The sequence below is a fragment of the Ornithorhynchus anatinus genome, chromosome 9, assembly GCF_004115215.2.
Source record: "Ornithorhynchus anatinus isolate Pmale09 chromosome 9, mOrnAna1.pri.v4, whole genome shotgun sequence".
Lineage (NCBI taxonomy): Eukaryota > Metazoa > Chordata > Mammalia > Monotremata > Ornithorhynchidae > Ornithorhynchus > Ornithorhynchus anatinus.
In genome coordinates, this window is record NC_041736.1 from 25,839,169 (window position 1) to 25,911,257 (window position 72,089).

At 43.4% G+C, this 72,089-nt stretch overlaps 2 non-coding genes across 2 annotated transcripts; both read left to right on the forward strand.

The window, feature by feature from the left end:
* Window positions 1-24,197: 24,197 nt before the first annotated feature.
* On the forward strand, window positions 24,198-24,335 carry LOC114814459. Its single transcript, XR_003762252.1, has one exon. It is a non-coding gene; the product is annotated as a small nucleolar RNA SNORA7 (small nucleolar RNA).
* A 37,088-nt stretch (window positions 24,336-61,423) lies between these two features.
* Window positions 61,424-61,561, forward strand: LOC114814407. Its single transcript, XR_003762205.1, has one exon. It is a non-coding gene; the product is annotated as a small nucleolar RNA SNORA7 (small nucleolar RNA).
* Window positions 61,562-72,089: the final 10,528 nt, after the last annotated feature.

The window sequence follows — 72,089 nt, forward strand, 5'->3', positions numbered from 1 at the left end:
GTGCTTAGAACAGGGCTTGGCACATAGTAAGCACTTAACAAATACCATAATAACAATAATAATTAATAATATATTTGATAAAGGGAATAGTCACTTTGATTAGTGTTAGACTGTAAGCTCGTTATGGGCAGGGAACGTATCTGCTAATCCTGTCGTACTGTACTCACCCAAGTGCTTAATTCAGTGCATATAGTAAGCATTCAATAGATGCCCCTGATTGATAAGTATCTCAAAAATGGTCAGACTTTGAGGAATTTGCCCAACAGGGTGGATCTCTGTCCATAATGTCAGACTGACTTCATGGTACCCTCCTGTCTTCATACTGTACTACATTCTGCTTACATCGTTCCTCTCCTCAAGAACCTCCACTGGTTCATTTCCTTCTATAGAAACTTCCTATCAATCAATCGATTAATCAATCAATAATATTTTTGAGCACTTACCGTAGGCTGGGCACCATACTAAGAGCTTGGGAGAGTACAATATAAAAGAGTTGGTGGAAATGTTAACTGCCCACAATGGGCTTACTTACAGACTATGTGGAGAGAAAGATGTTCAAGTAAATTATGAATATGTACATAAATAACGTAAAGCTGAATATAGGGTGAATACCAAATGCTTAAAAATACAAATCCAATTGAAAGGCCAATGCACAAGGGAGAGAAAGACAAAGAGAAAGATAGAAAGGGAGAGGAAATGAGAGCATAATAGGGGAAGGTGTCTTGGAGGAGATGTGATTTTAATAAGACTTTAAAGGTGGGGAGAGTAATGGTTTGTCGAATATGAAGTGGGAGGGAGTTCCAGGACAGAGGCAAGATGCGGGCAAGGGTTCAGCAGTGAGATAGATGAGATCGAGGTACAGTGAATAGGTTGGTTTTATAGGATCAAAGTGAGCAAGCTGGGTTGTAGTAGGAAATCAGTGAGGTAAGATAGGCACAGGAAATGTGATTGAATGCTTTCAAGCCGACGGCTGAATGGGCAACCACTAGATGCTCTTGAAGAGTGGGGAAACATGGATTCAGTGGTTTTGTAGAAAAATGATCTGGGTAGCAGACTGAAGGATGGACTGGAGTCGGGAGAGGGGAGGCTGATGCAGTAATCAAAGTGGGATAGGTTAAATGTTTGAACTAACATGGTAGCAATCAGAATGGAGAGGAGAGGGAAGATTTTAGCTATGTTGTAAAGGTTGAACCGACAGGTTTGGGGATAGGTTGAATATGTGTGTTGAATGAGAGAGAAGAGTCAAAGAGAGTGCCAAGGTTACAGACTTGTGAGATGGAGGGATGGTGGAAAAGTCAGGGGGAGGACAGAGAACAGATGGGAAGATGAGGAGTTCTGTTTTAGACATTTTAAATTGGAGGTGGCGGCAGGATATTCAAACAGAGAAGGGCGGAAGGCAGAAGGAAATTCAAGACTGCAGAGAATGATTTGCAGCAGCTTCCACCTTAGATTTTGGTTCTTTTCATTCACTCTTCCCCAACTTGCACTCCTCACTCTTCCTAAGATGTCTTGTTTTGCTCTGCTTCACTCTCACCTCTTCCATTTCCGGTTGTCAAGTCGCGGGGATTTTTCCTAGCCAGCCAGTGTCCCCAAGTGAAAAGTAAGCCACCACTTCCCAGGAGATGTGTGTCAGAGATCCATCCAGAGTTCTGTTATGAAAGCACTGAATATGGTAAAATTCTGCATGCCAAAATCCTGGGGATTGTCCATGCTCAGTACTCCACCCCTTTGGGGACTGGAAGACCCTAAAGCGGGATACAGCAGGGATATTTAATTTAGCATTCCTGCTGTACCAATAATAATAATAATAACACTTGTATTTGTTAAGCACTTACTATGTGTCAAGCACTGTTCTAAGCGCTGGGGTAGATACAGGGTAATCAGGTTGCGCCACATGAGGCTCAGAGTCTTAATCCCCATTTTACAGATGAGGTAACTGAGACATAGAGAAGTGAAGTGACTTGCCCAAAGTCACACAGCTGACAAGTGGAGGAGTTGGGATTAGAACTCACAACCTCTGTCTCCCAAACCCGTGCTCTTTCCACTAAACCACCCTGCTTTAGAATATCTTGGATACCTGCAGGTAGTACTGGGTCAGCTAGTGAGAAGCAGCAAGACTTAGTGGATAGAGCATGGGCCTGGGAGGGCCTGCATTCTAACCTCAGCTCCGCCTCGTATCTGCTGTGTGACCTTGGGCAAAACACCTAACTTCTCTGGGCCTCAGTTACCTCATCTTAGGGAAGAAGTATGGCCTAGTGGCAAGAGCCCAGGCTTGGGAGTCAGAGGACGGGGCTTCTAATCCCAGATCCTCCACTTGTCTGCGGTGTGACCTTGGCAAGTCACTTCACATCTCTGTGCCTCATTTACCTCATCTGGAAAATGGGGATTAAGACTGTGAGCTCCACATCGGACAACCCAATTATCTTGTATCGACCCTAGCACTTAGAAGAGTGCTTGGCACAGAGTAAGCGCTTAACCTACACCATCATTATTATTATCATCTATAAAAGGGGGATTTAGAGTTGAGCCCCAAGTGGAACAGGGTCTGTGTCCAACCTGATTAACTTGTATCTATCCCAGTGGTTAGAACAGTGCTTGGAACATAGTAAGCACTTAACAAGTACTATTATTATCATCATTATCATTATTATTATTATTAGCTAATTGAATTTAGGGATCAGCCTGTTTAGTTGAAGATTATGGAGAAGATCAAGATCAATACCAAGAGTCTCATGGAACCTCAAATCTTATTGTCAGCTAGCTGCCAGTGTCTAGTCCAGAAGAAATAAGTAGAATGTGAAAATAAAAGTAGAGTAAACACAACTCCCCAAAATATTAGCATGTCAGAATAGCATGGCTGGCGGACCGCCTCACTCTCGTGTATCTTGAATAATTTAATTTCCCTGCACCTAGAACAGTTTTCTGTTTACGTATTGTAGGCAGAAAAGCACATTCGTTACTCACTAGTATTGGAGACAATGGGGAAGCTTCAGGGGACTTTAATTGTGCGATGAAAGATGAATTTCTGAAGCCGAATACAGCAGCCCTGTAGCTGTGATATAAAAAACATAGGACGATGGTTCAGACGTGGGTGTCTCCATTGGAAAATCATACTGGCAAACAATTTAAGTTTATCTTTCTTTGACAAGGTTTGACTATAGACTTACCCATTTTTCCACTGTTGTAAATATTAAACTATGTCCTCAGCTTGGCTCTGACTGGTTCTGCTGCATTGCAGTAGCTAATTCCGAAAGCCAGAATTAGTTACCTGGAGAGACAAGAGAGCCTGACTGAAGATGAAACAGTGAAAAGAAAAGTGGAGAAAGCACACATCTAGGTGTGAAAAAGAAAGCAAGAATGGTTGGAGAGAAACATCTGCCTATGCTATTCCAGAATTCTCTGTCTTCATGGCAGTCATCAGGGATGAAGACAGTTGTTCTGTTTATTGGTTCTGATACTCCCTGAAAATCGGGCACTGACAACTACATAAATCCACAGATTGGAAGGTGAATTTGACAGTTGAGTTTACTCTTGAATAACCGTGGCACTTAGCCAGAAGATGAGCTTTTAGAAAACTACAGCCTAGGAACTGGTGTTCACTGGAAAAGGTTGATTCGGCTAGTCGGTTCAAACCCTGAACTCACAGTAGGATTTTACACGTTAATAGAAAGGGCATTTATTGAGCACTAAATACAACACATTGGGTTAAGCCCTTGTGAAAGTACAACAAGAAAGATGTAGTCCTTGCCTACAAGAAGCTGACAATCTAATAGGGGAGATGGACACACAAAGTATTTGCAAACTGATAGAGAAAGTAGGAAGAATAAGGATTTGGTAGGAAACAGAAGAAAGATGCCAGGTTGAAACATTGAACAAATCTAAATAAATAGCTGGTTAGGCATATGTCTCCTCCAGGAAGTCTTCCCCAACTAATCTCTCATCTTCCCACACTTCTCCCCTTCCCTATGCGTCACAATCCTTATCCGAATCCTTATCCCCTAAGAACTTTAATGCTCGCCCCTCTCCCTTACTCTGTTGTTTTACCTTCTTATAAATTATTTCATTGGCCATCACCCCCACTAGGTTTTAAACTCCTAGTGGGTAAGGATTGTACCTACTCTATATACTCTCTCAAACATTCAGTAAGGGTCCTTTACACAGGAACCAGTCGGTAAATACCATTGATTGAGGCAGAGTACATGTGCACATGTGCACACCCACACACACTAACACACATGTGATGTGTAGAAGATGGGCATAACTGCATGAAGGTAAGATACTGAACCTTTGAAAAGTCTTTGGGAGATTACCATTTGGCTAACCTAGCTGAGAATCTGCTTATTTGAATAAAAGCCATTGAAACTCTTGATGATACGTCTGAACAGAAGAACCAAGTCTGAATTGCCAACCTTACGGCTGCTAGAGAAGGTTTGCAGAAACAACATGCCACTTTAGGAACAATCAAAACCTGCCTCATTAGACAGATTAAACGAGAAGGAGTTTGATGGACTAGTATTTGTTAACAATTCAGCAGTGAAGGGCTGGAGAGCGTGGGGGTCAAAGACTTTCACAAAGTGTATTTCTGTAAAATGAGGGTCTCAAGTCGCCTGAAACTTCCCCATTGTCTCCAAATCAGTTAGTAGTGAATGTGCTTTTCTGCTTACAATACTGAAGAGTTTGACTCAGTGAGAGGAGGCGTCCAGGGTCCAGATAGCTCTGAATTGGTCCCCTGAACCCTTCACCGAGGGTTCCTTCAGCCTTGAGGAAAGGGCTGCAGGTGGGAAACGTCACCACTATTTCAGTGGCCTCAGAATTCCTGAAGCAGGTATTGAGGCCCTAAGCCACGAGGAATAGCCTGCATGACCCATGTTACCCTGGAGCTGAGATCCCCTGAGAGATTTGGGACAGAGAAGAATTTGTCCTACAGAAGAAGTCACCAATACTCACTGAGAACAGTTGGCATTTACTGTAAATATAAAGATGGAAAGAGTTTACTGTAAAATGTAGCTTCATGGTCTATAATCAAGGAATTTCATTTCAGCTCTCAGACTAGAAAAATAAAGTCTGGGCCTTAGGGAACAATTTCATAGAATCTAGTATAAATCCATTTTTATGTCGTTTTTTTTTCCTAAACTCGCTTTTTTACATAATCTCATGCATCACAGCATAATTGTAAAACAAATAACATATGATGTCTTACAGACGCTATAGTGGAAAGGGAAGTAGACAATTCATACTGATCATTTTTAATAAGTAGCGTTATTGCCCCTTAAAGGAAATTATTCTTCCATCTCTCTTGAAAATGTTTCAAGTTATTTAATACCCCTGTCACTCCTCATTCAGTCACTTCCATCTTTGTTTTCAAGATCTGTCAAAAATCTGGCTGGGCCTTAATGGGATTCAGAGGTTGAATATAAAGCAGTAAAAAGAAAGAATTTGCCCTCCCCCTTCCCCATCCCTGCCCCCACCCTCTCCCATCCCCAGGCCCAGAAACATGGCTGCTGTTGGCTGACCCATGTCCTGACTAAGATGCTGCAGCACATTGGAGTGGTTAGGGGAGAAGAGGTGCACTGGATCAACACCAGGACCTTGGCTCCCGAATCCCCAATCATCTTGCAAAGAAGAGATCAAAGCTCAGGATCTGGCCCAGAGCTGGAATCAAACCAGAATGGACTAGGACTCAGTTATGATGCAAGAAAAGGTCCCAGAATGGACCCTGAGGTGTAAACATCATTTGACCATAATGATAATTCTTGCATTTATTAAGCACTTACTCTGTGCCAGGCACTGTAGCTAAGCACTGGGGTGGATACAAGCAAAACGGGTTGGATACAGCCTCCGTCCCACGTGGGGCTCATGGTCTCAATCTCCATTTTACAGACTAGGGAACTGAGTGAGGTCCAGAGAGGTGAAGTGACTTGTCCAAGGTCACACAGCAGACAAGTGGCGGAGCTGGGATTAGAATCCATAACCTTCTGACTCCCAGGCCCGTGTCTAATCAGTACACCATGCTGCTTCCCATGAGTCCCGGGGAGCATTTTAGATGGCAGGGGCCATGTGGCCAATCTAGGCCTTTCTGCTGGAGGTGGGTTGACTGCTCCCACCTCCTCCCTCCTCCTTAGTTCTATGCCATGTATTTGGAGATATCTGTCATCATCTCATCATCATCAATGATATTTATTGAGCATTTACTCTGTGCAGAACACTATACTAACCATTTAGAGATCAAACATTACCCAATCCCCCTCTTATTCTCCCTATTGGTCAACTCCTTCAGTCCAACTGCCAAGAGGGCAGAAGCAGAATCAGTAGTTAGAGAAGCTGCATAGCCAGAGAAGCAGTATGGTCTAATGGATAAGCAGTGTGACTCAGTGGAAAGAGTCCTGGCTGGGAGGTCAGAGGTCATGGGTTCAAATCCTGGCTCCACCACTTGTCAGCTGTGTGATTTTGGTCAAGTCACTTAACTTCTCTGGGCCTCAGTTCCCTCACCTGTAAAATGGGGATTAAGACTGTGAACCCCACGTGGGACAATCTGATGACCCTATATCCTCCCCAGAGCTTAGAACAGTGCTTTGCACATAGTAAGCGCTTAACAAATGCCATCATTATTATTATTAATGGATAGAGCATGGACCTGAGATCTAATCCCGGCTCTGCCACTTGTTTGCCCTGGGACCTCGGACATGTCACTTCACTTCTCCGTGCCTCAATTATCTCACCTGTAAAATGGGGATTAAGACTGTGACCCCTGGATGGAATATGGACTATGGTCTGACCTGATTAGCTTATATCTACCCTGGCGCTTAGAAGAGTGCCCAGCCAAAGAGCTTAACAAACACCATAAAAAAAAAGGATAAAGCACTTAATCACTCATACTGAACTAAGTAAGTGCATCCGATTTTGAGTTATTTGGCTTTGTTCTAAAAGGCTGTCTCCAGAAGCTTTGTTATTTATTGTTTTGAAATGGCACTTTTATCTCATATTCATGGAAATGCATAAATGTTTGCTTCTTTGACTTTACGGGGCTCTTCTCGATATAGTTATCAAGGTTACGGCAACCATTACACTGGGAACGAAGCATCTTCTTGAATCTATGCTTTCTGATGCAATCCTGTGAGGGGATGGGTTCTTCTTTAAGCTTTCATTTAAGGTTTCAGTCTTCATTTAGATTATGTGGCCATGTGGCAGGGTTAGGTCCAGGGCAAGTGTTCCTTGCAAACAGGAGGAATCAAATCAAATAGCTTTTTTATAGCAGGGTCTCTGCTGCTTAGAATTCTAATCTAATATACTTTTTGCAATAGTAAATTGTGGACATACAAAGTAGGCATTTTCACTTTAAGGGAAAGAAAATATCATTTTATCCCAACGTAACAATTTCTCAGGCCCCAGGTCGAGATAACTACAACATCTGGTACTCTACTCCACAAAAAGAGCAAGAAATACTTTGGCCTGGTTTTGACATAATTATCCATCCATTAGATGCCTTCAACAACTAGGGGTTATTCTTCTCACTGTTTGTCATTTAACAGTGATGCTTTAAGTATCTGGGAAAACATCAGAGAATATCCTATCAGTAAACAAGCACTAGGAATTTTCCAGTCATATAAGGCATCTTGCAGAATACTTGAATGAGTAAATACATTTCATTTTTATATAATGAAATGCCAGGAAATCAAATGCCTAATTTTAGAAGACAAATGAGGAAGGTGGATGCACAGCACGGTAGAGAGTGATTTGAAAAATAATGAACTTCCCTTAATTCCAAGTTCCTTAATTTTCCACCCCCTCTTTCCCGTGTTCTCTTGCCTCATGACTATGGATTACACTAACTGCAAAGAGTGGGATAATGTGGGATTAAGGTCCTTTCAGACACCGTCTTCATATAGTGGTCTTTTGTATGTTTTGTCTTTCCTTTCCGGGGTTGGGGGGAAAGAAGAGAGAAGAGAAGCAGATGGAGGGAGGAAGGAGAACATTTCTAGCCACATAAATCAATCTTTTTTTTTTTAATGGCATCTGTTAAGCGTATACTAGATGCCAGACACTCTATCAAGTGCTGAGATAAATAGAAGCTAATCAGGTTGGACACAGTCTGTATCCTCCATGGGACTGGACACAGCCCATATCCCACATGGGGCTCACAGTCTTGATCCCCATTTTACAGATGAGGTGACTGAGGCACAGAGAAGTCAAGTGACTTGCCCAAAGTCACACAGCAGACAAGTGGCGGAGTCGGGATTAGAACCCAGGTCAGCCAGTCATTCAGTCAAATTTATTAAAGTCTTACTTTGTTCAGGGCACTGTTTTAAGCTCTGGGGAGAGTACAATACAACAATAAATAGATGCATTCCCTGCCCACAATGAGCTTACTCATTCAATCATCTTTATAGGAATCCCAATAATAATGATAGCAATGAAAACGATTGCCGCCAGCCCCCGGTTCGTACCAACCAGGAGCTTCCTGGACCCAGGGAGCTGTGGTGTCGCGTAGTAGAGGTCAAACACTGAAACACTGCCGACACTGAAAACCAGTTAAAATTCAATAACCAAATGTAGGCTAGTAAAAATGTTGAAGCTACACCGTAATTGTGGGGTTGGGAGTGGGCAGTCATTAAGTCTTTCATCACTCCTGGCCAAGAGTCATGGATCACAGACTGCCGTAGCTGGCATGGATTCTTCTCTTCCACTGTGTTGTGGCAGGAATAGAGTTTTCCCAAAGCATCAGGAACCCCTCTCTCACCCCTGTATCCCTAGTGGCATGAATGTGCTGGACTTCTTTGTTTCAACTTCATGAAAGGTTAAAGAACCGGGGTCAACATTTTGACATCTCCAATGTATTCAAATCAACCAGTCAATCTATAAGTGGTATTTTCTGAGTCCTTACTGTCCAGAGCACAGTACTAATTTAAAGGACTGAGGCCAACATTTTGACATCTCCAGTTTGATCAGATCAACCAATCAATCAATCAGTGTTATTTTCTGAGTCCTTACTGTCTAGAACACAATACTCAGAGCTTGGGAAATACAATAGAACAAGGTTGGTAAAAGCAATTATCTCCCATAAGAGAGCCTACAGTCTACAAATCAAAGGAAGCATTTGAGCTCATCACCTGTGTATGTGTTACTCTTTGGGATGACGGACATTTCCATCTGTTTCTTTCTGTATCCTTCGGGCAGTGCCATGTTGGGCCCGTGGAACTTCTTCTGTGATGGGTAAAAGTCCTGAGTTTGGCAGCGATCCACTTACTTCTTCCTTGATTTTATCCACTTAGGCGTTTCACCATGAGTGGTGTAGATTTTTAAGCTTGACCTGCACACAATCTTTTGCAGTTGCATAGGTATCCATTTTGATAGAATCATGAGGAATTTTGAATATATTTCCCTGTCACATGGGGGATTGGAAAATACGAGTTTCAGAAGGTAAAGGGAATAATTTTCTGACCAGGAGGTTTGGTAAATACTGGAATGAGTTCCCAGTGGAGTTTTTAATGTGAAATCTCCTTTCTAAGGTCCTTTAAAATAGGGCAGATTATTTTTGTCTGATCTTCCCTGAAGGCAGAATAGAATTTGATGACTTCTCTAGATTGTCACCAGCCCCAGGATTCTCTGCTTCCAAAGGTAGAAATGTTATTAGATTTTGCAAAAGTACAAACACATGACAGGTAAATTCTGGGAGGATTCAGGACGCTATAAATATTTTTAAGGAAGGACTGCAAAATCTTGAAGAATTGCCTGAAGTGTAGACTTACATACCAGGCAATTTCACCTCTCCTATCTCACCGTGAAAGAGGTTTGCAAAATATAAAAATGTCTCACTTAAGATGTATTTTGAGGATGATGCCACATAGTTTTGTTTCAGGAGTATTCCACTAAAAGAGTATTTTAACAGGTGGCTCAGAGATGTCTGGGTACTTTTTTTGGAATTAGAAATTATTAATGAAATGGAAAATGCCCAGTTTGAAAGATTCCTAAATGAAAATTTGGAAGCAGGGTGGCTTAGTGGAAAGTGAAGGGGCTTGGGAGTTGGAGGTCATGGGTTCTAATCCCGGTCTGCCACTTGTCAGCTGTGTGACTTTAGGCAAATCACTTAACTTCTCTGTGCCTCAGTGAACTCATCTGTAGGGTTAGTTTTTCTTAAATTTAATGCTGAATTCTAAAAAACAGAAATAAATGCTTATTTCTTTGTAAGGTGTCTGTGAACTCACTGGGGTCAGGGAATAGTTTACTAACTCTGTTGTAATGTACTCTCCCAAGCCCCTAGTAGAGTGCTCTGCACAAGGTAAGCACTCAATAAATATGATTGATTGATTGAACAACATTGGACGAACACAGTCTTGGGAGTCAGGAGCTCTGGGTTCTAATCTCAGCTCTGCCATTTGCCTGCTGTGTGACTTCGGGCAAGTGACTCAACTTGTCTAGACCTCAGTTTTCTCATCTTGTAAAATGGTGATCCATTCCCCGTTCTCTCTATTTTCTGTGAACCTGATATGGGACAGGGATTATCCCTAACCTGGTGATCTTGAGAGAAGTATTATAGAGCCTGGGAGGAACAGGAACTTTGGATTGCTTCTTACTGTATCTACCCCAGCGCTTAGCATAGGGTTCGTTCCATAGTATGTGTTTAGAAAATACGGTTATTATTATTAATATTATTAAGTCTGCCAAATAAGGTGTTTGGTGGTTAGAACAAAACACCAGTTACAAAGCATCAGTGTGAAAGGGATTGGACATTTCTGCGAGATATAATTGCTAAGACATCATCAAGACAAGTACACTCTCTTACACTGTATGCTTAATACGATGCTCTACCCACAAAAAGTACTCAATATATACCACTGAATTAATGGCGTGTTGTAATGTAACATGCCACCAAGACTGGTTTCTTGACAGTATGTTCCAAAGTGAACCGGGACACCCATCATCTTAAGGTCAAAACGCTATCTTTTCCTATTCTTCAACTCCCTTCAGCATCACCCTGACTTGCTCTCTCTATTCATCGCCCCTCCCAACCCCACAGCACTTATGTACAAATCTGTAATCTCTTCATTTATACTAATGTCTGTCTTCCCTTCTAGACTGTAAGCTCGTTGTGGGCAGGGAATGTGTCTATTTATTGTTGTATCGTACTCTCCCAGGTGCTCTGTACAGTGCTCTGCATGCAGTAAGCTCTCAATCACAACAGAAGCCATCCTGCACCCTAGGCCAGGAATGTGTAAGAGGGTGTCTCTCACCTTCACACCAACCAAATAAGTCATGGAGGAGCTGGGGAGGGGACAGTTTGGATAAATAGAATCCTGAATCCAGAATGGCCGAGAAGGATAGGTAATAAATAACGGGCACCGCCGACATTCTGGGCAGCAGAACAAGACTTGCAGTAGCCAGCTGCAGGTCTACTCTGCTCAGAGCATGGGCCACCCATTCTGTATGCAATCAGTGAGGAGCCATGGTACAGATGAGTGTCCCGCTGAACGCTCTTGGGGCTGGAAGCGAGGTGGCTTCGCCACAGATGTGTAATGCTTAAATGGATTCCTCCCAAGTGGTAAGTGTTCTTGGGTGGAAGTGATGCATAAGTGAATCCTTCAAGGGAAGTGAATTTCTCATGGGTGGGACGTAGGTGTTTGCCATGTGAGAGTAACACATGAGTATATTCTTCCCGATAGGGAAGACCTAATATCATCAAATAATCATATTCTTCCCAAAAGGGGACTCCCGAAAGGGAGGCTCAATTCGGCACGTCCAAAATAATCAAATAATTCAATTTGCCTCATAAAACAGCCTTTCTGTCCCCGGTCCCCCGCCACCCCCTTCTCTCTCACCACACTGATTCCAGAATGGTCTGCATAGAGGTGATAATCGAAGCCATGACAACCATCGCGCAGAGACGGGTTCGTGGATCAGCATGGTGACAGTGAGAGACAGGAGTCAGAAAAGACTGAGCCACACAAAATTTATTCCACATGGCGAACTGAACCTCCCTTTCAGGAGGAATATACTTAGGCAATACTCGCAGGTGGCAAATCACCTACCTCCTGCCCACGAACACTTCCTATTTGGGAGGAATTCATTTATGAATGTGGCAAAGCCATCTCGCTTCCAGTCCCACGAACGTTCAGTGGGACACTCATTTGGTGGAAGCAGAGTGGGCAGCCCATAGTCTGGGCAGAGTTGACCTGCAGCCGGCTACTGCAAGTGTCAAGCTGCTGCCTAGAAAGTTGGAGGTGCCAGGCATTTATTACTTAGCCTTCTTGGCCATTCTGGATTCAGGATTCTATTTATGTAAACTGCCCTCTGTTAACGGCGGCCCCACATTTGGTGCAGACAGAGCGGGCATCCCACAGTCTGGGCAGAGGTGACCCGCAGGCGGCTGCCACAAGTCTCAATCCGCTGCACAGAAGGCCAGAGGCTTCAGGTATTCATTCCCTGTGCTCCTAGGCCATTCCTGTTTCCAGCCTCAGTTTTTCCAATCTCCACACTCCCCCCTCTTCCATACTTAATTTGAGTGGCACGGGGCCAAGGACACCTTCTGTATGCCCAGCTTGAGCTGACGATTTAGCAGTTTTGGTTGTAGGGGTGCACTTCCGAATTCCACCTTGCTGGGTCAGGCGAGATAGCATTTAAGCATTTGACCTGGAGATGGTGGGTACCCTGGGGTCACTTTGGCACATACCCAGATCTACATCGCCAGCCCTAATCTTGCTCCCTCCCTCCAAGGCTCACATCTCCTTCTGTCTTCAAGACAATTCTACTTGGATGTCCTTCTGTCACCTCAAACTTAACATGTCCAAAACAGAGCTCTTTATCTTCCCACCCAAACCCTGTCCTCCCACTGACTTTCCCATCACTGAAGACATCTCCACAATCCTTCCTGTCTCACAAGCCTATAACCTTGACACTATCCTTGATTCCTCTTTGTCATTCAACCCACACACACAATCCATCACCAAATCTTGTCAGTCCCACATGACATCGCTAAAATCTGCCCTTTCCCCTCTATCCAGATGGCTACAACGATCGTACAATTACTCATCCTATCCTCCTTGCTGGCCTCCCAGCCTCCTGTCTCTCCCCTCTCCAGTCTATCCTTCACTCTGCTGCTCGGATCATTTTTCTACAGAAACATTCAGGACATGTCACCCTCCTCCTCAAAAAACTCAAGTGGCTGCCCATCCACCTCCATATCAAACAAAAACTCCTCTCCATTGGCCTTAAAGCAGTCCATCACCCTGCCCTACCTCACCTCACTTCTTTCCTTCTACAACTCAGCCTGCACACTTCTCTCCTCTAGGGCTAACCTTCCCTCTATGCCTCGTTCTCGCCTGTCTCGCCACCGACCCCTGGCCCATGTCCTGCCTCTGGCCTGGAACTCCCTCCCTCCTCAAATCCACCAGACAATTACTCTCCCCCTCTTCAAAGCCTTATCCAAGGTACAACTCCCAGACTGAGCCCCACTTTTCCTCATCTCCCACACCCTTCTGTGTTGCCCTGATTTTCTCCCTTTGCTCTTCTACACTCCCAGCTCCACAACACTTATGTATATATCTGTAACTTTATTTATTTGTTTTGATGTCTATCTCCCCTGCTCTAGACTGAAAGCTCACTGTGGGCAGGGAATGTCACTGCTTATAGTGTATTATACTTTCCCAACCACTTAGTACAGTGCTCTACACACATTCAGCACTCAATAAATATGATTGAATAATTTGCCCCTCGTTACATTGATTATTCCAGTTCCAACCAGCCACAGCCACAGCCTTCCCAGCATTCCCAAAGTTAAGAAGGCCTCTCACTTCTCCTGTTTTCTTACCTTTGCCAGTCTGAAGTGGAGGCTGATGGGAAGTCTTGATGGCGTGAGCGATGGACAGCTCCTCTCCTGACTGCAGGCCCTGAACAGTCCAGTGATTATGAGGACCAGACAGAGGCTCAGGCTACGGCTTGTTTCTCATCCTTCCCGTGCCAGAGTGACTTGGCCTAGTGGAAAGAGCAGCGGTCAGGGAGTGACAGGACCTGGGTTCCAATTCTGCCAATTGTCTTCTGGGTGATCTTGGCCAAGTCACTTAGATTCTCTGGGCTTCAGTTTCCGCCTCTCTACAATGGGGATTCAATATCTGCTTGATCCCCATGTGGGACCTGGACTGTGTCCATTGTGATTCACTTGCATTTACCCTAGTCCTTCACACACTGTATGTGCTTAACAAATACAATCACAAAGCCTAAAAACTTCACCAGCACTATCTACAGATGTACCCAACATCAAATGGTAGGATAAGACAGTCACAGGAGTCCTGGAAGGATGTCAGCTCATGATATCAAAGTAACACTCACATAAAAATAATTCTGCAGGGTGGGGCATATGACAAGAAGAGAGAAGAGCAGGACACCTAAGCATCTGATACATGGGGGACTAACTGAAAGTGGGGATGCCCAAGCCATGAGCAGCATGTTGGAGTGGCTAAAGCACAGGCCTGGGACTCAGAAGGTCATGGGTTCTAATCCCACCTTTGCCACTTGCCTGCTGGGTGACCTTGGACAAGTCACTTAACTTCTCTGAAACTCAGTTACCTCATCTGTAAAATGAAGATTGAGAGTGTGAGCTCCACCTGGGACAGGGACTACATCCAACCAGTTTTGCTTGTATCCACCCCCTCGCTTAGCAAAGTCTGTGCCCACAGTAAGTGCTTAATAAATACCATAATTATTATTATTACTGTTATTATTGTTAGGAGAGCAGAGTCGGTGATATAGAGAAGCCTAGTCTGAAACAATGTGCACCAAAGTGAAGGGTTGGTAAACCAGTCCTTAGACTGTGAGTTCCGTGTGGGACGGGGCCCGGGTCAAACTCGATGAATTTGTATCTACAACAGTGATTAGACCAGTGCTTGACACATAGTAAGAACTTAACGAATATTATTGTTAATAATGTTGGTATTTGTTAAGCGCATACTATGTGCCGAGCACTGTTCTAAGCGCTGGGGTAGACATAGGGGAATCAGGTTGTCCCACGTGGGGCTCCCAGTCTTCATCCCCATTTTACAGATGAGGGAACTGAGGCACAGAGAAGTTAAGTGACTTGCCCTCAGTCACACAGCCGACAAGTGGCAGAGCTGGGATTCGAACTCATGAGCCCTGACTTTGTTACTGGCAAGCAACATGGCTTAGTGGAAAGAGCACGGGCTTGGGAGTCAGAGGTCATGCTTTCTAATCCTGCCTCTGCCGCTTGTCAGCTGTGTGACTTTGGGCAAGTCACTTAACTTCTCTGTGCTTCAGTTCCCTCATCTGTAAAATGGGGATGAAGACTGGGAGCCCCACGTGGGACAACCTGATTACCTTGTATCTACCCCAGAGCTTAGAACAGTGCTTGGCACATAGTAATCGCTTAAATACCATCATTATCATCATTATTCTTATTAGGAGGATTGTTTTCTTGGAGCAAATGGCTCACAAAAAAGGGGAAGGCCCAGATGAAGCCTGGAAGCTAATATAGGCTCGTCACGAACTCATTAATGCAACAAGACTCTAGATGGAACTGCAGACCATATTGCAGAGTGTGTCAGTTATGATTTGTGAGTGGAAAAATTGGTCTTTATAAGCAGAGTCACAGTCACACATTGATAGATATTACAGCAGCAGCAGCATCGAAAATGAATGACGTACTTATATCGATATATTCAATATCTAATACATTATATAAATATATTGCATATAAACTAAATCCATTGGCCAATTGTCCTTATAGTGGGGAGATGAGAAATTTGCTGATGAAAACCAAGAGAAGGGAGATAATATGAGGAAAGTTTGTGTTAGAAATGATTCCACTTCAAAATCAAATTCCTGGAAGATTCCTCTACAACCTTCATGCCAGTCTTCAGCTATATCTACTTAGAGCAAAATACTGAGAAAGAAAGGAGAGTAATTGATTCAATGAAAAAGACAGGAAGCCTGAATTTGGTAATCTAGGGCCATATGAGAAAATGATTTGATAAGGAAATAGAAACTCACCTATTCCATCTATCCCTAACGACACACACCTAAGAGGATAAATGCTGATTTTTCTGAACTGAGGGATTAATCACTAATCCAAGAGTGGAAGCTAAATGGATTTAAGACCCATCAGGAAAGGTCAAATTGTGTAATGCAGCACGCAGGGGTAACCAGGCGTAATACACCGTCCAACGATCCATAAAATTCAGGAAAATCCAATGGGGGCGGTGTAGTCGAAAATGACAGCTAAATTAGACCATATTTCTGATTTAGTGGAACAGCTGTATAAATATGTCCATCAAAATACAAGTCGGTTTGGCATTAGCAAGGGAAACCACCTGGGCTAGTGTCGGGAAATCTGGATGAGATCTCAAAAGATCAAATTTATTGATTCTTGGACCAGCATTAATTGATCAACTCTGGCCAGCAGAGCTCTGTATTGGACATTTCCTTTGCGCAGCCCTCTGTACTGAGCACCTAATGTATGTGGAACATTTTACTGGGGCCTAATGTGTGCAGAATATCTTTCAAGGTCCTTTGGAAACTAAATAAATGGAAAACAGTTTATCAATTAATGGAATTTGTTGAGTGCTTGCTGTTTCCCCTTCTAGACTGTAAACTACTAGCGGGCAGAGAATGCATCTGCCATCTCTGCCATATTGTAATCTCCTGAGCATTTAATAGAGGGTTCTTCACACAGTAAACACTCAGTAAATACCGTTGATTGATCGTGTGCAGGGTACTGTCCTAAGCACTTGGGAGACCACTGCAAAATAGAGTAGGAAGGCACGATCCCTGCCCTTGGGAAGCTCACTGTCTAATAGGAGCTTACAATTTGTTGGAAGGCACAATTTTTCGTCGAGAAGATCGCAAGCTAATGGGGAAGGCAGGGACACAGACATTTGTACCTGTACACTGGAAACAGGCAGAAAAATATAGTTGCAATCGTTAATAATAATAATTATGGTATTTGTTAAGCGCTTACTATGTGCCAGGCATTGTTCTAAGTGCTGGGGTAGATACAATATCATCAGGTTGGACATAGTCCCTGTCCCTCAGAGGGCTCACACTCTTAATCCCCACTTTATAGATGAGGGAACTGGTGCTCAGGGAAGTGAAGTGACTTGTCCGAGGTCACACAGCAGACAAGTGGCGGAGTCAAGAGTAGAACCTATGACCTAACTCCCAGGTCCATGTTCTGTCCACTGCTTCCATAAGAGCAATACAGTCACTGATAACAGTAAAAGTATGGGAATAATCACAGATGAAAAATTTCAAGAAGTGCTGAGGCCGGACATAAGTTAGGACTGTTAGGATGGCAAACCTTGGATGGTGGACATTAACAAGGGAACGTCCCCTGGAGGAGGTGGGCTTTCAGAAGGCTTTGAAAATGGGGAGAACAGTGAGCTAATGGGTTTGAAGATGGAATTTGCCCAGAGAGACTTATCTTACTCTTCCTCCAACTGCTCTTCGTAGAAGTAACCCTTTCTCACCTAACCAGGAGCTAGCAAACATTGGGAATGTCGGTAAAGAGCAATGAGATTCTTCAATAAATGCATCTAGGCATACAAAATCCTAGGACTGAAACTAGGTAGCAGCTGTTAGGAGCTCCTGTATGATGAGCAAAGAAAGAATGGGTTGGGAAGTTTATTTTACCTAGGAAGTGGGGGAAGGCTTAAATTCCATTTTCATCTTTTGAAGTTTGCGATGATTATATATGTGCTCCATTCGGTTGACCTGTGATATGTTGCAGTCCTTCAGATTCCCATTAAATCTTGAAGATCAACCATATTGTTCCCGTGCTTCCCTTTTTTGAACATGCTTTCAAATCCAGAGAGTGAGAGAGGCATAGGAGAAAATCTAGTGTGTCATTATTATTGTTATTATTATTCTATTTAATAATGATGGTGTTTATTAAGCACTTACTATGTGCCGAACACTGTTCTAAACACTGGGATAGGTACAAGCTTATTATTAGGTTGTCCCTCGAGGGGCACACAGTCTTATTTCCCATTTTACAGATGAGGTAACTGAGGCACAGAGAAGTTAAGTCACACAGTTGACGTGTCGGTGCTGCATTTGAATCCATGACCTCTGACTCCCGAGCTCTTTCCACTAAACTGAGCTGCTTTGTCTTTGTTAAGGGCTTACTACGGGTTCCAATCTCTGAGGTATAGCCAAGTTAATCAGGCAGGTCATATTTGATGTCACACACGGGGCCCAAAGTCTAATTTCCATTTTAGTTAAAGAAATTGAGGCACACAGAAATTAAGTGACTTAAGAAGTTAAGGGTCACACAACAGGCAAGTGCCAGAGCGAGGATTAGAAACTAGGTCCTCTGACTCCCAAGTCTGTGCTCTTTCCACCAGGCCACACTTCTCATTACTATTATTATTATGGACATAAGGCATTGGGATGATGCTTTTACGATCCCTGCATTCTTTGGGAAATGCAGGAAGGAGAATCAACCCAAATCATCCATTTTCTCCCATTCATAGTCATGGATGGTTTTATGTTTGGCACATCTGTGGAATAAAACTATTAAACTGCTCTAAGCAAATGTAATATTCTGCATTAATTTTGATTCGAGGAACACCCAGTTAATTTTTTTTTTTTACGAGCTAGAATAAATTAGGAAGCAGATCAAGAACTCCTTTGTTCTGCCCTGGCCAGAATCATATTTTAATCACCATCTGAATGAAATGGCACCCAGAGGATTCTAGTGTACCAGGAACCCTAAAGAAATTTCTGATTGGCAGATGATATTGACTTTTAACAATATTTTAAGAGCGGAATAAACACAAATAGGATTTATGAGACAATTAACTACTCCCAGCTGGTACTTACAATTTTTTACCTTCATACATTATTTGCGCTATTGAGACTGGAATGTGTTACCAACTTTCTGCATTCCCTTCCACTGGCAACTCTTCCAGGCATTCTTGGTGAGTCACACCTGGCTAATTATTGCAATCATCCACAATCCTAGCACATCCTATCCCACATCTGCAGGATTTTTACAAACGAGGGCTATGCTAGCCTTAGAGCCCGGAAAACCTATCGCCCTCTTCTTCTTCTCCCATCCTTCCGGTTATTTATTAAACTACAACAGTCCTTGTAACAGCAATACGATCTCTTTGTGCATGTCACTACCTTGAGGCTGAGTGCAACTGGAGAAACGTCCAAGAGGGTGGAATGTTTGGTTTGCCTCTTGAGAGTAGTTCTGATCAGGGCAGGATTGAATAGTGGTGACCTGGGGTAGCAGTGAGGGGATTGAAGAGTGAGGAGTGAGGCGGGGAATGTGTCTGTTTATTGTTGAGCTCTCCCAAGTGCTTAGGACAGTGCTCTGCACACAGTAGGTGCTCAATAAGTACAACTGAATGATTGAACGAAGTAGAAGGCTATTCACTTTAGTGAAGCCACCTCCAAAATCCGTGACGTCCGTCAATCGGTCAGCGGTATTTACTGAGCACTGTTCTACATGCTCAGGAGAGTAAAAAGCATCAGAGCTGGTAGACTCAATCCTTGCCTGCAGAAAGCTTGCAGTCTACAGGGGAGAGACATTAAGATGCGGATGGGGAAATAAGTAGAGTAGAATAGTAGAATATCCTGTCCTCTGGGAACCCTAACAGATTCTGCAGTGACTCCATTGCCCCAGGGCTAATCAGAAGATAATTCTGCTCCTATCAACTGTAGCGCAGGAAATTTTTTATGGTATTTATCAAGTACTTACTATGTACAGACACTGTTCTACACACTGGAGTAGATACAAGCTATTCAGGTTCGATACAATGTCCTCCATGGGGCTCACAGTCTTGATCCCAATTTTACAGATGAGGTAACTGAGACAGTGAATTTAAGTGACATGTCCAAGGTCACACAGAGGACAAGTGACGGAGCAGGGATTTCAACCCAGGTCCTTCTGAATCCCAGACCCGAGCTCTGACCACCAGGCCCTGCTGCTTCTTATGGAATTTTCCATCAGATAGGAAAGGTTTGGGGTTATCAAACCTGCCTTATTCCTGTACATGGACAGTGGTTTGGGAAAAACTTGCAGCTGCTTATTCCTCAGCTTGGCTCCGTGCCGTTGCCACCTGCAACCAAGGGTAGCTGGGCGTCCTGACATTCAGACAAGTTATGATTTCTGGGGAGCCGGTAGGAATGAAGAAAGATGACTTATGCCATGAGGGAGAAAAGAGAGGCGTCTAAGAGAGAGAGAGAGAGAATTGTCAGAGACAATTTCATAAATTACTTCGCAGTCGATCAATCGACAGTATTTACCGTGCACCTTTTGGGTGCAGAGCATTGCATTAAATGCTTGGGAGAGCACAATACAGCAGAGTTGGTAAATACATTCCCTATCCACAAGAAGCGAACAGTCTGGCCTCGAGGAAAAAGGAGAGGAGCTGGAAAGCAGAGATCCAGGTTCTGCCTACACTAATTTCCCTCGCTTCGTCATCTTCTGAATACTTAAGTGTGCATCCAAACCACTATCTTTATCCAAAGCACTACCTTGTTAGTGCAATCACTCATTATATCTTGACTGGATTACTGCATCGGCATCCTTTTTGATCTTCCAACTTCCTGTCTCTCCACACTTTGGTCTACACTTCACTCTTCTGCCCAGATTATCTTTCTACAGAAACGCTCTGGGCATGTCACCCCCTTCCTCAAAAATCTCCAGTGGTTGTCCATCAACCTTTGTATCTAGCAAAAAGTCCTCAGTATTGGCTTTAAAGCTCTCCATCCCCCTGTCCCTCCTACCTCACCTCCCTTCTCTCCTTCTATAGCCCAGCCTGCACACACTGCTCCTCTGCCGCTAACCTCCTCACTGGGCCTCGATCTCACCCATCTCACCGTCGACCTCTGGTCCACATCCTACCTCTGGCCTGGAATGCACTCCCTTCTCAAATCCTCCAAAGCAGTCACTTCCCCCCTGCAAAGCCCTACTGAAAGCTCACCTCCTCCAGGAACCCTCCCAGACTGTTGCCCCTTTTCCTCTGCTCCTCCTCCCCTCCCCATCACCCCGACTCCCTCCATCTGCTCTACTCCCCTCCCCATCCCAAAGCACTTGTGTATATATGTACCTATTTATTATTCTATTTATTTAATTAATGATGTGCATGTCTATAATTCTACTTATTAATACTAATGCTATTGATGCCAGTTTACTTGTTTTGATGTGTCTCCCCCCTTCTAGACTGTGAGCCCACTGCTGGGTAGGGATTGTCTCTGTTGCTGAATTGTACTTCCCAAACGCTTAGTAGAGTGCTCTGTGCACAGAAAGCGCTCAATAAAAGGATTGAATGAATAAATATCTCCATAAGTACTTTGGTGGACACCTCACTCCTAGCCCACAACACTTATTTACTTGTTTATATACTCTGCTGCTTCTCCTATCTGTAATTTGTTTTAATATCTGTCGCCCCCACTAGATTGCAATCTCCTCAGGACAGTGGTCACTGAAAACCTATTCTATTGTACTGTACTTCCCCAAGGGCCTAGAACAGCTCTCTGCACACAGTAAGTACTCGATAAATTCTACCGATCGACTGCTTCTGGCTGAACTTGGGCAAGTCACTTAACTTCTCTGGGCCTCAGTTTCTTCAGTAGAGGAGAAGTGTGTCTAGGGGAAAGAGCATGGAAGTCAGAACACCTGGGATCTAATCCTGGCTCTGCCACGTCCTATGTGACCTTGAGCGTGCCACTTAGCTTCTCTGTCTCTCAGTTGCCTCATCTACAAAATAGAGATTCAATACCTGTCTTCCCTCCTACTTAGACCATGAACCCCATGTGCGATCTGATGATCTTGTATCTACCCCAGCATTTAGAACACTGTTTGGCACATAGTAAGTCCTTAAAAAAACCACAGTTATCACTCCTCGTTGTTTGTAAAATGGGGATTAAATCATTGTTCCCTCTCCCCTTTGACTGTGACTCCCATGTAGGAAAGGGACTGTGTCTGATGCGACTGTATCAGATTTACCCCAGAACACAGCCCAGTGCTTGGCACACAGTAAGTACATAACAAAACTCACAATTATTTTCATTAATTCTTGACAGCTCCATTTATGTCACTCTGATAGGAGAGCTAAGGGAGAAGGATAATTCAGTAATCTGATTCCCACAGTCAAGCAAGTGGTTGCTTGAAATCTCCCTCTCTGCAATCTAATTGCATTGATAGCATAATGTCTCTAACGTCTCTAGCTTTTCCCTCTAATTGCCTCCTCTGAGATGTTTATCCATGAATTTACCCAAACCCTTTTTGAACCCACCCCTCCCCATATTCAAACCCCTCCCAAAATCCCATCTTCTCCAATCACTCTTCCATGATTAATTCGCAGCACCCCAAGTCATATAAACCCATCATTCATCACTAGAACTGCTACTTACCTATATTTACTCAGGAGTTGTGCTTATCAATCAATCTTTTGTAGTTATTGAGCACTTACTATAGGCAGAACACTGTACTTAGTACTTGGGAGAGTCGGGTACAACAGAATGAGCAGATACATTCCCTGCCTAGAATGAGCTCACAGTCTAGAGGGAGCTTGACATAGCTATTATCATCATCATTATCCAACTACTGTATTTGAAACTCTATTTACTCCTGTCTCCCCCTTTAGAATGTTAGCCCCTTATTGGGAGGATATGTGTCAGACATGTGTTTGGAGCACAAAGCACTACACCCAGTACGAACTCAATAAATGTTATTATTACAGTAAGCACTCAATAAATATGATTATTGCTATGAAACTCTAGTTTAATAGAGTTTAGTTTAATAGTTAATATTCAATAGTAGATATATTTAATATTATTTAACTATCATTTATTTTCATTATTATGTTATTTAAATATATAACATAGAGTTTAATAGAGTTTAGTTTAGTAGTTAATATTCAATAGTAGATATATTTAATATTAACTATTATTTATTTTTACTATTATGTTATTTAAATTTATGACATATATAGAATTATATATTATATTGTATACATTATCAAATAATATATGATACCACATATATATTTGTATTTATTATTTAACTATTTAATAAATAGTTAATGTGTTCAATAGTTGATATCTATTAAATATAATAATGTTTATTTAATAGTTAATCATTTAATGGAGATCTGAGTACAGTCCTAACAATTTCTGCCTTAGGGTCTTGTCCTTTATGAATTACGATGTTTAGTAAGTGCTTACTATGTGTCAAGCCCTGTTCAAGGTGGTGGGGTAGATGTATGATAATTGGGTCGGCAAAGTCCCTGTCCCCCATGAGGCTCACAGTCTAAGTAGAGATCTCAGTCTATGTAGGACGGTGATGAATCGTGGACACCTCCTTGAAATCCTCTAGGATTTCTTTTTTTTTTTCCTACCTTCACTAAAGCAATTAGCCAACCATCCCATCCTTGCTTGACGATCTCAGCAGGATAACATCAGATCTGGGAGCTTAGCCATTCTTCCTGGCTCTAACTGGAAAAGTGCTTTCATTAAAAGCTGATGTGAAAGTCACATCTTCACATGTAGGCAGGTTCGATCAATATAAAGCATTATCCTTGGGGGTAGAAAGGGTGTTGTCACCACATTTTGAAGACGAAGGCATGAATGTGATCATGAAGTATATCATCATCATCATCTTCGTCATCATCATCACCAAGAGTTTGCCTGAGTGTTCATCCTAGGTGCTTTAAGAACACACAAAAGAAATTTAAGAAGCCATCTCTTCCCTCCAAGGATTTGCAGAATTGTAGGAAGCCAAGGAAATGCAAATTGATGAATGAACAATAGGTGAAAGAGTAATAATATTGATAAAATAATTGGAAAAAAGAGAAAAATTATATTTATATGTAATATTATTTATAAATAAAAAATAAATAAATATTTAAAACAAAGATAAAGAAGCACACATAAGGGGGTATGACAATGGGGTGATATGACTGGGGTGGTCAGGAAGAAGCCAGAGAACGCTCTCTAGATTGTAAGCTCGCAGTGGGCAAGGAATGTGTCTACCAGTTCTATTTTAGTGAACTCCCCGAAGAGTTCAGTACAGTGCTCTGCATATAGTAGGTCCTTAATACATACCACAGATTGATTGATTTAATGAGCTGGTGAGCAGAAATGGAGTAGCCATATACAAACCAGCCCACACTTTGGCAAATTGGATTAGGGAATTTTTTTAATACACTGCAGCTGAATAAACACAGTGTCTACTGCAATGACCCCTCTCAGGGTCACACCTGGAGAGTTTCCAGTCCTCTACCAGTCTCGACTACGGGAGGGAGAGTCAAGCAGAGGCCTACCCATTCCATTCCTAGCTTGGCCCGTGGCTAGCGAATGGAAGGCCATCTGCTACAAGTCAAAACTCACCCAGGCTGGGCAGCAGTCAAAGGTGGAGGCTCAAGTTTACTGCTTGAAAGGAGCCAGTGGACAAGACAAAACTGCAATGAGCTAACCAGTCTCCCCACCCCAACCTTATGCTTTAAAATGGTTTGGGCTTTTCCCAGGGAGATAATTGATACTTGATGACCCTTAGATTAGAAGGAAACCTTCGGAGCACTATACATTTTCTAATTTTTCCATCATCGATAATTATTTCTCTTTAAGTGTTCACTTTCCACTTTGCATGAATAGAGGGAAAGACACCTTGTCTTAGAGCTGAAAGAGATTATTGATAGGCAGTTCTTTGGTGGTACAGTCATTTAGAAGAGGAAAATAATTCTTCATTCATGGACATTTTTACATATTTACTCCTGGAGAATCTATAATGGTCTTGATTTAAAGGACTTGAAGAATATCTCAAAGGCCCAGCCAGCATTATCTTGATTCCTGGATCAAATCTATGTTTCTGGCTTCCTCCCCAGAATCAGACACCAGGAAAATCTCCAAATAAAGTATTGAAATAGCTAAGTATTCTAAACTGTTGCCTAACTTTTACTGAAATCCTTTATCAATGAAGGACAAGAAAAGGTGTTACTGAATTACCCTGTAGGCTACTGAGACAACCAAAAGAGCTGTTCCCTTCTACTTTTCCATGTTAGGGATATTCATTCTTGGGATTGCCTTAGTTGTGACAGTGTTTTTGCAAATTACTGAATGCAATCGCCAAATCAATGCAAGATGTCAGAAAGTACAATGGAGTTAAAAGGGAATTAGGTGAACTGGATCCTGATTTGGGGCAGAAAGTGTTTTTGTTGAAATGCTATTCCACAGATCAAACTTTAACTACTTGCTTTTCCAATGTAATAAGATTAGAACATCAAACTGCAGGTAACCTGACAGAATAAATCCACATCTCCACAGATAAAAGCCCACTGCTGGGCCCTGAATTAAAGGATGGCATTCCATAGGTAGCTTAGCTAAACCAGCTGTAAAGCTATATAAGATACTATTTAAAATGAAACCAGATAAGCCAACAGAAATACTCAGAGCATAGGCTCTGGCAAGAACTATCTGATTTCCAGGTAATGAATCATCTGTTGAGGCTGTGACTTCTTTTGCCCAGGTGATTATCATCTCCAGGAAGAGGCTTCGGGACCCAGAGCTTTTGAGGAACCTCAAACTTTCCTAATTTAGCTTCCTTTAGATGGCTTAATTGACTTCTATCCCTTGCAAATGTGACTTTGTCCAGAAACTCAGAATAGACACTTTTATCTTCATCTTGCCATTACCTCAAAATAAAATACAGATAATCCACACCTACCTAATTAAATAAACCACACATCTCTCTTTTTCTGAGTTACCACTGTTTGGGCCTTGACTCCTCTGCCTCTAGGATGATCACCTGGAGAACTAGATAACACTGACTAGGAACCCCAAACTAGGAATACATTTGGGGGGGTTTATTTTTATTTTTAATGGTGTTTGTTAAATGCTTACTCTTATGCAGGCCCCATAGTAAGGGCTGGGATAGATACAGACTGATTATTTTGGACATTGCCCATATCTCATGAGGCTCACAGTCTTAATCTCTGTTTTACAGATGAGGTCACTGTGGCACAAAGATGTTCAGTGATTTGCCCAAGGTCACACAGCAGACAAGGGACCCACCTTTGACTCCATTGTTACTTCCAGGTATCGCCCCATCTCCCTCCTCCCATTCTTCCTCAAACTCCTTGAGAGAGTTGTTTACCTGTGCTGTTTCTCCACTTCCTCTCTTCCAATTCTCCCCTTGACCCCCTCCAATCTGGCTTCTGTCCTCTTCACTCTAAAGAAACTCACCTCTCAAAGGTCACCAATGAGCCTCTTGCCAAATCCAACACCCTCTAGTACATCATGACCCTCCTTGACTTCTCAGTTGCCTTCAGTGCTGTCAACGACCTCCTTCTCGGGGAAACAAAATCCAGCCTTGGCTTCACTGACACTGTCCTCTCTACTTGGATGTCCCACTGATAACTCAAACTCAACATGTCCAAAACAGAACTATTTATCTTCCTCGGGGCAAAACCTATTCTCCTTCTGACTTTCCCATCAGTGTAGACAGCTCCGCCATCTTTCCTGTCTCAGAAGCCCATAACCTTGGCTTTATCCTCTACTCATGTCTCTCATTCAACCGACATAATCAACCTGTCACCAGATCCTGTCGGTGGAACCTTCACAACATCATTAAAATCCACCCTTTTCACTCCATCCCTGTTAATTCAAGCATTTGAACTATCTCGCCTTGTTTGCGCATCAGCTTCCATGCTGATCTCCCTGCTTCCTGCTTCTCCCCATTCCAGGCAATATTTCACTCTGCTACCCAGATCTTTTTTCTACAAAACAGTTCAGTCCATGTTTCTCCTCCAGAGCCCCCAGAAGTGGCCCATCCACTTCTGCATCAAACAGAAACGCCTTATCATCAGCTATAAAGCACTCAATCACCTTTCCCCTCCTCACCCTACCTCATTACTTTCTTACTATTCATTCATTCAATAGTATTTATTGAGAACTTACTATGTGCAGAGCACTGTACTAAGTGCTTGGAATGAACAAGTTGGCAACAGATAGAGACAGTCCCTGCCATTATAACCCAGCCCTCAAACTCTGTTCCTCTAGAGTCAGCCTATTCACTGTACCTCAATTGCATTTATCTCGATGTTCACCTCACACACCTGTTGTCCTCTGGTTTCGCTCTTTATATATGTCCGACGATCATGGTCACCACTTTCAAAACCGTATTAAAAGCATATCTCCTCCAAGAAGCCTTCCCTTAGTCTTCCTTTGCCCTTCTCCCGTTCCCCTCTGCATCACCCTTGATTTTCACTCTTTACTCTCCTCTATATTAGTCCCACAGCACTAAGTACACACGTGTAATTAATTTATTTATATTAATGTCTGTCTCCCCCTCTAGAATGTAAGCTTGTTGTGGGAAGGGAACGTGTCTACCAACCCCGTTGGATTGAAGAGGCAGAGCTGGGATCAGAACCTAGGTCATCTAACTCCCAGGCCTGTGCTTTGTCCACTAGGTCACACTCTTCTGCTGATCCCCTGCAAAAGACTCCCCTATACCTTGCCTTAGTTGGGTCAGTGAGATCAAGGTCCCATCCACTCAAGAGGCCAGAGACTACGGGAACCCAGAATTCATTGTTTTCTGTGAAGGAAGTAATCATCCAGTTGCTTTATGATGGCATTTGTATGCCCAGGGCAGAGGAAGCTTCCCCTCAGTGGCAGCTGGGACCACCTAGGTCTCAGCTCAAGAATCCCCTGGGTAATGGAGCTCTTTGGCATTTCCCCTCTCCCAGGGAAAAAGTTCAGCCTTTCGGGAGCTCTGAGTATCCAGGTCTTTTTTTTTTTCAATCAATCATTCAGTGATATTTATTGAGCAACTACTATGGGCAAAGGACTGCACTAAATGCTTGGGAGCCTAAAATAGAATTAGGCCACGCTATCCCTGCCTTCAAAGACCTTTCAGTCTAGGAGGGGAAGCAGGCCCCATATAAATTTATATATATAAGAAAAAGGAGAATGAATATGTGGATCCACAATTGCTTAAATAATAGAGCATATATCCATAATATAGAAAATATACTCTTTTCACTATTTTCTCTGCCCACTTCACTCAAATACCAGCATCCTCAGTCTGGGCCTCTGATTATCCAGATTTTTCCAGGCCTAACTCCTCAGTCTTTGGGCTGGAACTCCTTTTTTTAATCCTGCATAGAGCTGGCCCAGGGCTGAGCTGGGTCTGAGTAAACTTTGTCTCCACCATCCCCACAGCCAGCACTAGATAGAAATCCCACTGTTCCATCTCCAGGCTGCTGCTCCGTGTGGGCAGGGGATGTGTCTACCAAGTCTGTCATATTGCACTCTCCCACGCTTTTAGTACTCTGCACACAGTAAGCACTCAATAAGTATGATTGACTGATTTATTCCCTGCAGCCATGCTGGGACTCTTCACATCAGTTAAGAACTGCCAGAGAAGGTCTTTTCCTACCCACACAGGCCCAGCTGCATCCTTATCCTATTTCTTTCCATCACAAATAAGTGCAAATTCTGAGTTTGCCTTTTCCACCAGACTCCCCTATTGCCTGAGTCACTGTGATTATCAATCGTTCCCTCTCCTTCTGCAGCTGGGGGGAGATCATGGGGTAGCTCCTGGGCCCAGCTTCAGGTGATATGGCACACCTCTAGTCTATCCTGATGGCAATTCTGATTCCCCTTGTCCTTCTTATAGTCAGTCAATTGTATTTACTGAGCACTTACTCTGTGCAGAACACTGTACTAAGCACTTGAGAGAGTGCAATATAACAGTACACAGACACATTTCCTGTTCACAATGAGCTTACAGTCTAGAAGGATTTTGATTCGATTGTCCAAATCTTGAGGGGTGCTTGGAATAAGCATGGCCAAGTGGCAAGAGCACGGGCTTGGGAGTCAGATGTCGTGGGTTATAATCCCGGCTCCGCCACTTTTCTGCTATGTAATCTTGGGCAAGTCATCTAACTTCTCTGTGCCTCAATTACCTCATCTGTAAAATGGGATTGAGACTGTGAGTCCCATGTGGGATATGGACTGTATCCAACCTGATTATCTTATATCTACCCCAGTGCTTAGATCAGTGCTACCCCGATTAGACTGTAAGCCCGTCAAACAGCAGGGACTGTCTCTATCTGTTGCCGACTTGTTCATCCCAAGCGCTTAGTACAGTGCTCTGCACATAGTAAGCGCTCAATAAATACTATTGAATGAATGACTGAATGAATGAATGAACATAGTAAGTGCTTAACAAATATGATAATTATTGTTATTATTATTCAGAATTCAGCATCCAGGATTCAGTACAAAGAATAGCCAACTTGGGTTCTTTATTTGATTTAAAATTTCAAGAAAAAGATGCCCAAACTAATCAGTGTTGGAGAGTACACATCACCTTATGTCACTCTCTGCATAGGAAAAGACCACCATCCCCCATCCCCCAAAATGGGTCTGTCTGTGTTCACAAAATCTTTCACTGCAAGGTCTATTTTTTTTCCAATCAATCATTCAGTGATATTTATTGAGCAACTACTATGGGCAAAGCACTGCACTAAATGCTTGGGAGCATAAAATAGAATTAGGCCATGCTATCCCTGTCTTCAAAGATCTTTCAGTCTAGGAGGGAAAACAGGCCCCATATAAATTCATATATACATATATACATATATGAGAAAAAGGAGAATGAATATGTGGATCCACAATTGCTTAAATAATAGAGCATATATCCAACCAATCAATCAAATAATAGGATTTATTGAATGCCTAAAAGGTATACAGAGCACTGTGACTAGGAAAGTACAGTGGAATTTGTATGCACTATCCTTGCCTTTAAGAAGATTATAACCTAGTGGCGAAGACAGGCACGAAAATAAATTACAGGTTGGAGGAAGGAATAGAGTATAAAGATATGTACACAAGTGCTAGGGCCAGGTGGATGAGATGGGGTTGGAGGTGAGTGGCCAAATGGTTCGGCGATGTGGAAATGTTAAAACAAAAGTTGGGAGGGCATAAAGTGGGGCAGGTAAGTGATTTTTCAGAGAAATCTTTCTGGAGGAGTTATGGTTTCAGAAGGGTTGTTAGGGAGAATGATAGTCTGTCAAATGGGAAGCCAGCAAGAGTTCCGGGTAGGAGGGAGGATTTAAACAAGACGTCAGTGGTGAGACAACAAGGCAGTGTGAGTGAACTATTTTGAGAGGAACGGAGTGTGTGAGCTGGGGTGTAGTCGGAGAAGGAAGAGGATAAGTTAGTGGGAAGAGAGCTGATTAGAGTAGTGTGACAGGTGGTTGTGAGTGCCAAAGTGGCACAAAAGCATTGAGATTGAATTTGGAAGAATTTGACCCTAGGGGAGGAGGGTACCAGCTTGGGAAGAAGTATGGCCTAAAGGATAAAGTACAAGCATGGGAATCAGAGGATCTGGGTTCTAATCCCAGCTCCACCATAGTCTGCTGTATAACCCTGGGCAAGTCACTTAACCTCACTCTGCTTCAGTTAGCTCATCTGTAGAAAGGGGTTTAAGGTTGTCAGCCCCAAGTGGGATGTGAACTGTGTCCATTCCCATTTGCTCGTGTCTATTCTAATGCCGAGTACAGAGCCTGGTACATAGTCAGCAATCAACACATACCAAAAAATGATCTGGAGAGTAGCAGCAGAGGATAGAGGATAGACAGAGGGGAGATACTTGATTGAGTGATTTAAAACTGATTTTCAGGACAATATGAAGAGAGAAATGGGCAACCCATTGAAGATTTGGGCTAATGGGAAGATGTGCGCAGAACAGTGTTCTCAAAAAATGATCCAGGCAGCAGAAAGTAGAGACTGAATTGGAGAGAGACAGGAGGCAGGGAGGTCAGCAAGGAGGCTGATGCAGTGGTCAGGTTGGGATTTGACAAGTGACTGGATCAGACTGGTCACTGGATGGAGAGGAACGATCCAAGTAACATTGCGGAAGAAAATGTGACTCTATAATAAACATGGATAAACTGGTCCATTACATTTTGCTAAATGGGCACTTGTGAAATAGCTTAGACTTCAGAATATGATCTGGTGAAAAATGTACCCCCTTTGGCATCAATATATTTGTGGTTTTTGAAGAAATTGCACTTTCTACCCATATTTCAAGAAACACCACCTCCAATTATGTATCCCATGTTCTCTGACAGTTCAGCCCAGAGACAGAATTAGCAATTCTTTCAAACTCTTTTTTCACTGAGGATGATTCATCATAACAAGCATGTTAAAAAAGGAAATAGACATGAGAGGTAACAGTTCATGTTCGAGCATCAGGAACAAAACAGAAGGTGATGCTATACAAATCCCAAAAGGCAATACCATCTGAGAAACTAAATATTGTATCCAAGGCAGAAATATTTACAAATGGGGTCTAAAAGCAGTAGCATATAAATACTTGGCAGCCAAGGGATGAGAAACAAATAGAGTTTTAATTGCCCTTTACATCTGTACAGCAAATTGTATTTAATTGCCCCTTGAATTTGTTTAGCAGTTTTATTTTTCAAAGCACTCATAAAACAAGTGTCATTTTTGTCCTTACAACATCCTTGCAGTTAGGAAAAGGTAAGTATGATTATGCCCAAATTACAGATGAGGAAGGCGAGGCCCACAAAAGTTAAGTGGCTTCCCTGAAGTAACAAAATGGCTCTTGAGGCAGAGCTGGGACTAGAAGCAAACTCTTTTGACTCCCAGACTTAGGCTCTTTCCACTGAATCACATAAAGTTCATTTGTTCCTGCTTAGTATAATGCAAGTTGTTTTACACTGTGTCTGACATTGCCATTCTGAGTTGTACGCTACAAAAGCGTGGCCATTTGGTCAGTGTTCTGACCACATTTAGGTGAGCTGCACTCTACCAAACCTGTTTCCTTTTCCTTATCCATAAAATAGCTTGGTCTCTCAAAGTAATTCACCTCAAATTAAATCCAAACCCTTAAAATAAACAGGGAGCAGTTTTAAATATCAATCATTACCCCAGTTTCTCATTATCTTCACTACAATTCATTTTTTCTAGATAATCGATCAATTATCAGTCGATGCTAGAGGGTGAGGCTATTATTTTAAAGTGCTTGAAGGTATAAAGTTTTGAGAGGTTGTTATTTAAAAGCTGCTTGTGGAAGTCACGCCAACTAGCCCCCACAAGCGAGGGGGAAGAGGCACTCAGAAGATTCACTCAAGTGCCACTTCCTGAGGGAAATTTAAATAATGGTTCATATGGAAGGAGCGTATAACCGGAGACAATCAGAGGAAAGGACAGGAAAGGATGTAAGGGAGCCAGGGAGCTGGGGAAGAGGAAGATCTACATATGGCAAAGTGGGTTGAGCCCGGGCCTGAGGGTCAGAAAGTTGCAAGTTCTAATTCTGGTTCTTCCACTTGTCTGCTGTGTGACTTTGGGAAAGTCACTTCACTTCTTCGTGCCTCAGTTATCTCATCTGTAAAATACAGGTTGAGACTGTGAGGGACAGGGATTGTGTCCACTCTGCTTTGCTTTTATCCACCCCATTGCTTACTACAGTGTCTAGTACACTCAGTAATGCTTAATAACTACACTTCCCTTCTCTGTGCCTCAGTTACCTCATCTGTAAAATGCTGGTTGAAACTGTGAGTGACAGGGACTGTGTCCACCCTGCTTTGTTTTTATCCACCCCAGTGCTTACTACAGTGTCTGGTACACTCAGTAATGCTTGATAACTACACTTCCTTCTCTGTGCCTCACTTACCTCATCTGTAAAATGCGGGTTGAGACTGTGAGGGACAGGGACTGTGTCCACTCTGCTTTGCTTTTATCCACCCCAGTGCTTACTACAGTGTCTGGTGCACTCAGTAAGCACTTAATAACTACACTTCCCTTCTCTGTGCCTCAGTTACTTCACCTGTAAAATGCGGGTTGAGTCTGTGAGGGACAGGAACTGTATCCACCCTACTTTGCTTTTATCAACCCCAGTGCTCAGTACTGTGTCTGGAGCTAGGTAGGGATCATCTCTGCTTGAAAAGTACAGTTTGGCAACAAATAGTACATATCTCGGCATATGGTAATCACTCAATAAATACGATGGAATGAATGAATGAATGGTGCACTCAGTAATTGCTTAATAAATACACAATTATTATTGTTTTAAAGGTGAGAGGCTATGAGCCTTTTCTCCTTGAGTTTCTCACTCGATAAGCGCTTAATAAATACACAATTATCATTGTTTTAGAGGTGAGAGGCTAGGAGCCCTTTCTCCTTGAGTTTCTCACTCAATAAGTGCTTAATAAATACACAATTATTATTGTTTTAGAGGTGAGAGGCTAGGAGCCCTTTCTCCTAGAGTTTCGTAGCCTGTCCTAGGAGGGAGATGGTAGACTAGTCTCCAGTCAATCTGTCTCACCTCTGGGGAGATGTTTGGTCTTGAGATGAGGGGTGATGGAAGCTTTAGGGCTACAGAGATTTGATCTTCACCAAGAAATACCTCCCAACTACCTAAGGAAAAGGGAAGTTACTCGATTTCTGCAGAGGGTACACCACCCCCTGGGAATCTTAAATTAGTCCTTAACGGATCCTAAACAAAATGACTAAGTACTTCATTATTCTGCGAGATTATTTTAGGCAAAACAGTAGCGGGTGCCAGGCTACTATGGCGAGATCCTGAAAGAGATGTTCTGACCTTCACCTGAAGCGAAAGAAGGAGTGGTGTCTGCCGCAGTCCTTTCGATCAATGGTTTCTAAATACGAACCTCGGCTTTTCTTGAACTTGTCACTTTCAAGCTTCAGTAGGTGCCCCCTACTGCTGGCCTTCAGAAACTAACTGAACAGAAATTCCAGCCTATGCACTCCATTTCACTTCTGATGTGAACTGCTTATGAGAAAATATTCATCACTTTGGAGGAATTTTACCTTCCCCCATGACAGTTTTAATAGTGTCATCGATGTTGCTAATAAAATATCATATTTGGTGACCCTAATAATGAACGTGTCTAAATGCTCTTGATCACAACTCACTGACTTGTTTCTGAGGCAATTTTAGGGTGGAAAAATGTTCTCCCTTGCAGGCTGAGTACCCTTAAGAAAATGTCAAAATTAGTTTATAAGTCTGCTACGTATAATGATCAGCGGTCATTACCCACAAGAATGTTTTGTGAGACAAGGAGGTAAGACTGACATGTAGACAGCAGCAGATACATGGACAGTCTCTGTAGGCACCTAGATATATACAGAGGAGTGAAATAAAGTTATAAATTTCTAATCATTTCTTCCTCTGTCCTAGCCACAACCCTAGCAAGTACTAACCATATTAAGTCCAATAAGGAGTCGGCTTGTATCATGACTTTTGGGCATTCAGTTCAAACGGGCATAGTGCCCAATTTCAAATGCCTGGATTTATAACATCCTATAGAAAAATAACTTTAAGGCGCCTTCGGTATCTTAAGAGTGATCCTGTCCATCACTCTCCCTTTGCATAATAAAATGACTGAAAAAGTTCTGTGTGCAAAATCCCGTTTTGCAGCAACGAATAGTAGAAAGCATATATTCATTTCTCATCTAAAGTGATGCTGGAATGATTATGAGTTCTTTGACGCCATACCTTGCTTTATAACCAAAACGCAAGCACTTTAAGAAACAACTTTTTGTATCTTTATAAATTTCATGAACCTCTAAGGACACCTAAAAGTCAGTAAGAAATAGAAAGATAGAACTCCTTGTTCCTACAGATTCACTCCAAAGACTTTTCCCAAAGTGGACTACATTTTACTTACATGGTAAATAAGTTGAAGGCCTAAAAACATAAATCAATATTTTCTTTCATCCGGGACTTAAATGAACATTCAATCAATACTAAATAGTACAAGCATGTCACATCAGGGAGTAAAGGACAGTGTAGGGATCCTTATTTTCAAATTCTTAATATAATCTGGGGCAATGGAATTAAGATTTTTTAACCCACAATCAAAATTATGCATAGACTGATGGGAAGAAAGCAAGCTAACAACGAGAAAGATTACAAAACATGTAGGTGTGTACGGATCTAAATCCAAATTTTCAATCTTCCTATTGCTTTCATGACTCCTTTGACTTTTATGACTTAAATCAGGCTGCATTTTCTCCTATCCAGGCCTAGAATCATCACTAAATTCTTCCATTACTTCTGCTCAACCACACTCAACTTTTACCCAGTTGAAAACAAGCATGTTAAAAAACCCCACTAGCAATTGTTCACTGCTTGGGAAAGTGGTTCAGCTCCTTTCATGAAACCCAAAGTAGTAGGATTCCATCCATTTGCACAGAAAGACCCTAGGAGCAGAAGAGAAAAGATTCAGAACAGAAAGCGTGAAAGACTTTACCACCACTGACATTGCTTGATAAACATTTTTGGATTGAATATTTACTTTTAAGGAATTGACCTGAACAAGAAAACGGCAGAGAACAGACATCATAAAAGGCACAGCAAAATTGGTTCCAGAAACTGTCAAAAGTGGCATCTCCATTTAGAGAGAGTCAGTAATGGGTAGAAGTTCAGAGTAAATGATTATTAGTCAATTGATGATATTTTCTGAGCACTTATTATGTGCAGAGCACTGTACTAACTCCTTGGGAGAGCACAACACAGATAAGTTCCCAGTCCACAACTAACTTACAGTCTAGACACTGATATAAATGATTTATAATATTTAATTCGTAGATATGTGCCTAAGTATCGTGGGGCTGAGGGTCAGGCAAATACCAAATGTCACAGATTCAAGTTCATTGGCAAAAGGAAGAGGGAGCCGGGGAAAAGAGGACTTAATTAGGGAGGGCGTTTTGGAGGAGATGATAATGAAGGCAATCATGAAGGGCTTACCAGGTTCGAAGCACTAAAATAGCTGCAGGGTTATCAGGTTGGACATATTTCCTGTGTAGTCACAGTATAGGTTGGAGGGAGTAAGATTGAATCCCCATTTTACAGATGAAGAAAGAAATTCAGAGAAGTTAAGTGACTTGTCCAAGGTCACACAGAAGACAAGTGGCTTTTCCCTTGTTGAAATTGAATTGATTTGTGTACTCCTCAATAGCAGGAACCAGTACCTCTATTGTCCAGGACATCTCAAAACAAAAAAGAGCATATGGAGCTCCTCATCACAGCTCAATAAATGCAAATCAACTTATTCACTTTTAATAGAGGCTATGTGAACTTAAAAATTCGGGCCAAAGCTGAATTTTCTATAAGGACCTAAATTCACCAGCTTACCAAATGGGTTTCAAAGGCCAATCGGAGGGCAAAATTCAATTTGGTGAGCACGAAATACACGGTTCCAACAGTTTATAATTCTGCAACCTCTCCATCCCAAATTCCTACTGCTGCCCACATCACTAGGTTAAGGGGATAAAAGCTTCCTCCTGTAGCAGACGCACTTGGAACCTCTACACAAACCCCATTTCCACAAATAGCGAGAGAAAATTGCAGTCACTGGGTTACCACAGGCCAGGAACTATAACAGTCTATTTTCTCAATCAGAAATTGCTCTGTCAAACATATTCCGTGCCTGGTGATGCTAATGTAGAAATCCTGCAAGGATATTCCCGGGCTTCCAACTGTCCCTTCCACCAGCGGGGAAGGCTTTGCTGGTAGGGACCTGGACAGAGCTTGTCAGATAGTACTTGGCTTTAACCTCCCTGTGGAGGGGAATAGAAGAGGGTCCAGTCAATCAAGCAATCAATTCTTGCTATTCACCACACACATTCTAGGTGCAGAGGAGTGTACTCCGCACTTGACAGAATCGGTGTGGCTTAGCGGAAAGAGCACAGGCTTGGGAGTCAGAGATTGTGGGTTCGAATCTCGGCTCTGTCACTTGTCAGCTGTGTGACTTTGAGCAACTCGCTAAACTTATCTGTACCTCAGTTACCTCATCTGTAAAATGGGGACTAAGACCGTGAGCCCCACGTGGGACAACCTGATACCCTTGAATCTACCCCAGCGCTTAGAACAGTGCTCGGCACTTAATAAGCACTTTACAAATACCATCATCATTATTATTAACAACAGTTTTGGAAGACTCAATCCCTGCCCTTAAACAGCCATTGACTCCCGGGACCATGCTCTATCCATTAGGCCATGCTGCTTCTCTTCTGGTTCTCTTCATGCTGCTGGAGAGGGGGTTTCTCTTTTGTGCCCCAGGGAGTCCACTGTAGATGCCAAGTTGAAACACCATCTTCTAGAGGGGGACAGCATGGCGTAGTAGATAGAGCACTGGTCCGGGTGTCGGAAGGTCACAGGTTCTAATCCCGGCCCCACCTCTTGTCTGCTCTGCGACTTTAGCCTAAATATGCTCTCTCTCTCTCTTTCTCTCTTGCCCATTCACTCACCAGTCAGAAGGTCATCCTGTCCCCCACACAAGGGGATCCTAAAGAATAGATTTAATTTCCTGGCATCTAAGGCAGACTGAAGATGCAAGTGTTCTTTACAGTGCTTGACACACAGTAGGCGCTCAATAAATACCTCTGATGATGACGAGGGTTCCTGCCACAGTATTGCCATATTTCCTGCTCCCAGCAGAGCCTGTCAGCAGAGCGAGGATTTACTCAAACTGCTGCTGCTGATCCATCCAAACCAGAATATTTCAGATTTCTATCATCAGGGGACCCTGATGATCAACAGGGGACCCTGTTTCATACGCAGGCACTTGAAGGATATCTGGAATTAAAGCTCTCCCCTTCCTAACCTCACTCCCCTCCCACTGAAAACCTGGCAGCACATTTCACTCCTCTAACATCAACTTACTTTTTGTGCCTTGATCTCATCTCTCTCTGTTGAATCCTCCTGCCTAGAACTCCTTCCCCTTTTCAGACAGCCCACCACTCTTTCGATCCTCAAAGTCCAAATAAACTGATGCCTCCAAAAAACTTTCCCTATCTCATTTTCCCCCCCTGCTCCATCACTTATACACCCGAGTCTCCTTAAGCGCTTTGATAATCACTCACTGCAGCCTCCTAGAACTTATGCACATATCCATATACTCTGTCACTTCTCCATGTGTAATTTATTTTAAAGTCTGTCTCCCCCACTAGATTATAAATTATTTAAGGGCAGGTCTTACATCTATCAGTTCTATTGCACTGTATTTTAATGTCTGTATCCTCCACTAGATGATAAGTTGCTTGAAGGCAGGAATTGTCTCATTTTTACTGAGTGCTTACTATATGTGCTTAGCACAGTGCTGACTGGGATTAGAACCCAGGACCTCTGTCTCCTAGGCCCATAAACTCCTTCCGCTAAGCCACACTACTCCTCCTTTCAACCTCCATTACTGCTGAGAGGGAATCCACTTTGATTATTATTTGATTATTAAATTATACTTCTATAGACCCTCTTCTTTACGGGACAAATCCAGCTCAGCAAGGATTCATGTTTATGTACTCAAAACTCAGAAGGAAGGTCAATCTCGTAGGCGCCATCTTGGAGATTGTGTGTCTATTTCTCTGTGTGTGAAATTGACTGTAATTCTGCTGCAGCCCGCTTCAGGGCAGTGAGAACTCACCTCAGGGGACTTGCAGCTGTTTCTATATTGAAATATCTGACAGACCTCAAAGCAGGGGCAGGATCTCTGCAAAAATACACAGAGAAGCCAAAGGAGGAGCAGGAGTCAGAAAGAGGATCCAGACATCAGTCATTCACTAGTAGGAAAGCCAGTCTGTCGATGGAAGACTATCACAATTAATCAATCGGTCAATGGTATTTACTGAGCACTTACTATATTTGGAGAAAATTATTAAGCTCTCAGGAAAGTACAATTCAACAGAGTTGGTAAAACACAACCCTTGCCCACCAGAAGCTTGCATTCTAGAAGTGAGAAGACAGACGTTAAAACAATTTTCAAATAGGTACGTAAGTGCTATGGGTCTGAGGGTGGGATGAATATCAAGTTGACCCCTTCCCCCTGACCTGGAACTCCCTCCCCTTTCCATATCCAACTGTCCACCACTCTCCTCACCTTCAAAACCGTATTAAAATAACTCTTGAAAGAGGTCTTCCCTGATTTAGCCCTCATTTCGCCTAGCCCCTCATCCTTGTGACATCTTTGCATTTAGATTTCAATAGTATTTATTGAGCACTTACTATGTGCAGAGCACTGTACTAAGCGCTTGGGATGAACAAGTCGGCAACAGATAGAGACAGTCCCTACCGTTTGATGGGCTTACAGTCTAATCACTGCATCAGTTGCATTTATTGAGGGCTTACTATAAGCACTTACTAAGCTCCCCCCTTTTCCCTCTGCTCCCTCTACCCCCCTTCACCTCTCCGCAGCTAAATCTTGTTCTCCCCACCTCCCTCTGCTCCTCCCCCTCTCCCGTCCCATCCCCTCAGCACTGTACTCATCCGCCCAACTTATATATCTTCATCACCCTATTTATTTTGTTTAATGAGATGTACATCACCCTGATTCTATTTAATTGCTATTGTTTAATGAGGTGTTCTTCCCCTTGACTCTATTTATTGCCATTGTTCTTGTCTGTCTCCCCCGATTAGTTTGTAAGCCCGTCAAAGGGCAGGGACTGTCTCTCTTGCCGATTTGTACATTCCAAGCGCTTAGTACAGTGTTCTGCACATAGTAAGCGCTCAATAAATACTATTGAATGAATGAATGAATAGTAGAGTGCTGAGCACTTAGTACAGTGCTTTGCACACGGTAAGCACTCAAAAAATACGACTGAATGAATGTACAAAGCATCGTACTAAGTACTTGGGAGAGTACAGTACAGCAGACTTAACAGAAACGTTCCCCGCCCATTCATTCATTTATTCATTCAATTGTATTTATTGAGCACTTACTCTGTGCAGAGCACTGTACTCAACGTTTGGGAGAGTACAATACAACAATAAACAGATACATCCCCTGCCCACAGTGAGCTTATAGTCTAGAGGGGGAGACGGATATCAATATGAATAAATGAGTAATTTAAAAATATATGTGCCCCTTAATCATTTGATATTCAACCCACCCTCAGCCCCACAGAACTTTTAGATATATCCATATTTTTCTTAATGTCTGCCTTCCATGCAGTCTGTAAGCTTCTTGTGGGCATCAAACATGTCTACCAACACTATTGCATTGTGATTGCTCAAGCACTTCGCAGAGTGAACTGTACACAGTAAGTCCTCAATACATCGCATTGATTGTTTGATTGATGGGGAGGAATTTCCAGGTCAGAGGGAGGACATGGGCATGGGATCAATCCATCTATCAGTCAGTTGAAAATATTAAGTGCTTACTGTGTGCAGGGCAGCCTACTAAGTGCTTGAAAGAGTACAATATAACAGACACATTCCCTTCCCACGAGCTTATGGTCTAGAGGGGAAGACAGAAATTAGTATAAATAAATTGTGGATATATACATAAGTGCTTTGGGGCTGGGGTGGGTGACCAGAAAGGAGTGGGAAAGGAGGAAATAAAAACTTTGAAGGTGGGGAGAATAATCGTCGGTCGGAAATGAAACGGGAGGGAGGACATGGGCGACAGTCAGCAGAGAGATACATCAGATACAGATATGATGAGTAGGTTGGCATTAGAGGAGCGAAGTGTGCGGGCTGGGTTGGAGTAGGAGAGCAGTGAGGTGAGGTAAGAGGGGGAAAGCTGATTGACTGCTTTAAAGTCTATGGTGAGGAGTTTCTGTTGGGTAAGGAGGTGGATGGACAACCACGGTTGTTCTTGGGGAGTGGGGAAACATGGATTGGATGTTTCTGTAGAAAAATGATCTTTGCAGCAGGGTGAAGTATGGATTGGAGTAAGGAGAGACAGGAGGCAGGGAGGTCAGCAAGGAGCGTGATACGGTAATGGAGGTGGGTTAGATTACATGCTTGGATTAATGAGATGCCATGAAGAAAAGGGTGGATTTTAGCAATGTTGAGGAAGCTGACCCGACGGGATTTAGTGATGGATGGAATATGTGGGTTGAATGAGAGAGAGGAGTCAAAGACCATGCCAAAGAGCAGCAGTGAAATAGATGGGAATGAGGTACAGTGAGTAAGTTGACAGCGGAGGAGTGAAGTGCGAAGGCTGAATTGCAGTAGCAAAATGGCAAGCTAGGATAGGAGGGGGCAGGCCAATTGAGTGTTTTAAAGCCGATGCTAAGAAGTTTCTGTTTGATGTGGAGATGATGGACAACTACTGGAAAGCGCTATAGTAAGCGCTTAACAAATACCAACATTATTATTATTACTGGAGGTTTTTGAGGATTGGGGAGATGCCAACTTAGCTGTTCCTAGACTGTGAACCCCTCGACATACAGGATCTGTGTCTAATTCCCACTTGTTTACTTTTTCTGAGTGCTTAGTACAGTACTCTCTACCCAGTAAGCACTTAATAAATACTACGACTATTTAGTTCATGAATTGCAAGCATGGTCCCATTACCCACTGTTCCTCTCCAGTGCCTCCAGACTAATGTCATGTATGTCTCCCACCAGAGGGCTGCTTTTTGAGAGGATCTCAGAGAAGCAGCAAGGCCAAGTGGAAAATACGTTGTCCCGGGAGTCAGAAGATCTCAGTTCTAAATCTGGCTCCACCACGCATCCAGTGCACAACCTTGGGTGAGTCACTTAACTTCTCTTTGCTTCAGTTGCTGAATCTGTAAAACGGGGATTCACTCCTACTCCCTCCTAGTTAGACTGTGAGCCCCATGTGGGATGGGGACTGTAGCCAACATGATTAAATATTTCCACCCCAGTGCTTAGGCACATCAAAAGCACTTGAGTGCCATAATTAATATCTCAGCAGGAAGAACCTGTTCAGGAAACTACTTCTGAGTATTCTGTAGAGGGAGCCTAGAACAGCATTCACCTCAGTGATCTCGAAATGCTTCAGACCGTGGGGTGAGTTGAGGAAGAGTAACTCAGAGGCAGTGACTAAGCTAGTTACCGGAAATCGATTCTTTCAGCGCCTGCCTTCAACACTTTTCAGAGTGACCTTGTTACGGAGAGGAGGAAGACATCGATCTGCCCAGGAGTGTGAACTGGTTTCTTTAGTATTGCCCGATCGCATCATTCCTGGGCTACACACAAAATTATCTGATTATGAATCTGGAACATCAAAAGCAGCCAACCGGGAATCCAGATGCTGGCAATTATGTGGCCTTTTAAAATGTATATTCTGAAACTTCCAGGGTTTCAATTTGCAATAATTAAATTCCCAGTCTTGAAGACTGAAACGTTTGCTCAAGCCATCTGCTAAGCCGTAACTGACATATATATGACGAGAGTTTAAACTGGATCGCGTGGTTACAGCCGAAACTTAATGTCTGTTGCTGAGTGGGTAGCTAGCTGTGTGTTGAATCGAGCTGTCTCAGCATCCTATAGCTTAACTGTCAAAGCCTGCCAGGGAGACATTTTTTTTAAGGCAGCTAAATGTTTTAGAGGATTGGATGGGATCCATGAAATATCTACAACCCATTTTCATTTGCATTATAAAGCTTTATATTAAAGGGCTCCCTTTAAATACCTTCCCAAATTAGATCCACTTCATATTGTTCAAGCATTTTGGAATTCAATCTCCAGGACTATTAAAATGGATTTTTAGATACCACTTTGAAATTTCCCCTTGCTGTGTTCTCGATGTAGAATTTGGTCCTGAAGCCTAACGTCTGAGTCCTGAATCCCTTTCTGCAATGGGCCTACTTTGATGATTTAATAGCCCGTGAGTCTTCAGAAGCTGATAGTGTTGCAGAGTTTTAGGGTGGGCTTGGGGAAGAAATTCAGGCACCTGGATAAATGTGGATGAGCCTAGTCACTGGCCAAAATCAGTTGGAAAATCTGCGACTTGATGGAGAAGTAACAGCAACTGCATTCAGGAGGAAAGTGGGGGGTTGTTCATTATTAGACGGAGACGTGTGCTCAAAAACAGGAAGTGCAGGGAGAAGGAGGATGAGACATGTAGGATTTCAGTCATTCAAGAAGCACTCACGGTAGGGGAATATTTCTCTTTCACAGTGCATAAAAACATCAGCTGAAGTTTATATTTAACTAGGTAGCAGCAGGCATAAGTGAGAGAGAACAATAAAACATAGTTTAAGTAGCATGATCACACTGACAACGTTCAAACCCGGGCCACAATTCAGGTGAGGGAGAGGAGCAAAATAGATGTGAAAACAGCACCAGCCTCTCCAATCACATTAAGAAGCCTCTCATGGAAAATGGTCCCAAGCCCTCTGCATCTCCTCTGAAAAAGCCTTGAAAAGAATAGAAAACACTGTCGACTACCAGCTTTAATAATCCACAAGCAACCTTGAACATAACGTAAATGAAAACACAGTCAGGGAATGGGTCTAAATTGTAACCCTTCAGTCGAGGTTTTATGATGCCTTAAAGGTACTCTATCACTCGATTGAAAATGAGCTGTGACATTGAAGCCACTGTGGATGGCTTATTGCTAGATTTACTCCCATTTCTTTTCCAGCCACCTGGTGCAGGGGAGCCAGGAAAATTATTTAGCGGTATGGAGACACACGGGCTCAACCATCTTGCAATTGAAGCGGCGTGGCTTAGTGGAAAGAGTACGGACTTGGGAGTCAGAGGCCGTGGGTTCTGACCCTGGCTCTGCCACTTGTCAGCTGTGTGACTCTGGGAAAGTCACTTAACTTCTCTGGCCTTGGTTACCTCATCTGTAAAATGGGTATTAAGAAAGCAGCATGGCTTAGTGGACAGAGCACGGACCTGGGAGTCAGAGGTTGTGAATTCTAATCCCGGCTCCACCACTTGTCAGCTGTGTGACTTAGGGCAGTCTCTGTGCCTCACTTACCAAATACCATTATGATTATTATTATCATTGCAATCAACTGCGGAGTCATTTTGAGATGAGGCTTTGGTAAAGCAAAAAGGCCAAGAAGAAGACCACCCCCCTATCGACAGTCACGTCGCTGCAAATTGAGAAACATGATTATAATTGAGAAATCCAAGTCCTGACCTAACCTAGCCAAAATGATGGCAGTCTTCCCTGCACGAATGACCAACTACTTAAACGGATCTTATGCTGTTTCCAACAGTGTCTCAGTCTGACCAAAAAACCCCAGTCAGTGTCCACAAATCTGCTAAACAAAAACTCCTCAATGTTGGCTTTCAAGCAGTCCATCACCTTTCCCCCTCCTACATCACCTCGCTCCCCTTCTTCTACAATCCGGCCTGCACACTTCGCCCCTGTAGCTCTAACCATCTCATTCACTGAATATTCTAGTGCTGCCCTTATGAATCCCCACCAGGTGCCGTGTCCATGAGTCGGTCAGTCAATCATATTTATTGAACGCTTACTCTGTGCAGAACACTGTACTGACCACTTGGGAAAGTGTAATACAACAATAATATACATTCCCTGCCCATAATGAGCTTACAAACTGAGACGGTAACTCTGGAAGTTTGGAGGGAGCCCCTGAACTTCCAGAGCCTAGGCTTGACCCTGGTGGCTCAGGTAGCAAGGAAATACCACAAAGACTGAATTATTTTTAGGGCACGTGCAGGAAATTCCCTCTAAACGTTCATCTGACACACAGCTTGTCCACATTCAGAATGTAGTGTGCAACCCTGCACCCTACTTCATAATAATCTGTGGTATCTAATAAGTGCTTACTATGTGCCAGACGCTGTACTAAGCAAATCAGGATGGACATAGTCCCTGTCAGTCAGTCATTCATCCATTCAATCTTATTTATTCTTTACTGTGTGCAGAGCACTGAACTAAGTACAATATGACAATAAACATATTCCCTGCCCACGACGAACTTACAGTCTGGGCATGGACTGTGCTCACAGTCTTAAATGCCCGCCATTTTACAATGAGATAACTGAGGTGCAGAAAAGTAAAGTGACTTGCCCAAGTCATACCACAGACAAGTGGAGGAGTAGGGATTAGAAGCCATGACCTTCTGACTCCTAGGCCCGTGCTCTATCCACTGTGACTATAATGACCTATAGCCACCTTGTGTTCATTTGCCAAATTGTACATTCCAAACGCTTAGTACAGTGCTCTGCACACAGTAAGCGCTCAATAAATATGATTGAATGAATGAATGAATGAACCATGGCCACTGGATCTGTAGATGCCATCACAAACCCCATGTCCAGATCCCAGGAGAAGAGGTATCTGGGAACCAGTTTTGACAGCCCGTGCTGTCCGCTCAGAAAAGCAAGCCGATGGATGGGGCCAGATCCGAGAGGACTCCGAGGCAGATCAGCGAGGAAGGGGACAGGCAGCAGGAAAGAAGAAGAGAAGGACTGGCCACAGTGGGAATCAAGACCTCTGACCTGGAGCACAGAGAGAGCGAGAACTTCCCAGTGTATTGTGTATGTGTGTGTAGAAGGGGGAAGGGGGGAGGGATGGGCCCTCACCCAACTCAGACCTAAAGGAGAGTAAAGGAACCATGGCAAAAGACACACTGGCAGAGTCTTCACACATAAACACATGACCTGACCAGGAGAAAATATATATACACACACAAAAAGAAAAAAAAACCAGAAGGGAAAACACAAACAGACTCCTTGGCACAGAGAGACAGAAACACAGAGGCAGAAAAAGAAGGAGGCTGAAACCTCAAAACAGAAAAAAAATCAAACCTTTGTCCAAAAGATTTGTAATTAGAATTGTGATATTTGTTAAGTACTTATTGTGGTCCAAGAGAGACGAGGAGGAAAACAGGAAGACAGCACCAGGAGCTATAAAAGGTTAGTACAATTAAACAATAAGGGACAATCTTTATGTGTGCCCAGTGTGATTGGTATTATGGATCCAGTATTGCCCTTCTCAGTCCCACACGCACACAGAAATGAATTTCACCATCACTGGCGTCTTCAAATATGATAGACAGCTGCACTATGTGCTTGGCGGCTTGTGAAGTGTTCAGGTACAGACACAGTCCCTGTCTCACATGGACACAGAGCCTAAGGGGGAAGATGAACAGGTAATTAATTCCCATTTTACAGATGAAGAAATGGAGGACCAAGAGAAGTCAGGTGACTTGTCTGAGGTCATACAGCAGGAAAGTGGCAGGGCCAGTCCGAAAACAAATTCCCCCTTCTCCTGATCCTGTCTTCTTTCCACCAGGTCCGCTGCTTCCCTTAATTATATTCAAGGAAGGCATCAGTCTTTCCCTGATTGTGGAAGGCACTTTCGTAGTTCAAATAAGGGAAACAGCATATGACTCTGGCACTAAGAAAATCATGTCTTCAGCATTTCATCAGGCTGAAGTGACAGGCACGATATCATAGCTCCTTAACTTCTGCTTGAATTCTATGAATTCTTCTAGACTCAGTTCTGAGGGAAATAAAAACCACCCATTTGTAAGTTTAGATTATAAAAGTTAGATATCAGCACAGATAGCATTCACAGCAGATCTGGATTTCAGCAAGAGATATTACAGTGAAAGTGATTATTTTACCTTGAATTATGCTTCCGAGATGAAAAATGAAATTCAGTCCCCACTGTGGTAGGAATTCTTTGGCAAACAAGTGGTTGAATCAGTCATTCATCACTCACTCAATGAAACATATTTACTGCACACTTACTGTATGCAGAGCACTGTACTAGATGTTGGGGAATGTAGAATATAACAGAGTTGATAGCCATGTTTCCTACCCACAGCAAGCTTACAGTTGAGAGGGGGAGACAGATTAATATATAATTAAATTAGGGATAGAAAGACAGTGTTGTGGAGTTGAGGAAGGGGTGAATAAAAAGTGCAAAACCAGTAAGAGCAACACGGAAGGGAGTGGAGAAAAGAATCTGAGGGCTAAATCAGGGAAGCCCCCTTAGAGGAGACAGATGTACTTCTAATAAGATTTGAATGGGAGGGACAGTGATTGTCTGTTAGATATAAAGAGGGAATGGGTTGTAGGCCATAGGCAGGACTTGGGTGAGAGCTCAGCGGAGAGGTAGATGAGATCCACTTACAATGAGTAGGCTGTGCTTAGAGGAACTAACTGTGAGGGCTAGGTGGTAGGAAGAAATCAGGGAGGTTAGTAGGAGCGGGCAAGTTGATTGAGCGATTTAAAACCTACAGTAAGGAGTTTCTCTCTGTTACAGTTGTGGATGGGCAGCCACTAGAGCTTCTTGAGGAGAGGGGAAACACGGACAGAACGGCGTTGTAGAAAAAATGATCCAGGCAGCAGAACGAAGTGTAAACTATGGCTGAAGCACATTTTTCATGTATTTCTTTGTGTCGAGACCCAAGTTAATCAACCATCAATCGACGGTAATTATTTAGTGCTTACTGTGGGCAGATCACTATACTAAGTGCTTGGAAGGGTACAGTACAGCAGTACAGCAGTACAGCAGAGTTGGAAGAACACGTTCCCTGACCACCAAGAGTCATCATTCTAGAAGAGGATAGACACGTATATAAAGAAATTAAGCATATGTACACAGGCGTAAATGGGACATCTGGGCTTTTGATATTCGCCCCACCCCCAACCACACAGCACTTATGTACATATCTTTAAATTACATAGTATAAAATAATTCTTCATAATAATGACTGTTTCCCCCTCTAGACTGTAACCTCATGGTGGGCAGGGAACATGTCTGTCAACTCGATTGCATTGTATAAGAGCTTAGTACAGGACTCTGCGTGTAGGAGGTGCTCAATAAATACCATTAGTGATAATAATAATAATAATAATGGTATTTGTTAAGTGCTTACTATGTGCCAAGCACTGTTCTGAGCACTCGGGGTGGTTACAAAATAATCAGTTGTCCCAAGTGGGACTCACAGTCTTGATCCCCATTTTACAGATGATGGAACTGAATCACAGAAAAGTTAAATGACTTGCCCAGAGTCACACAGCTGACCGGTGGCAGAGCCTATATTGGAACCCATGACCTCTGACTCCCAAGCCCTTGCTCTTTCCACTGAGCCACGTTGTTTCTCTAATGATGACGATGTGCTGTGGGGCTAAGGGTGGGGTGACAATCAAGTGCTTAAAGGGTATAGATCCATCTGCAAAGGTTTCACAGAAGGAAGAGAAAGTAGGGGAAATAAGGGCTTAGATGGGGAAGGTATCTGGGAGGAGATGTGATTTTAATAAGGCTATGAGGATGGAGGAAGTGCTGGGCTGTTGGATATGAAGGGGAAAGATGGTCCCGGTTACAGTGCTTTATCTCTCAAATGCATCTTCTCTGCAGGTATTCACCTCAGGAGCGTCATCCCTCCAGGTAGGGGTGAATTCATTCATTCATTCATTCATTCATTCATTCAATAGTATTTACTGAGCACTTGCTCTGTGCAGAGCACTGTAAAGCGCTTGGAATGTACAATTCAGCAACATATAGAGACAATCCCCGCCCAATGACGGGCTCACAGTCTAATCAGGAATAAATTTAGACTCATATATTGACTCTAGAGCAGCAGCGTGGCTTAGAGGCGAGAGCACGGGCTTGGGAATCAGAGGACGTGGGTTCCAATCCCAGATCCGCCACCCATCTGCTCTATGACCTTGGGCAAGCCACCTAACCTCCCTGTGCCTCAGTTAGCTCATTTGTAATATAGGGATGAAGACTGTGAGCCCCACGTGGGACAACCTGATTACCTTGTATCTGCCCTAGTGCTTAGAACAGTGCTTGGCACAGAATAAGAGCTTAACAAATACCTTAATCATCAGCATCAACATCAAACCGGTGCTAGGTCTCTAACAGCAAAGATACCCTGGAAGAAAGGAATGTGCACGGCTGCTGGAGATGTTATACCAGTTCCAAATTTCCAATTTATTCTGAGTGCAAGATTCACTGAAAGGGGTCACTAACTCCTCACCAACTTCTCCCAACACGCATGGCTAAGTGGTACCTGGCCCAGGGGCCTGGTCCTGCCAAGAAACTTCTGCCCAATCTGCCTGGGGAAGCTTCTCGGTTGCAGAAATCGTTATTCTGGCAGGTGATCACTTATTCCAAAAGGGGCCACTCTAAACCATCCCTATCAGAGCTGAAGATGTCGCATGTAATATTACTATTTATTCATTCATTTAATTGTATCTATCGAGCATTTACGCTGTGCATAGCACTATACTAAGCTCTTGGGAGAGCAGGACATAACAATAAACTGACACATTCCTACTGGGAGAAGCATCGTGGCTTAGTGGAAAGAGCACCGGCTTGGGAGTCAGAGGTTGTGTGTTCTAATCCCAGCTCTGCCACTTGTCAGCTGTGTGACCTTAGGCAAGTCACTTAATTTCTCTGTGCCTCAATTACCTCATCTGTAAAAGGGGAATGAAGACTGTGACCCCCACGAGGGACAACCTGATTACCTTGTATCTACCCCAGGGCTCAGAACAGTGCTTGGCACATAGTAAGCACTTAACAAATACCAACATTATTATTATTATTATTATTAATCCAAGGCTTAAAATATCATCAAGTATCCAAATGAAGGACCTTTCACAAAAACCAAAAGTTTCACCTTTTTGGATGATTTGGCTTTGGATGGAATATTTGTTCTTTAATTTCAAGAGTCATCCGCAGATTTTGGAAGTCACTGAATTCCCAAGAAGAAGAATAAAGTCCAAACCCCTGTATGTTTTTTACTTGAAGTAGAAAGAGGGATGAAATTATAATGGATCGGGGCATTAATGAGTGAATGGTGGAGTGGGTGGATAATGGATAAGAAAACCTCTCCTCTGTGGGAAGTGAGGCCACCCTCTGCCAGACTAGAAAATGGGAATCAGCAAACTTTCCAAGCTGTCCAGACCCCTGGATATTCTCCACCGGCCCCCACCCCATGGAGCACAGAAATAGGCTGTCATGGACATCGATGTTGCATGCTCCTGCATGGAGGCCGGTACTGAAAAGCTGTGAATTACTAAACAATATCAGTGTTATAACTTAAGACAAGGAGCACAAGCCAGGAAAACAATGAATTAGCAAAGGCAGGATAGATGTCTTTCTTTAATTTTCCAAAGCACGATTCCTAAAAATAGCTGTTTAGAACTGATCTCTTGCCCCAAAGCCAGAATGACTCCTAAAACAAAGTTCATATTAAAAGTTTTATGCATCTAATATATCTGGTTATCTCACCAACATATTCTGCTAACATAGCTTATTTCCACACTTGAAAACCCAACTTTAATGTTGTTTTTCCTGAATTGTCCTGGAGGCCCATCAATCAGTCAATCAATGGAATTTATTTAGCAATCAATCAATCGTCATATGTAGCAAGTCTTATGCTAACTTACTTCGTCAAGTTATTCTTTAGTTCCAAGACGATGCTGTCAACAGTAAGACTGTCCAAGAGTGATTTGAGATCACATCATAATGATGTAATCCAAACCTAATAACAGCAATAATAATAATTTTTAAAATGGCATTTTATAAATGTTTACTATATGTCAAGCACTGATCTAAGGTTGAGATAGATACAAGTTAATCAGGTGGGATATAGTCCCTGACCCAAAGGCCCACTTTGCCGGTCAAGTACAATGGTTTGCCTTTTCTGGACCCTTGCCATCGAGGTGATCATTATTATTCAGATGCCAGTGATTAAGAAGGAAAAGTGATGTCCTACCAGAAGTTACTTTGGCAGTGGTGGTGATGACTTGCACTGAATCATCCACACTCTCTTGCCTCGTACCTAATGTACTCTCAGCAGATGGCTGTTAGGGAAAATGGGTGCCTTGATCACAGAACCCCCCTTCTCTGACACCTCAACAGCAGCAGACACTTGGTAAACCGTTGTTTAGTAGGAGACTCAGCTTGGCTTAGGAAGGGATGGGGGTGGGAGACAGGGATTTTTCCACTTTCTTGTAAAAATCAGAGTAAAGGTTAAAAAAAAAAAGGATAGGAGGTGGAAAAGCTAAACCAAGAGCGATAACAGGAATAGCAGTTGTCCTCTGAACAACTCAGAAGCCCGGATCTGGGAAACAGCAGGGATTCAAAATGGAGCATATGTGAGGAGTGTCAGCTGTTTTAGAGAACAAAACTGAACCTCCAAACAGTCTCTTTGACCTCTGGGAAAATTTGGAAGGCCTAATTCTTACTGGAAAGGAAAGATTTCCTCTAAATAGGGTTAGCCCTGATGCCATTCTTTATAATAATGATAACTGTGGTATTTGTTGAGGGCTTACTATGTGCCAGGCACTGTACTAAGCCCTGGGGTGGATACAAGCAAATCAGATTAGACACACTTTCTGTCCCACGTGGGGCTCCCAGTCTCAATCCCCATTTTACAGATGAGGTAACTGAGGCTCAGGGAAGTGAAGTGACTTGCCCAAGGTCACACAGCAGATCAGTGGAGGAGGCAGGATTAGAACCCACAACCTTCTAACTCCCAAGCCCCTGCCGTATCCACTACCCTATACCGCTTCTCTAGCTGTGCTGAGGCAGAAAGAACACGGATAAATAAGCCCCGTTAGCAGCATGACCCAATGGAAAGAGCACAGGCTCTGGAGTCAGAGGACCTGGGTTCTAATCCTCACACCACCTCTTGTCTACTGTGCGACCTCAGGCAAGTCATTTGACTTCTCTGTGCTTCAATTACCTCATCTGTAAAGTGGGGATTCAAGCTGGCAACACAGACTTTATACAACCTGATTATCTGGTATCTACCCCAGCGCTCAGTACAGTGTCTGGCAAATAGTAAGCACTTGAACAAAAGCCATAAATATACATATTTATGTATATTAGACTCATGCTTCAGTGTATTTGAGGCTGAAGCATGAGTTCAAGAGAATGAAATAGTTGAATAATTGAAAGCATAATTGAATTTGCATATATACATGTCTTCAATATAATAACAATAATAATAATAATAATGGTGGTACTCGTTAAGTGCTTACCGTGTCCAAAGCACTGTTCTAAGCGCTGGGGGAATACAAGGTGATCAGGTTGTACCACGTGAGGCTCCCAGTCTTAATTCCCATTTTACAGATGAGGTCACTGAAGCACAGAGAAGTTAAGTGACTTGCCCAAAGTCACACAGCTGACAAGCAGTGGAGCCAGGATTAGAACCCATGACCTCTGACTCCCAAGCCCGTGTTCTTTCCACTGAGCCACGCTGCTTCTTGCCCTCTAGATTGTTAACTCCTTGTGAGCAGTGATCATGCCAATCAACTCTATTGAAATGTACTCTTCCAACTGTTCAGTACAGTGTTCTGGAGACAGTAAGCGCTCAAGAAATACCACGGATGGCTTGATTGATTGTAAATCCATAAGCTCCATGGGTGACTTTTGGTTGAGCTGACTTTAGGGGGCCAGGAATTAATTGGGAATGTTTCCTTGGAGAAGTTGAAATTTTAGGAGGCCTTTGAAGATGGGGAGAGCTGTGATCTGCCAGATTTTTGAGGGAAAGGAAATCCAGCAAGGGGAACTGCATGAAAAAAGGGTTAGGGAAGAGAAAATTGAGAGTGAAGCGCACTAAAGAGATGAGTTTGGAAAGAACAGAGATTGAGAGCTGGTTCGTAGAGAGAATGAAGAGAGCCAATATGTTAGATGGAGGGAGAGGATGGGCACCATTGAAGTCATCGATAAGGATTATGCTTCAGGTGGAGGAAAATGTATATTCACCCCTCCGTCCCATACTTAATGTGCACATCCATATGCTTTTCAATATCTCTCTCTCCGTAATTCATTTTAACGTCTATTTCCCACCTAGACTGAAAGCTCCTTAAGGATAGTGATCCACCAACTATATTGTGTTGTCCTTTTTCCAAGCACAGTGCTCCGCACACATTAAGCACTCAATCAATACCATTGATTGATTGGAGATTTTTTGAGGAGAAGTAATGGGCATCACATCACAACTTCACTGGGTGAGATAGGTAAAGAGGATGGACAACACTGTGATACTAAAACAGTTGCTTCATGGAGTTCTAAAATATGGAAACCTTAAATAGGTCGATGAAAACAAAACTTTCAAAGGAAACGTCACCCAGTGTGATATAGCAGTGGGCAAGTAAGAGGAAGCAGCAGAAAAAAGAAAATATGATGTGCAGTATTCAATCAATTGTATTTACCAAATGCTTACTTTATGTCAAGCGCTGTTTAGGCACCTTTGGGAGAGAACAATTCTGTAGCATTGATTTCAGCAGCAATGAGAAATGGGATAACTATGGTGGAGCAAATAATAATAATAATAATGATGATGATGGCATTTATTAAGTGCTTACTATGTGCAAAGCACTGTTCTAAGCACTGGGGTTGATACAAGGTAATCAGGTTGTCCCACGCAGAGCTCAGTGTCTTAATCCCCATTTTACAGATGGGGTAACTGAGGCCCAGAGAAATTGTGACTTGCCCAAAGTCACCCAGCTGATAAAGTGGGGCAGCCGGAATTAGAACCCATGACCTCTGACTCCCAAGCCTGGCTATTTCCACTGAGCCACGCTGCTTCTCTAAGACTTTGTAAAGGTCAAGATAGGCAGAGGGAGAAATATAAATAGTTCCAGGCACTGTGGATCAAAAATACACGATAAAGCAAAGAAGCAGAGTAGTCTAGTGGAAAGAGCATGGATCTGGGAGTCAGGAGGACCCAGGTTTCTAATCCAGCTCTGCCACTTGTCTGCTGTGTGCCCTTGGGCAGGTCACTTCACCTCTCTGTGCCTCAGATAACTCTTCTGTAAAAGGATGATCGACTGTGAGCCCCATGGAGGACAAGAACTGTGTCCAACCTGATTTGCTGGTATCTTGGAGGAGCTTTCTCCTTTCCTTTTCTCCCACTCTCTTCTGCCTCGCCCTGACTTGCTCCCTTTAATTCATCTCCCCTCCGAGTCCCACAGCACTTATGTGCATATCTGTAATTTATTCATTTATATTCATGTCTGTGTCCCACTCTAGACTGTAAGCTCATTGTGGGCAGGGAATGTGTCTGTTCCTTGTTATATTGTACTCTCCCAAGTGCTCAGTACAGTGTTGTGCACATAATAAGTGCTCAATAATTACAAATCACTGACTGATCTTCCCTAGAGATTAGTACAGTGTCTGGCACAAAGTAACACATACCTTAAAAAAAAACAAGCTTGATTTGCAAAGGTCTACACTCTCAATGCCACCTCTATGATAAGCTAAGTCTTTGTTCCTCTGTAACCCTTTCTTGTTAATGTCCAAACCTTGGATCACTCCCACATATCTTGTTTCTGTGCCTGTACACCTATGCAGGCTGATGACAGTCATGCATGTTTTTCCTCAACCACTCCCAATCCATGCTGATGAAATCTTACTGTCCATAATATCATCATCTTCAAATCCAGTGAACAGTTAGACACACTAACCCCTAGATAGAATCCAAGGACATTAATTCAGACTTGTTCCTGACCTTTAAAAGCCTCCCATCCTAAAGGGACGGAGGATGGACGTGTCAGGGTACAGAGATGAACGAAAGAGAAATCTCAAAACCTCCAGGGACTGTCCATTCCCCTCTGCATAGAGCAGAAACACCTGACCACTGGCTTTAAGGCACTCAGTCTACTCTCTCCCTCCTATTTATGCTCTTTTCTCCAACTAGCCCCCAACTCACAAATTTAGTTGCTCTTCAAGGCAACCAACTCATCGTGCCTTGTTTTGCTCTCTCCTATTGCCCCATTTCCCATCTTTTGCTTATGCACTCTCTTTTTTTTCTAATGATGATTTTTAAGTGCTTACCATATGTAAAGCACTGCTCTAAGCACTGGGGGAGGTACATGTTTATCAAGCTGGACAAAGTACCAGTCCTTCATGGAGCTTACAGCCTAAGTGCTCCTTCCTGCTTAAGCTCCCATCTCATTCATATATAAGCTTTCCCCATCTTTCATTCATTCATTCACTCAACCGTATTTACTGAGAGCTCTCTGTGTGCAGAGCTCTGTACTAAGCGCCTGGAAAGTACAATTTGGCAACAGATAGAGACAATGCCTATCCAACAACGGGATAGTCTAGAAGGGGGAGACGGACAACAAAACAAGTAGACAGACATCAATAGCATCAAAGTAGATGGACTTATAAATATATGCACATCATTAATAAAAGCAATAGAATAATAAATATGCACATAGATACACAAGTGCTGTGGGACGGGGAAGGGGGTGGAGCAGAGGGAGGGAGTTGGGGTGATGGTGTGGGGAAGAGGAGCAGAAGAAAAGGGGGCTCAGTCTGGGAAGGCCTCCTGGAGGAGGTGAGCTTTCAGTAGGGCTTTGAAGGGGAGAAGTGTGCCGGTTTGGCGGATGTGAGGAGGGAAGGCATTCCAGGCGAGAGGTAGGACGTGGGCCAGGGGTCGATGGCGGGACAGGAGAGAACGAGGCTCAGCGAAGAGAGGAGTGTGTGGCCTGGGCTGTAGAAGGAGAGAAGGGAGGTGAGGTAAGAGGAACAAGGTGATGGAGAGCTTTGAAGCCAATAGTGAAGACTTCTTCAAAACTCTTTTGAAATCACACCTCCAGGAAGCCTTCCTTAATTAACCTCTCATCCCTCTATCCTATAGTCCCCCTCAACTCCTACTTGAGCACTTCCATATCACCAAAGGACTTAGGAACTTACAATCCCCACACTACCTATGTATACTTTTGAACTCTATCACTTCCACCCACCTTGATTTATCTGAAATATTTATTCAATTAATTTGACTCGTTCATCAGTTCCTTAAGGGTTGAGATCACATCTATTAATTTTATTGTACTCATCCAAGTACAGACCTCTCCACATACTAGCCGATCGATACCTATTATTCATGGATTGACTGATGGGCAGGTTAAAAACATGTGCAAAATGGCCATAGAAGAAGATGGCTTTGGTCTTTTGGGCTATTTACAGTTCCAGGAGAGCCAAGCCATGACAACTTTCTCATCTTGCTGTGGATCTCAGAGTCCTCTCTATCCTATTCATTCATTCATTCAATTGTATTTATTAAGTGATTACTCTGTGTAGAGCACTGGGAAAGTACAATACAATAATTAACTGTGACATTTCCTGCCTTTAGTGAGGTGACAGTCTAGAGAGGGGAGACAGGCATCAGTACAAATAAATAAATACACAAGTGCTGTGGGGCTTGGACAGGGTGAAGAGCAAAGGGAGCAAGTCAGGATGACAGAGAAGGGAGTGGGAGATGAGGAAAAGTAGGACTTAGTCTGGGAAGGCCTCTTGGAGGAGATGGGCCTTCATTAGGCTTTGAAGGAGGGAGAGTGGTTGTCTGTTGGATTTGAGGAGGGAGGCCATTCCAGGCCAGAGGGAGGATGTGGCCAGGAGTCGGTGGCGAAACAGGCTAGATGGAGGCATAGTGAGAAGGTTAGCACTAGAGGATCGAAGTGTACAGATTGGGTCATAGAAGGAGAAGAGCAAGGTGAGGTAGGAAGGGGCAAGGTGATGTAGTGCTTTAATAATGATAATTATTGTATTATATGTTAAGTGCTTACAGTGTACCTGGCCCTGTACTAAGCATTGGGGAGGATACAAGCAAATCGGGTTGGGCACGGTCCCTGTCCTGCATAGGGCTCACAGTCTTACTCCCCATTTTACAGATGAAGTAACTGAGGCACAAAAAAGTCAACTGATTTGCCTAAGGCCACGCAGCAGACAAGTGGCAAAACCGGGATTAGAATACATGACCTTCTGTCCCCCAGGCCTGAGCTCTATCCACTACACCAGGGTGCTTTAAAGCCAATGGTGAGGAGGTTGTTTTTTTTTGATACGGAAACGAGTGGAATCCTATAGATTCTGTGCTTGGCAGGGCTTGAATCCAGCCATGCTGGAGAAAAGGGGTAGTCTCAAATTGTTTATTTGCATAAAAGTTCAGTACTACAGAATGTGCGATGTAAAGGCATAGTGGAAATCAGCACTGGCCTTGAGCTACCAGTTTAAGATCTGGAACCCGACACCATGCTCAGTTGGTTCACTTCGCTCACCTCCTGTAGTCTTCTTCAGATCTGGGAGGATGTGCTGTAGATGATGGGGTATGAAAATGGGAAGCATTGGGTGGTGGTGAGGGAAGAGGGAAAGCAAAGGAGAGGCAACATCAAATTGTCAATGGACCTAATGGTTTGGGGGAAACAACGTGGCCTAGTAGAAAGAGCATGGGCCTGGGAGTCAGAGGACCTGGGTTCCAACCCTGGCTCTGCCACTTACCTGCTGTGTGACCTTGAAAACTTCACTTCACTGTGGCTCAGTTCCCTCGTCTGCAAAATGGGAATTCGGTACCTGTTCTTATTCGGACTTAGACTGCGAGTCCCACGTGGAACCTGATTATCTTATATCTACCCCGCTGCTCGGTAGAGTGCTTGGCACATAGTAAGCTCCTAAAAAATACCACAATTATTATTTCTATTTTGAAAGCTACTTGAAGTCTTTTTGTCTCACACTGACATGCCCGATGCATCTATCTATAGTGTTTACTGAGTTCCTACTGTGTGGAGAGTGCTGTACTAAGCACTTGGGAGAAGCAGCGTGGCTTAGAGGCAAGAGTCCGGGCCTGGGAGTCAGAGGACATGGGTTCTAATTCCGGCTCCGCCACTCATCTGCTGTGTGACCATGTGCAAGCCACTTGACTTCTCTGTGCTTAGGTGACCTCATCTGTAAAATGGGGATTAAGGCTGTGAACCCCACATTGGACAACCTGATTACCTTGTATCTACCCCAGCACTTAGACCAGTGCTTGGCACATAGTAAGCACTTCACAAATGTCATTATTATTACTATTATTACTTTTCAACTGAGGTGGTAGACCTATTCCCTGCCCACAAGGAGTTTACAGTCTAGAGGGGGAGACTGATGGGTTGATATTAGTGTTGGATGATATGCTTTCCTTTTTAGCAATTGTTTTGTTGTGTTAAGCTTGTTAAATCTTTTGTAAAGTCTCCAGAATTTTCCTCAAGATCTAGGTACAAAGTCACTTAAATTTGAGAGTTTGGGGAAGCAGAAATAACTCCAATGATTATAATTCATTTTTAAGGCCTAATTATTGTTTCTAATTTTATTCTCTTTTTTAATACCTTATAAATAGATACTGACAGTTCTGGCTTGCTCGGGGGCCAAACCGTTGCAAGACAACCAACTCAGTTCATCCAGTAAACTTGGATCAAGGTCTAATGCATCTTTGTTCTTCTCTTTGGGCTCCTTTTATTTGTTTCTAACTCCCAACAAATTGCAATGCAGCGTGTCTACAGCAGAAATAACAGCAATTATCCTCCCACAGTCCTCACAGACAGAGAGGAAATCAACTTCTGAAACATCACTCTGTCAGGTAAGAGGATTAGAAGTTGCCCGTAGAGCTCCCAGGTTACATGTAGGATCTTTCTGTAGGATCTTGTTAGCTTCTTGATGTCCAGTAGTTTCTAGGAAGCATGATTTAGATGAGACTAACAGAGAAGCAGACTGGCCTAGTGGAAAGACCACGGGGCTGGTATTCAGAGGACCTGGGTTCTAATCCTGGTTCTGCCAACTGCTAGCTGTGTAACCTTGAGCAAATCACTTAACGTATCTGTGTCACCTCAGTTGTAAAATGGGGATTAAATCCTACTCCCTCCTACTTAGTCTGCAAATCCCCATGTGGCACAGGAACTATGTCCAACCTGATAAAGCCTGTATCTACCCCAGTGCTTAGACTGGTGTGTGACACATAGTGAGTGCTTAACAAATACCATAATTAAAAACAAATTATCCAGGTAGGAGTTGGGTGTCCCAGTATTAGTAGTGATGGAGGAGGGAGGGAGATATGGCACCTGTTAGCACATATCTTTCTCCTCATGTGACAGGTAGGAGAAAAGTGGTGGGGAGAGGAAGAGAAGAGAGGGATGGGCTGTGAGCTAGCCACAGTCATAGTCATGTGTTCCAAGAACCCCTGATCTGGTTTAATCTGTATCGGCAAGTCAATTCCAGGCTTGGGCAGTCATCCCTCTAGACAAGAGCAAGTGTCCAAAAAAGCATTCAGGACAGTAATTGGGGTGGGGTCTGGGTTGGAATTTGGGGCTTAGCAGCCTCTGCCATGAGGCTGGAAATCCCTCTCCCCATCCTCTTTTGGCCACCAACCTCCTGAGGTTGCCAATCTACCCCACTTTGGACTCTAGATTCTGTTAGATTATGCCAAGATTGTTTAATACAATCTCCTTCTCCCAGTATGTAGAAGCTGGGTGAAGCAATATGACCTTCTGGAAAAGATAATAGGCCTGGAGTCTTCTGGGAAAGAGAAGACCTGGGTTCTAATCCCAACTCTCTGCCACTTACTTGCTGTGTGACCTCTTCCAAGTCCCTTAGACTGGAAGGTCGTTTTGGGCCAGAGATATGTCTGTTATAGTGGTATATTTTACTTTCCCAAGTGTTTAATACAATGCTCTGCACACAGTAAGCCCTCAATAAATACAATTGACTGCCTTAACATGTCTGTGCCTCAATAACCTGACCTGACAAATGGAGATCCAATTCCTGTTCTCCCTCTCCTTTAGACAGTGAGCTTCCCAGGGAACAGGGATTGTGTCTGATTATCTTCTATCTACCCCAGTGCTTAGTACAATACTCAGCACAGAGTAAGCACATAACAAATGACTCAGTTGTGATTACTCCGAAGAGTAAAGCTACACAGTGATTGTCCCAGGGTGGTTTACATCTAAACCTGTCCGGAAGCGGGGAGAGGACTGCTCAGTAGTACAGTAAGTGCTCAACAAATACCAGATGGCCTGAATACCTCATCTGAGTGCTCTGTGAACTGCTGATCCACATCAGCTGGATCTGAGGCCCTTACTTGGTAATGGGATGTAGAAGCGATGGGCATCTTTGACGTGTTTGCCATTTGTGTCCTATGGTCCATTTTGTCCTCAATTGTATTTTTTGAGTGCTTACTGTGTGCAGAACATGGTACTAAATATTTGGGAGAGTATGATATAACAGAGTAGATAGACAAGGACTGAAGTAATCAATCAGTCACTGGTACTGATTTCACTTCTCTGCAGCTAAACCCTCTTTTCCTCCCATTTCCCTCTGCTCCTCCCCCTCTCCCTTCCCATCCCCTCAGCACTGTACTAAGCTGCTCAACTGTATATATTTTCATTACTCTATTTATTTTGTTAATGAAACGTACATGGCCTTAATTCTATTTATTTGCTATTGTTTTAATCAGATGTTCCTCCCCTAGATTCTATTTATTGCTATTGTTCTTGTCTGTCCGTCTCCCCCGATTAGACTGTAAGCCCGTCAAAGGGCAGGGACTGTATCTGTTACCGAGTTGTACATTCCAAGTACTTAGTACAGTGCTCTGCACATAGTAAGTACTCAATAAATGCTATTGAATGAATGAATGAATGGTACCTATCGAATAATTACAGTGTCTAGTCTTATGTCTTCGAGCAGCTTCTGACCCATAGAGACGCCACCGACACATCTCTCCCAGAACGCCCCACTCTCCATCTGCAATCGTTCTGGTAGTACATCCATAGTGTCCTCTTGGTAGAAATCCGGAAATGGTTTATCACTGTCTTCTTCCATGCGGGAAACTTGAGTCTCCACCCTCGACTCTCTCCCGTGCCGATGCTGCCCAGCATAGGTGAGTTTTGAGTTGTAGCAGATGGCCTTCTACTCGCTAGCCACTTCCCGAGCTAGGAATGGAATGCACAGGCCTCTGCTTGACTCTCCCTCCCATAGCCAAGACTGGTAGAGGACTGGAAACTCTCCAGGTGCAACCCTGAGAGGGGACTTAGAGTGTACTGAGCACTATACTAGACACTTGGAAGAAAAAAAAAGGTGTCTGGGAGAGAGCAGACATTTGGGAGTCATAGATAATTAACAGTGCTTCAAACATCCTGAAACTAAATATCTTCACTGACTAGAGTCATTACAAGTGACGAGGAGTAGTCTTTAAAGGATTTAGCTACAGGAGGACATTAACGGAAGACTACCAGAAGGAATCATTATGGTTGGCAACTTGGGAAAAAATTGCTGAAAAATAATTTATCAGAGAAAGGAATGCAGGAGGAATATTTGAACACTTATAAAAATGAATTGTGAAATGCTGAGACAGAGCTGGAACTGGTTGATTATTCACCACACAGGACTTCCCACTGAAACCAGGCAGGAGTTTCACGTTAGGTTAATGCCAAGTCCAAGCCCAGGCTCACAAATGCAGTTTGAACATAAAATGGAAAGAAATACATTAGACTGGTTAGGAAAATCACAGCTGCTTCTTCACGTTAAATAAACAAGGCTAACTTTTAACAGTTCTCTAATGAAAGGGAGAACAAAGACTCAGAGATTCTGAGGTAGAAAATGGCACTGTGGCAATTATCCTAATGTAGCAATCACAGTTTCAGATATGGGGGGCTTCTGATATTGTTCACATGAAGGTTTGTAACTAAACCTCAGCCCCAGATGTGGTCACTGCTAGCGTGAATGCTAAATTACCCAAAACGAGAAAGTGATTCTTGATTTCCACCTGCATTCTGAAACACACTGCAGAAACATATTAGACTTTATTATATTCTTCCGTGAGTCACTTCATTTCCATGTGCCTCAATTTCCTCTACTGCATAATGGGGATTAAATACCAGCCTGACTCCCCCGCTTAGATCGTGAAACACACATAGGAGAGGAATTGTGCTGGATTTTATTACATCTACTCCAGTGCTTCCCCACTCAGGATCGCACCTGGAGAGTTTCCCATACTTTACCAGTCTTGACTACAGGAGGGAGAGTCAAGCAGAGGCCGACCCATTCCATTCCTAACTTGGGCAGTGGCTAGCGAGTGGAAGGCCATCTGCTACAAGTCAAAACTTACCTAAGCTGGGCAGCAGTTGCATGAGGCAGAGTCAAGGGTGGAGACTTAAGTTTACTGCAGGAAGGAGTCAGTGGTAAACCACTTTTGTATTTTTTATCAAGAAAATTCTATGGATTCACTACCAGAACAATTGCAGGGTGTTCTGGGAGAGATATGTCCACAGTATCACAATGGATCAGAGCTGACTCGAGAGCATAAGACAATCCAATCCCAGTCCTTAATTCGGTTTTTTAGGATGTATTAAGCACTTAAAATTCCACTGTTATAATTGCAATAGCAATCAAATAAATTGCAAGTAGGAGAAAGCAGTGGTGCTGAAGTGTTACTGGGATAGTGGGAGGAGACGGAAAGCTGTGAAGCATCATGGGCTAATGGTTAGAGCATTGGCCTGGGAGTCAGAAGAACCTGGGTTCAAATCCTGACTCTGCTATCTATTTGCTGTGTGACCTGAGGCAAGTCACTTGACTTCTCTATACCTGGGTTACCGCATCTGTAAAATAAGGATTAAGATGGTGAGCCCCATGTGGAACGTGGACCGGGTCCAATCTGATCACTTTGTATCTATTACAGTGTCTCGCACATAGTAGGTGCTTAAATACCATTTGGGAAAAAAGTGAGTACCAGAGTGCTTGGGTGATGTGGAAGTGCTAGAATAGCAGCAGATGGGGGGAAAAACTCATTGCATCTCTGAGCATTTTTTTTTTCCTTAAAATATCTGTTAAGAAATTACTACATAAACACTCGGGTAGATGAAAAGCAATCAGGTTGGGCCCAATCCATGCCCCAAATGGGACTTACAGTCTTAATCCCCATTTTACAGATGAAGTAACAGAGAAGTTTAGTAACTTGCCCAAGGTCACAAGGTAAGACTAGTGGCTGAGCTGGGATTAGAACCCAGGTCCTTCTGACTTGCAGGCCCATGCTCTACCAACTAGGCAATACTGCTTCTCTAGGTGGTGGACCATAGAGTATGTTGTGAAGGATGGGATCTACCACACAGCCTAGATTCGCTCTGACAGTGATGGGGAAAGAGACAGGGTTCTTTTAAGTGTAATTCTACCAACCATCTCATTATTGAGATTTACCCTAAAAATATTGGTGAAGTTTTCAGGAGAGTCAAATTTACTTAATTTCCATAGTGTGAGGAAAGTGTAGAATACATGTGAAAGATCAGTAAACATTGCATACAGGTTTTGGTGTGGTTTCCTGCCTCTTTTTGTCTGTTACATTGACAAAATTATACCTACACGGCTATGTTTGAGAAGCAGAATGGCCTAGTTGAAATGATCCTGAGGCCGGGAATCAGAAGACCTGGGTTCTAATCCCACATCTGTCACTTACCTGCTGTGTGACTTTGGACAAGTCACTTGAATTTTCTGTGCCTCGGTTCTCTCATCTACAAAATAGACTTAATATCTGTCCTCTCTCCCTCCCATTCATGTGGGGATTGTGAGCCCCATGTGGCAACTGATTATCTTGTATCTACCCGAGTCCCAAATACAGTGGTTGGCATATAATAAGTGCTTAACAAACACCATTTTTGTTATTATTAATAATACTAGTAATTGAATCTGAAGCTGGATTGTGATCCAGGGAGCATACAATATAATAGGAGGAGGGGGAAGAGAAGGAAGGAGAGGAGGGGAAGAAAGAGGAGGAGGAAAAAGAGAAGAGGAGGAGGTGGAGGAGAAGGAGAAGATAGAAGAGGGAGAGGAAGAGGAGAAAGAGGAAGAAGAGAAAAGGAAGAGGAAGAGAGGAGGAGGAAGATAAAGAGAAGATGGTGAAGAAGTGGGAAGTAAAGGAACATTTAATGAGCTCCCATTAGGTGCTTGCACTTAGATTTGCATCCTTTAAGCATTTGATATCACCCCTCTCTTAGCCCCACAATAAATATAAAAATATCTTAATTTATTTTAATATCCATTTCCCCCTCTAGACTGTAAGACCCTTGTGGGCAGGGAATATGTCGATCAACTGCGTTATAGTATATTCTCCCAAGCATTTAGTTCAGTGTTCTGCACACAGTAAGTGCTCACTGAATACCACTGAGTGATCGACTGATTGAAGATGGTGATTATCTGGCATGGTCAAGGTCTTATGGCATTTCCTCATTGAACCCTACACTTTGATGAAAAGCTCAGGCTCATTTGAGAAAACGCCGGAGAATTGTAGAATGCTGGAGAGATGCCTTCTATCTACATCCCTTGCCATGTGCCATGACTTCACATAATAATAATGATGATGGTATTTGTTAAGCCCTTACTATGTACCAAGCACTGTTCTAAGGACTGGAGTAGAGAGAAGGTAATTAAGTTGTCCCACATGGGGCACATAGTCTTAATCCTCATTTTATAGATGAGGTAACTGAGGCCCAGAAAAGTGAAGTGACTTGCCCCAAGTCACACAGCTGGCAAGTGGTGGAGCCGGGATTAGAACTTACGACCTCTGACTCCCAAGCCCGGGCTCTTTCCACTAAGCCCCGCTGCTGCTCGTACCAAGGTCACTTCCTTAAGTGCAGAAGCTAAGGTCACTTTTCCACATTTGGGCCAATTTTCTCTGCCTTAGGAGGCACCCTCCTTGATGCAGAAGATGTGTTGCAGAATTCTTGTGCTGCTTTTGCCATCTTTTCTATTATTACAACTTCCAGCCTGTATTAAGGACTACACTATGAGATGGTCTATTTCAAGACCTGAGGGTATTACAAGAAAATCGATTAATAGCCAATCCCTGCCTAAGAGGAGGTCATAGTCTAAGAGGGAGAGGGTAGATACATAATATCATAATAACGATATTTGTTCGATACCTATTACTAACTGACCTTGAACAAGTCATTAGTGTTTGGTTTTCTCAGTTTCCTCATCTGTAAAATGCTGATTAAATATCCCTTCATTCTTTTTTCCCCTCAAAGACTATGAACCAGGGTGGAAAAGGGATTGGGTCTGATCTGACTGTATCTACCCTTGTGCTGGAAACATAGAAGGCCCTTAGTAAATGCCACAGATATAAGGACAAACTAAACTGCTTTTCCCAGTTACCCAGAAGCATTATTTATTACCTCTTCCCCTCCCTCCCACCCCTGCACACTCTCACCTCATTCTTCTTGGGTCCTGCTGTTTGTTTCTTGCCTTCCTCCCCCAAATCATCCACCCCCATGCTTCCCATCACTGCCTTACCCACCTGTGGCTTTTTTACTGTTAAATTTTAAATAGAGCAAAATTATTGCCTCAGCTGCTGGGACCCAACCTCCCAAACCAGCCCGTGTTTTTTTTATTTTCAATTTTCCTTTAAAATTATATCAGTGATCGTGTCCTCCAAGGCCCTTCTGCAATCTCTAGCCCTCTCCCACCCTGATCCATCTCCGTCCCTCTGACCTTTGGCTGGGCCGAGGGCTGTTGGAAGCTACAGTCTGGGGAAGGAGGGTGGCGGAGGTGACAGGAGCAGCAGCTGCATGAAGTTTACAGAAATGCTTTTTCTTTTAAAATGAAAAACTGTGAGGATGAATAAGCATGAGCTATGGGGAGCTCGGGCAACTGGAAACTCAGGATGGAGGTTAAAGCACGGTCCATGGAGGTGGGTGCAAGAAAAATGAGGCGCAGTGAGGTCTAATAGAAAGAGTCCAGGCCTGGGCAACAGAGGACTTGGGTTCTAATCCCAGCTCCACCATTTGCCCACTGTATGACCTTGGATGAGTCACTTCACTTCTCAGTGCCTCAATTTCTACCTCTATAAAATGGGATTTAAATCATACTCCCTCCTACTTGTACTGTGCGTCCCATTTTGGACAGGGACTGTGTCCAGCCTGATTAACTTGTATCTATCCCACTACTTAGAATAGTATTACATGCATAGTAAGCACTTAAATACCCTTTAAAAAAATGTCCAGTGACCAATCTGTGCGGTGAGAGAAGTTGACAGCGGAGAGGCAGAGGGAAAAGGGAAAAGTCAAGTGCAGATCATTTCAACAGGAAGTGATTGTGGCCTCCCTTCTCCAATTCAGTGTAGAAAATTGCTGTTTTCATATAATCATTTTCAGGAAATAGGCATGAAATCCTTTTTTCATGCTTCCCCAGATGATTGAGAGGAGCAATCCCACCTTCCATTGGCCGTGGAGTAATTCAGTTCTCCTAAGCATGGCCCAAGTGCTTAACTGGTAATTTAAGGGCTTGCAAATTAGGAAAACGTCTTACTGGAGCACCTGTACTTTTCATAATGGATTCCCTCTGTGCCCTAAGTGGCTCTTCTGAGTGGGTATGGACACCACAGCAAAGCCACTAAATAATTGCAGTGATCACTCAGGGGCAACAAGGAGGGAAAGGAGGAAAGAGGAGAGAAGATAGGCAGCAGAAAGGAGAAAGGGGAAGGAAAATGAAGTGAGAAGGAGGGAGGGGAGAAGAGGAGAAGGGAAGGCAAAGACACAGCCCAAGGCGGGTCTGTTGAACTGGACAGGAACCATCTTTTCTGTCCAGGGCACCTTGGCTCTAACACTGTACTGGAGTCAGTCAGCCAATCAGAGGGTGGGCCTGGGGGTCAGAAGGACCTGGGTTCTAATGCCGGCTTTGCCATTTCTGCTGTGTGACCTTGGACAGGTCACTTAACTTCTCTGAGCCTCAATTACCTCATCTGTAGAATGGATATTAAGGTTGTCAGCCCCATGTGGGACATGGACTGTGTCCAAAATCATGACCTTGTATCTACCCCAGCGCTTAGAACAGTGCCTGGCACATAATAAGCACTTTATAAATACCATTTAAAAAATCAATCAGTAATACATATTGAGCAGTTATGCCCTACAGAGCTTGGTAGATTTAATATAGAACGGAAATGTGATCTCTTCCTTCAGATCACTTACAATGTAGTGGAGGAAACAAACCCTAAAATAAATTTCAGATTGGGGAGGCAACTGAGTATAAGGAGATGTAATAATAATAATATTAATCATGATGATGGTATTTGTTAAGTGCTTATTATGTGCCAAGTACTGTTCTAAGCGATGGGGTAGATACAAGGTAATCAGGTTGTCCCATGTGGGGCTCACAACCTTAATCTCCATTTTACCGATGAGGTAACTGAGGCACAGAGACGTTAAGCGACTTGCCCAAGGACACACAGCAGACAAATGGAGGAGTCAGCATTAGAACTCACGACCTCTGACTCCCAAGCCCGTGCTCTTTCCACTGAGCCATGCTGCTTTTGTAAATAAGTGCTGTGATGCTCAGTAAGTAAGGATAAGTAAGGACTCGAGTCCAGTGGTGAATAGGAAAGAAATAGGGAGAAGAGGTGAGAGATGAATCAAGTTTTTCTTATTAAGATTTGAGGGATACATTCAATGGTCAATCCATCAGCCAGTGATATTTATCAAGCACTAATTGTGTGCCAAGCGCTGTCCTAAGCACTTGTGAGAGTATATTACGATAGAGTTACTGGATTCTATGGGAGAGTACTGTGCCAGTTGGATTTGAGAAGCAGCATGGCTTAGTGAAAAGAGCCCGGGCGTGGGAGTCAGAGGTCATGGGTTCTAATCCCAACTCTGCCACTTGTCTGCTGTGTGACCTTGGGCAATCCACTTCACTTCTCTGAGCCTCAGTAGAAAGAGCATGGGCCGGGGAGTCAGAGGACACGGGTTCTAATCCCGGCTCTGCCAATTACCTGCTGGGTGATCCTGGGCAAGTCACCTAACTGTAGGGGGTTCCTCAAGGGTCAGTTCTCGGCCCTCTTCTGTTCTCCATCTCTACTCACTCCCTCGGTGAACTCATTCGCTCCCACGCTTCAACGATCATCTCTACGCAGATGACACCCAGATCTACATCTCCTCCCTTGTCCTCTCCCCCTCCCTCCAGGCTCGTATCTCCTCCTGCCTTCGGGACGTCTCCACCTGGATATCTGCCCGCCACCTAAAACTCAACATGTCCAAGAGCGAGCTCCTTATCTTCCCTCCCAAACCCTGTCCTCTCCCTGACTTTCCCATCACTGTGGATGGCACGACCATCCTTCCCGTCTCACAGGCCCACAACCTTGGTGTCATCCTTGACTCTGCTCTCTCATTCACCCCATACATCCAATCCTTCACCAAAATCTGCCGGTCCCAGCTTCAAGACATCGCCAAGATCCTCCCTTTCCTTTCCATCCAAACTGCTACCCTGCAGGTACAATCTCTCATAATATTCCAACTGAATTATTGTGTCAGCCTCCTCTCTGATCTCCCATCCTCCTGTCTCTCCCCGCTTCAGTCTATACTTCACTCCGCTGCACAGATTATCTTTCTACAGAAATGGTCTGGGCATGTCACTCCCCTCCAGTGGTTGCCTATCAACCTTCGAATGAAGCAAAACCTCCTCACTCTTGGCTTCAGAACTGTCCATCCCCTTGCCCCCTCCTACCTCTCCTCCCTTCTCTCCTTCTACTGCCCACCCCGCACGCTCCGCTCCTCTGCTGCCCACCTCCTCACCATCCCCCGTTCTCGCCTATCCCGCCGTCGACCCTGGCCCACGTCCTCCCGCGGTCCTGGAATGTCCTCCCTTCTCACCTCCGCCAAACTAATTCTCTTCCCCTCTTCAAAGCCCTACCGAGAGCTCACCTCCTCCAAGAGGCCTTCCCAGACTGCTCCCCCTTTCCCTCTGCTCCTCCTCCCCTCTGTATCACCCCTATTTCCTCCCTCTGCTCTACCCCCTTCCCCTCCCCAAAGCACTTGTGTATATTTTTATATATTATTCTTTACTCTAATTAATGATGTGTATATATCTATGATTCTATTTATTTTGATGATATTGATGTCTGTCTACTTGTTTTGTTTTGCTGTCTGTCTTCCCCTTTTAGACTATGAGCCTGTTGTTGGGCAGGGATGTCTCTGTTGCCAAATTGTATACTCCAAGCGCTTAGCACAGTGCTCTGCACACAGTAAGCGCTCAATAAATATGATTGAATGAATGAATTATCTCTTCTGAAAAATGGGGATTAAGACTGTGAGCCCCATGTGGGACAACGATTACCTTGTACTTACCCCAGCGCTTAGAACAGTGCTTAGCACATAGTAGGTGCCTAACAAATACTATAATAATTAATAATAATAATTTGAGTGAGCCTAATTTCCCCCAGACTGGGCCTTCCTTTACTCATTCATTCATTCAATCTCATTTATTAAGTGCTTACTGTGTGCAGAACACTATACTGAGTGCTTGGGAAAGTACAATACAACCATAAACAGTGACCTTCCTTACCCACAGTGAGCTCACAATTCTAGCACAAGACGGACTTTGGAAGATTTGGAATTCTGGGCAGCTGAAGCCCAGTGGACTGGATATCTTGTTTTAGGATTGTGGCCCATTTAAAGCATGAGAAGAAACATGACCTAGTGGGAAAATTATTGTAATTTTTAGACTTGTTAAATGCCAACGATGGGGGAAGCAGCACAGCCTCACAGAAAGGAGGACCTGAGTTATAATCCCAGCTCTGCCATTCGCCTGCTGTGTGACCTTGAAAAACTCACTTAACTTCTCCATGCCTCAGCTTCCTCATCTGTAAAATGGGGATTCAGTACATGATCTATCACATACTGAGACTGTGAGCCCCACGTGGGGCAGGAACTTTTATCTGAAATGATTGACTAGCATCTATCCCAGCACTTAGAACAATGGTAGACACATAGTAAGTGCCTAAATGCATATCATTATATGACAAATAGTATATTAATCACTGGGCTAATTATGGTACAAACAAATCAGACATAGTCACTGTCCCACATGGGGTCCATGATGTTTTTCTCTTATTTTCTTCTCTTATTTCCCTTGTACCACATCAAAATGCAAGTACTTCTCTTTTTCCCTCCTTGACCATCATCTTCAGCTGTTCACTCTTCAATAGCTTCTTTCCACCTGCTTTCAAAAATGCTCATGTTTCACCACAGCTCTTTCCAGTTGGTCCCATCTTCCTCCTCCTCCCATTCCTCTCCAAACTCCATGAGTGAGTTTTCTACACCCACTGCCTCCTCTTCCTCTCCTCCAATTTTCTCCTTGAGCCCTTCCAATGTGACTCCCCTTCACTCCCCAGAAACCGCCTTCTCAAAGGTAACAAATGATCTCCTCCTTGACAAATGCATCCTAATCCTCCTTGACCCCTCAGCTGCATCCGACATTGTCGACCACCTCCTTCTCCCAGAAATATTATCCAACCTTGAATTCACTGACACTGCCCTCTCCTTGGTTCTCCTCCTCCTCCTCCTCCTCTCTTTTTTACAGTAATTGTTAAGTGATTACTCTGTGTCAAGCACCGTTCTAAGTTCTGGGATAGTTACAAGTTTATCAGGTTGGACAGTCTTCTCCCAAGTGTGACTCATGGTTAATAAGAGGGAAGATTTAAATTCCATTTTACAGATAAGGTAACTGAGGCACAGAGAAGTTAAGTGACTTGTCCAAGGTCACACGACAAGCAACTAACGGAGCTGGGATTGGAACCTAGGGTCTCTGGCTCCCAGGCCTGTCATCTTTCCACTAGACCCTGCCAGTATCTTTATGGCCGTTAATTCTCGGTGTCTTTTGAATTCTTCTCCTCTGCCTCCCACCCCCTAACTGTGGGACTCCCACAAGGCTCAGTTCTGAGTTCCCTTCTCTTCTCCAAATAATAATTCCCTTTGAGAATTTATGGTCCCACCGCTTCAACTACCACCTCTATGCCGAAGATTCTCAAATCTACATTTCCTTCCCTGATCTCTCTCCTTCTGTTCAGTCTCTCATTTCATCCAGCCTTCAGGGCATCTCTACTCAGTTGTCCTAAATAATAATAATAATAACGTTGGTATTTGTTAAGCACTTTCTATGTGCAGAGCATTGTTCTCAGTGCTGGGGTAGATTTACAGGTCATCGAGTAGTCCCATGTGAGGCTCCCAGTCTTAATCCCCATTTTACAGATGAGGTCACTGAGGCACAGAGAAGTGAAGTGACTTGCCCACAGTCACACAGCTGACAAGTGGCAGAGCCAGCATTCAAACTCATGACCTCTGACTCCGAAGCCCGGGCTTTTCCCACTGAGCCACGCTGCTTCTCTAAGACACCACAAGCTTAACACCTCCAAAACAGAACTCATCTGCCCACCCAAACCCTGCCCTCCCTTTGACTTTCCCATCACTGTAGACGATACTACCATCCTCTCTATCTCACAAACTCGTAACCTCGGTGTTATCCTTCACTCATCTCTCTCATTCAACTCACACATTGAATCGCTTACCAAATCCTGCCTCTTCCATCTTCACAATGTCACTAAAATCCACCCTTTCCTCTCCATCCAAAGTTCTACCAGAATAATCCAGTCACATGTCTTATTTGATTACCGCATCAGCCTCCTTGCTGACCTCCCTGCCTCCTGTCTCTCCCCACTTCAATCAATACTTCCCTCCCCTGGCCGGGTCATTTTTCTACAAACCATTCAGTCCAAGTTTCCCCACTCTTCAAGACCTCCAGTAGTTGTCCATCCACTTCCACATCAATCAGAAATTCCTTACCATCGGCTTTAATAATAATAATGATAATGATGATGATGGTATTTGTTAAGTGCTCGCTATGTGCCAAGCATTGTTCTAAGTGCTGGGGTAGATACAAGGTAATCAGGTTGGCCCACGTGGGGCTCACAGTCTTAATCCCTATTTAGCAGATGAGGTAACTGAGGCACAGGGAGGTTAAGTGACTTGCCCAAAGTCACACAGTTGCCTAGTGGCGGAGCCTCACCTCTCCTACTTTACCTCCCGGATTTCCTACTACAACCCAACCAGCACATTTCACTTCTCTAATACCTACCTAAACACTGTACCTGGAGTGTGGCTCAGTGGAAAGAGCCCGGGCTTGGGAGTCAGAGGTCATGGGTTCGAATCCTGACTCTGCCACTTGTCAGCTGTGTGACTGTGGGCAAGTCTCTTAACTTCTTGGTGCCTCAGTTACTTCATCTGTCAAATAGGGATTAACTGTGAGCCTCACGTGGGACAACCTGATTACCCTGTATCTACCCCAGCATTAGTACAGTGCTCTGCAACATAGTAAGTGCTTAATAAATATCAACTATGTATACACATATATATATATATATGTCATCTAACCCACCCCGACCCCTCAACCACACCCTCCCTCCAACTTCAACTTCATATCCAACAGCCAATCACTCTCCCCAACTTCAAAGTTTTTATGAAAAAGACATCTCCAATCATTCAATCAATCCTCCAGGAGGCTTTCCTTGACTAAGCCCTCATTTCCTCCATTCCCACTCACTTCTTTCCCTTACACTTTGATTTCTACCCTTTATTCACCCACCCTCAGCCCCACAGCACTTATGGACATATTCCTTATTTATATTTAGGTATTTATTCATAATCATCTCATTTATTTATATATTTATTCAATTACTTATAGTAATATCTGCCTCCTCCCTAGATTGTTAACTCTCTGTGGGCAGGGAACACGTCTACTGAATCTGTTATATTTCACTCTCCCAAGAACTTAATACAGTGCTCTGCACTCATTAAGGACCCAATAAATACAA